Source organism: Dendropsophus ebraccatus, chromosome 10 (genome assembly GCF_027789765.1).
Source record: "Dendropsophus ebraccatus isolate aDenEbr1 chromosome 10, aDenEbr1.pat, whole genome shotgun sequence".
Classification (NCBI taxonomy): Eukaryota; Metazoa; Chordata; class Amphibia; order Anura; family Hylidae; genus Dendropsophus; species Dendropsophus ebraccatus.
This window is the reverse complement of record NC_091463.1, coordinates 39581779-39633041: the sequence shown is the minus strand read 5'-3', so window position 1 is coordinate 39633041 and position 51263 is coordinate 39581779. Positions and strand designations below refer to the sequence as shown.

At 42.5% G+C, this 51263-nt stretch overlaps 1 protein-coding gene across 1 annotated transcript; it reads left to right on the top strand.

Moving 5' to 3' along the window:
- Positions 1-12692: 12692 nt before the first annotated feature.
- On the top strand, positions 12693-50314 carry LOC138802931 (phosphatidylinositol 3,4,5-trisphosphate 5-phosphatase 2A-like). The gene is made up of 22 exons (XM_069986697.1): positions 12693-12826; positions 14564-14627; positions 24052-24181; positions 25165-25360; positions 26359-26446; positions 26857-26928; positions 29860-29961; positions 30039-30117; positions 32952-33148; positions 36404-36521; positions 36611-36707; positions 36793-36931; positions 37969-38068; positions 40806-40891; positions 43848-43929; positions 44317-44400; positions 44494-44592; positions 44709-44797; positions 44868-44955; positions 45050-45226; positions 45850-45928; positions 49882-50314. The coding sequence occupies exons 1-22, from the start codon at positions 12693-12695 to the stop codon at positions 50093-50095; spliced, it is 2514 nt and encodes an 837-aa protein (XP_069842798.1). The 3' UTR covers positions 50096-50314.
- The last annotated feature ends 949 nt before the right edge of the window (positions 50315-51263 follow it).

Genomic DNA, 51263 nt, shown 5'->3' with positions numbered 1-51263 from the left:
ATGGCCATTGTGTTGTGGAATTTGAGGCCATTTCAGCAGCCTCCTCACTAATAACATTAATCTTGGTTAGCGGATTCATTTCCACCTTCCCAAAGGATAAAGACCAGCTAATGGTAGTATATCAGCCTGTTAAGTAAAAATGTAGACCTATACCGAAAACAATGACAATAAACTAAACAATAATACAGAAAATAAAAAAAAGAAAAAAAAGAAAAAGTACAAACGAATAGTCCTGTGTCCTGGTACCTGGGGCAAAAAACATGTTCCATTAGAATATTTATATGTGGGTCTGCAATATTATAGAGGCTAGTGTGTCAGCGCTTGGAGATATCCCAGCAGATGGAGATAGAGATCATAGATGACTCGGAAGTCCAAAAAAGAGCCCTATATTTTGAGGATTCCCAAGGATCCCTTCCAGTCCTCAGTTAAATACCATGTAGATTGGATAAAAGGTCGGTTTATAGGGTTTGCTCAGTTGTCGGGATATATTTGGAAAGAAAAGGTTTCCATTTACAGAAGAGGGGTCCTGTGAGGCTTTCCTTTGATCTTAGAGCTAACCTATGCTCTACATAAAACAGGTCCTGTAATTTACTAATTGCTTGTGATAAGGTTGGGGGAGACGGGCTTATCCATTCCAGCATTATACATCGCTTAGCGACAAGATATCGTGTGCGAAGTGTGGAAGATATCGATAGGACTCTTCATCCCCTTACTTAAGAAATCCAACATGAAAGAGAGCCTCTGTTGGGGATAATGTATATGTATAAGGAGTTAACTCTTGTATAAGGTTGGACACATCCCTCTAATAGGACTCCAAGCGCGGATAGGACCAAATTCCATGAAATAGGTCAGTTTTAGGGGTTGAACATTTAGGACAGACTGCTTTGCGTTCCGGAAGCAGAGCTGAAGGCGGGAACGTGAACGCATATATTACATTGTGGATGAGCTTAAGCTGAAGCTCCATTGCTCATTTACAATCTACTTGCGGAAGTCCTTGTAAGCCTTTATGGCCAGCCCCCCTCTCTGTATTAGTCTACCATTTATCTTTGTGTTATGTTATGTATTTTAACCCCTTATAATATATAAAGCACCCCCTGGAACCAAGGGGGCACTCTATAAATAAAAAACTGTAATCTGATTCTTCTGACCAGCAAATCATTCAGTATGCAACTGACTATTAACACTTTATGAGCAGCTGACCCACTTTTTCTTGCTTATATACACCAGTTGCAAGTAATGCTTTTATGTATGTAGCACACACTGATTTCGCAGCACTTTACATGCTTTGTCAATTTGTATATGGCTATGTTCACACTACGTAAAAGTACGATGGCAACAACGGCCATACTTTGTGCTGAGGGGAACATAGCCTATTGTTCAATGGGAGTCCATCGTATACGCTCCGGCCAGGATCCCATGCGGCGCCGCAAAGAACCGACATGGCAGTTTTCTGCGGCCACAATTCAGTGAATTGCGGCCGTAGGAAACCCTGTAAGTTCACACAATGAAGTGAGCCGCTTGCTTCACTGTGTCCTATGGGGAGTTCTGATGCGGGCGCGTGCTGATACGCCCGCATCAGAACACTACGGCCATAAAGATCATCCAGCCGGTACTGCGGGATGATCTTTGCAGAGACCAGCCGTTCCGTGACCCGTGAACGGCCTGTCTCTTACATAGTGTGAACATAGCCTATATCTTAGGCTAGGTTCACACTGCACTTTTGCTTTTGGTTGAATGGATCCATTTTTTAACGTTTAGTTTTAATGTACAGAAAAACATGGTCAACCAAAGATTAAGCAGATAAAAAAGATCTCTTCAATGTTTGGCAACTGCATCCGTTTTTGCGTCTTTTTTCCCCCTAAAATGGATATGTTAAACAGACAGCAAAAATGTAGTGTGAACCTATCCTAACCTAGGCTATACTGTTTTTTTTTTTTTGTTTTTTTTTCCACTTTATTTTTCATTTTTCACCAAAGATAACAAATCAATTATCAAACACTATAATTCATATAAAGTATTATTCATGTATACAAGTATTAACATCATCCCCTATTAAATATTTCAACCCACATTCCACATTTCCCACCCCCTCGTCTGCCCTAAAAACAAAAAAATAAAAAAATAAAAAATTCACACAATTATTAACTTAACTTAATAACTTAACTTAATATTGCCCCATATTATGCCATCTCTCATATTTGTCACTACATGCACGCCACATCCTAAATGTTGGTACCAATGGTGTCATCCAATTTCGAACTATTAACAACTGTTCGAAATTAATACTGTTAGGTTTGTTATATGTCAGTGAGGGACCCACTCCAGTGCAGTAACCTTCTTTTTGTGAGTGTAGGGCAGTGGCTTATTTCTTTCCGCCACATTTGGGGAGGTTCTTAAAGTAAAGGAGATCTGATATATGACATTATTCCTTATCCCTAAGTTGCCGCTGTAGCGTGTTTTTTTTTTATTACTGCTCTTCACTCTATTAACAACAGGGAGGAGGGTCTGTTTTTGACTTTTTTGTGGGGTCTTTCTTATGCCCCTCTAAGGGTTCATTGTCATTGTATCACAGCAATGTATGCTGACATGCACAGCCGTACTAGGTTACTCACTCAGACAATGTGGCCTCATAAACTGTAATGGTCATGCTGTCCTTCTATTGCATGACCATTGCCTAATGGTGCTCTTTACTCAAAACTGTAAAGAGTAAATATTTAATCTCTCCGTCCTTGAGCAATAAAATTAATGAAAAACATATCAATTAATAAAAGTTATTGCGATCAAAAATATACAGGAAATATACAGGAAATCCACTTACATACATAAAACCACATATCAGTAATGTTTCTGCAGGCTTTGTAACTTCTGTCTGACAGAGGTTTATAATATTTTACTAGACATACTATATAGCTATAGTTATTTATCAGAATACAAGGGTGTATAATAGCTGTTTCTTTTCTTTCATACCTCATTTCTTATCCTTATAGGTGCCTGTACACCTTCATTAACTGTCAGTAGAACAATCATTCGCTTAACAACTATTTCTCCTGGCCTCCCCATACATATGAATGTTTGTCACGGCCAAACGTTCATATGTTTTCTATGGGAAAGGGAGAGATAAACAGCTGCCAGACTGCTATTGCACGGCTTATCCCTCAGAGAACAAAGGGGACTAGAGCGGCCCTTTATACAGGTCTGGCTAACTTTAATAGTAAGTGCATGGAGACCCTTATTCTTTGTTGGTTGATCATTTAAAGTTTTATTTGTCCCAGACTATCATGGTGTCCCTGATTCCTACTACTTCACAAAATTTGATGGGGATACAAATGGGAAAGATGTGTTAACGGTGGGCAGAATACTATATACAGCAGTTTAGTTGAGTGTGTATATTTATATAATTGTGTATATTAAAATAATTAATAGTACTTTTCTCATTGAAAGTGCAGTCCTGTTTGCATAGTGGCTGAATATATTGATATATGTGGGGAAAGATTCAGAGAAACTTAGTTTATTAAATAACATTCCTGCTTATTCTGTGTTAAGGAGTCCAGTGGGTGGTCCTACTCAGTGATTGACAGTGACCTCTCTATGCACACTCTTATTAGAAAGGCTGAAAGGAATAGGACCACCCACTGGACTCCTAAACCAAAGAAAAGCAGAGTTTAAAATGAATAGCTTAACTGCACACAATTATTTATCAATCTGTTCAGCTCAATCCCCCTGCTTTAAATTTTTGCATTTTGCCCACATGAAAGCGCCAATCTTCCAATGTATTGTGCAAAAATAAAGATCAGAATTCTCAAAACCATGGATCATCTATGGCTCTTGCAAAATGCGATAGCTGCATAGTAAAGCTGGATAGTAAAGACGAGGGACAGGAAAGTATTGATGCCTTTCAACATTTTGAGAATTTAATAGGTAACAAAGAAGCTAAATCAGCTAAAGCTAAGCAGATCCTTTGTATTAAGCCACAACTATCCAGACTGAAGTTATCTTTATTTTCAGCACTTTATAAGAAATTTATTTTAAACAAAAAAAACAAGGCTGGTGATGTGACAGATATATGCCCACACTACCATCCTGTAAGATTTACAATCTACAGCATGTTTGTCCCACCCTCAGATCAGTGATCTCTCTCTTTCTCTCTCTCTCTCTCTCTCTCTCTCTCTCTCTCTCTCTCTCTCTATATATATATATGTATGTATATATTTATTTCTATCTATCATTCACTTACAGATGTAAATAAATTAAATGTTTGTTACCTGTACTTGGATTGACCGTGTGTTTGGCGTTTTCTGGGATATTTTCTGCTCCTTACATCCTACCTCTTCTCTTTATATACCTCTGATCTGCAGTCTCTGAGAATGGGAGGGGTGCTCCGAATCCTATTAGCTGACGAATCCTATGAAGCAGTAGTAATAGTAACTTATAAATAAATTTCTGAAGAAGCTTAAGCTTCAGGAGATTACAGAATGGGGGTGGGGGGCACGACTTAACCTTTAGGTCTAGAGGTGAACATATTGAAATCAACTATCAAGAATTATATGGTCATCACATAGGTAGTGATGTACAGTACATGTAGAATAACACGCCAAACATTTGTAAAACACATACACATATTAGAGGCTTTAGGCTTTTTCAGTCAGTCTCTATTCTTTTAGCTGGTACTAATATATACATAAAAAGACTTCTAGATTATTTTTTTCATTGGAATAAGACTTCTACATACAGTAAAAAAAACGCGTAAGACTTTTTTCTTTACGAAAAGTAATGCAGTTTTGGAAGACCTAAATATGTATTGGCAAAAATTATGGTTTTATTTTCCAAAAATTGCTATACTCTAAAACTAACATCTTTCAAACAACGCTGTCAGTCCTTGGACAACATTTCCCTTGGAACTAAGACCAAGGTAAGCAGGGTTTTCCCAGGCTCCCTAGAGCTGCCTCCAACTTCTTCAGCCACCGGTATTAAAATGCTGATTTTTACAGATTATACAGATTTTTCCCACTAAACTATATGGATGCTGTTGATAGATAAAGCAGGATGCTAACTTCGACAGATCAACTTCAACAAATAAATTTATAATTAACAAAATCAATGGCATTTCACATGAGTGTAGTATAACCCCATCCGTATCTGGAGGATCCAAGTGCCGATTGTCATTTTCCCACGAGAAATTACACCGTGAAAAATGAATGTGACACGGTTATTAAACAGTAGCTATCAGTGGATAAACACAAATACAATCCAAGTATTTCACTGAACACGTTAGTACAGTTAAAGTGTAAGTATCATTTTAAAAACATTTTGACATGTCGTAGAGACGTGAAAAGTTTTCACCACTTGGGGTCCGAGCTAATTTCTAAAATGGACAAGGAAAGAAGCACACTGATGAGAGCTTCTCTGCTTCCTATCCGTGCGTGTGACCAAGGTGGGCCCATAGTCTTACTCAGGGAAACTGTCTTGGTCACATGGCAGTAAGCTGAGTGAGAACAAGCTTAAGAACTTCTTTAGAGATCAGCCAGGGTCTGAACCCCCAGCCCCCAACCAATCCAAAATGTTGACAATTCTCTATAACAGTTCCAATTTTGTATTCATAAAGAATATAAAGTCTATTGTAAGAGCTGTATAAATAAGTCCATTCTCAAAATCTGTGAGAACATACTGGCTTGTGTCTGACATGAAAGAGACTTTTTCCATTGTTTTACCAGTTGAAAAATATTGGGACAGTGGTGTAGACAAAGCTAAGGTGCTGTTATATTGTCTGACAAGACCAAAAAGATTCCAGGAGGAGACAATGATAAGCCTGTGAAGCAGGGGGTATATTAGGAGTGAGGTGCTAACTCATGAATCAGGAGAAGTTGTAAATGTCCTTTTAGGGTATGTTCACACTGAGCAAAATTGGCAGAATCCCGCCTGCCTCAGTGCCAAATACTGTTTCTGTGGGAGGGCTTGTACAAGCCCTCCCACAGATACACTATTTGACACTGAGGCAGGCGGGAATTCTGTCAAATTTGCTTAGTGTGAACAAACTGTTAGGGCCCTATTCCACGGGCCCAATCAACAGTGTAAACTGGGCCTATTCCACGGCCCGATGATCGTTTAGTGAGGGCTGCAGGGACATCGTTACCAATGTCCTTGCAGCATACATTACCTATCAGGGCTTCTCCTCTGCTCCACCTTCCTCCCCGGGTCCAGCGGTGCAGCATCAACTCCGGAGCGGCCTGACTGAGCTATCAGACCGCTCAGCCAATCACTGGCCGTGGTGGTCGCGGCCAGTGATTGGCTGAGCGGTCTGACAGCTCAGTCAAGCCGCACCGAAGCTGATACTGTGCCGCAGGACCCAGGAAGGAAGATGGCGTGGAGGAGAAGCCCTGCTAGATAATGTATGCTGCTTCTCAAATCATCGGTCGCTTGCTGCGCACTGCTATTCCACGAAGCGATGCGTGGTGGGTGACCGATGATTTTAGGCGATTGTTTAGGCCTAAATAAACGATAAGCCGATGTCACGATCATCGGCTGATCGTTTTCTCTATACCACCGAGCAATAATCAGCCAAATTGCGCCGATTCGGCCGATTATTGCTCCATGGACTAGGCCCCTTAGGGTGTGTTTACATGTTTTCAATTACTGAATACAATAGATAATAGACTTTCTCCAAAACCATTGCTCCAGTGGGATGTTTCTGGTATGAAGTGGTAGGTACTAACCAAAACTGACCCACAGGAATGATCTTTTCATACATAATGTGGATAGACTGGTGTATGTGTATTGCTAATATGGAGACAAAATAGTACTAGGATGTACTAAGGGACATAGGTAAGTCAGCAATGGTAGAGTGATGCTCTGGGCAATGTTTTGTTATCCATGTTACAGTGACATGTTACATTCTTAAGGACCAAGAACACTCTGCAATTGTATTGCCGAATGGCAGTGGTCTCTTTCATGAGGATAATGCTGCTGTCATTTTTTCAGGAGAGATTTGAGGAATATGAGAAAATTCGAGGTGTTGGCCTCCAAATTCCCCAGATCTCAGCCTGATCGATAACTGTTGGATGTGCTGGAAAAACAAGACTAACCCCAGTGAGGCTGCACCTGTCAACTTACAGGACTTAAAAGATTTTCTGCTAACATCTTGGTGCCAGAGGTCCTGAGGAGTTCACGCCTTGATGGGTCAAAGCTGGTTTGGGAGCACATATAATGTTATTGACACTCCGCAACGGATATACATATTTACATTATTAGACCCTACAGTGAGTACAGTGAATTATTAAGGCAGACAACCTATACATAACAGTATTGCTGCAGCTTTATCATGTGCCATATACCAGGTTATTCTCCTCCTATGTGTCTCTCCACTTTGTATAATTAAGTAACTCTCTAATCTTAGCGCTATCTCGCACAGTCTGCATGCTTTAGCTAAAGCCACAGGTCTGTGGGTGATGAGACGCCTTATGGTTTCCTTCCTTCCTTCAATCCTCCTTAATACCGTACCTTTACTGCAACACGAGCAGTGGGGTGAGTGCTTTTACTTTACAGATCTAAACCAATACCAAAGCAGGTGAGCTTCTCTAGACTTCTAGTATTACGTTGTAGCCAATCATAATACTGTTAGCTTGTATGTATATAGTCTATAGTCTCTGTCCACATATGTGCTAAAACCCAACTACCATTCTTGCGTCTGCTGTTACATAACTAGAATGAGTTAGAATTAAAGGTAACAGCTTTGGCATTAGCTGTGGCATTGTAGTGCCTCATGCTTGCTAGAGAGAAACTGCAAGCACCAAGATATAGCCCATACATCTATGATTAGTTATATACATTTACACTGCAGTGCTGCCATTTATTAGGATAGTTGGCTGATTCTCTTTGTGCATATCCTGATCCTTTTTTTTTATAAGCAACAAACATTTTCTGGAGCAATCTAGCATACTGTATTTATTCATGTCAAACTATTTATCAGATTAAGGCTGGGTTCACACTACGTATATTTGAGGCTGTATATTTGAGGCTGTATAGCAACCAAAACAAGGAGTGGATTGAAAACACAGAAAGGATCTGTTCACACAATGTTGTAATTGAGTGGATGGCCGCCATTTAATGGCAAATATTTGCTGTTATTTTAAAACAACGGCTGTTATATTGAAATAATGGCCGTTATTTACTGTTATATGGCGGCCATCCACTCAATTTCACCATTGTGTGTACAGAGCCTTTCTGTGTTTTCAATCCACTCCTGGTTTTGGTTGCTATGAGGACCTGACATGAGGACCAAATACTGCCTGAAATATACTGTGTGTGAACCCAGTGAAGGTAAGTTTACATATTGTATTTTTAGGCAAAAAAATCCATCTGTATTTTAATAATTCTGTTCATAAATAATGATTATGATCATTATATACGGCCATAATTATTAAAATACACCTGTATTTTTGCCTCAAAAAGTGTTAAGGGAAGATACACTAAAGAGGGACATGTAACAAGCAAAAGAGATTGCATATTCAATACAGAATTAAGCATTGTCCCTCTAAAACAGGAATTGGGAGAAATAAAAGATAAAAGGCATTGCCTGCAAAAAACACATAAACAGTATAGTAAGGATAGGATTTTATGCAATTTCAGGTTAAAAAGCCAACACTATTGAAGAGGATAATCAGATAATGGTATTAACGTCCCTAAACCCCTTTGCATCCGCACACTGTATTACTACTTCAAAATGGGTATAAAGAATTGAACAATAAGATCAAGCACAACAACAACAACAACAATAATAATAATGATAATAATAAACTTGTAATAATATTTTAAATATTAATAATAAACAAAATAACCAGTAATAAACAAAAAAGGCACCACTTAACAGGAGACGTATGTTTATAATCTTTTATCCTGAGTAATGTATTCATCCAGTGGGGTTATACAATATAAGACCACATACAGTAAACTGACCTAAGTCTACAGTAAACATTATCTTTCTGCCGGACTGGGGATTCTCATACAAGCAGGCAGCGTGCCAACATTTTCCTAACATAAACTAAGCGAAAAACTATTGTGTGACCCATGTAATAATAAATGTGCAGAGTTCTTATAGCTATGGAAATGAGAACATACAGCAGTTGCTTACTGAGTGGTCAATTCCCTTGACCCTGACTGGTCAGAACTAGTGGACTTATGGTTTTATCACTTTAGGCAGGGCAGAAGAGGGCACTATGGTTATAGGGTTATAGTATATAGTTATAGTATATGATATAGTTATATTATATAGATTTAATTGAAGCTTTTTACACTTTATTCACCAAAGTTTCACTTGTAACTAGTGGTAAATAGACGTCTGCAAAAAAATAGAGGATTTTTTTTTTTTTTTTTTGGCGCAAGAATAAGGATTAGCTCTAGGTGTTGGGCTAATAGCCTATCACCCTATTCTTTACTTCAACTGGAAACTCGGACCCTGAGCTAAGACCATTGGGTTGTATTAGACAGAGGTGTGTGACACAACTTCAGGGTTACCAACCTGATTTTTCTTCTCATTCAGAAATCATATGCAGCCAATGTGTTTTACAGACAAAATAAATAATCATACAGAATCACAAACACCACACATATGTGTAAGATATACGATAACAATAATAACAATCGCAATAATATTCTGAACTCCCAACAGTATCAACAAAATCACAGACATATGTTCTTTAGGTTTATGGAAGGTTGGTGACCCTACACAAGTCCACAGGATCACACTGTTACATTCTAATACCCAGGGATCATCCAGGGGGGTGCCGTATCCATTGTAATCTATGTACACAGAATGTCCATAATCTTTGTTATATGGCCATGAGTGTAAGAGCAACCTTTTTATTCAGAAATAAAAATTTATTAATTTTGGGAAGATCTTGGAAATAGAGAATAAAATTGTTGGGTTACTCATTTAGTGTTTTCAAGACCAATTGTGCCCGAAAATAAAACTATTTTGGATGGGGCTAAAACAAAGGTCCTCAACTGGCGGACCGTGGTGCGAACCCAAACCACGGAGGCCAGCTGTCCGGACCCCGGCTGCAGCTCCGGACCTCCATGCACAATACCTATGAGCGATTGTAACGAGCGCTTATAATTACCGTGCGGTAACACTGACAGAGAGGGAGATATTGGCTCCCTCCCTGACAGTCACTCTTGTGGCCGCAGCGGTCACAAGAGGCCGCACTCTACCTGTGGTTTCGACGCTCGAGTGACGTCACTGGAGCACAGACGCCAGGACAGGGGAGAGGGGCCTCTTGTGAAGAGTGAAGAGAAGAGGAGATGCCTGGACCCAGGTGAGTATAAGTGTTTGTTTTTTTATGTTATATGCTAGATGGGAATAGGAGAGTGCACAGGGGGGCTCTATGGGAGGAGGAGAGCGCAATGGTAGGCTATATGCTATATAGGAGGAGGAGAGTGCACAGGAGGGCTATATAGTACAGGGCAGAGTACACAGGAGGACTATAACTACTGGGGGAGAGCGCACAGGGGGGCTATATACTACTGGGGGAGCAACAGGGGGGCTATATACTACTAGGGGAAGTGCACAGGGGGGCTATATACTAAAGGAGAAGAGCACACAGGGGGGCTATATACTACTGGGGAAAGCACACAGGGGGCTATATACTACTGGGGAAGAGTGCACAGGGGGGCTATATACTACGGGGGAGAGTGCACAGGGGGGTATATACTACAGGGAGAGAGTGCACAGGAGGACTATGCTGGGGGAGAGTGCACAGGGGGACTATATACTACTGGGGGAGCAACAGGGGGGCTATATACTACTAGGGGGGAGCGCACAGGGGGGCTATATACTACTGGGGAAAGCACACAGGGGGGCTATAAACAACTGCGGAAGAGTGCACAGGGGGGCTATATACTACTGGGGGAGAGCGCACAGGGGGGTATATACTACAGGGGGAGAGTGCACAGGAGGACTATACTGGGGGAGAGTGCACAGGGGGACTATATACTACTGGGGGAGCAACAGGGGGGCTATATACTACTAGGGGGGAGTGCACAGGGGGGCTATATACTACTGGGGAAAGCACACAGGGGGCTATATACTACTGGGGAAGAGTGCACAGGGGGGCTATATATTACTGGGGGAGAGCGCACAGGGGGGTATATACTACAGGGGGAGAGTGCACAGGAGGACTTTACTGGGGGAGAGTGCACAGGGGGACTATATACTACTGAGGGAGCAACAGGGGGGCTATATACTACTAGGGGGAGCGCACAGGGGGGCTATATACTACAGGGGGAGAGCGCAAAGGGGGCTATATACTACTGAGGAAAGTGCACAGGTGGGCTATATACTACTGGGGAAGTGCACATGGGGACTAAATAATTATAACTATATATAAGGGACTATATAATTTTCTCATCTCTAATTCTAATCATGGATGCAGTCTACTCTTATTCTTTAGGCTGGGTTCACACAGCCATTGGTCTGTTCTGCCATTGGAGCAGAACAGTGAAAAAAATGGCACTGGTGGATCTGTGGCATGCAGAACACAATTGGTGGTTGACTGACCCTACTAACTGTAATGGTGTCCATTATGTCCATAATGGTTTCTGGCATGGTGGACGCCATTTCACCTGACAAAATAGTGCAGTGGGCATTGTTGTTATTTGTTCAGTATTATGGATAAATCCAAGGACAGAGCCTCCAGCTGTGGTGTAAACTCAGCCTTATTTCATACCTGTGCTCTGAGGGACATTTAAAAAAAAAAACAAAAAAAAAAACAGGACATTTGGTAATATGTTTTAATGAAATTGTTATTCATATCTATAGCATACTTACAAGTAATGTAAAATAATGACAAGCGTAGTTGGCAGGCCAATAAGAGAAAACTTTTATTTAGTATAAATTTAAAACAATCCTGTAGCATAACAGTCTAGTATGTATGGATGCAATTTCACAGCCGTACCTGTTGCATGAGAAATAACAAACCACCAGGGATGTGTCTGGTGGTTTAGGCACTAGGCCCTACTCTGCCCCTGCCTGTGAATCTAAGGACCACCTGGTTTTGTCGTCCCCTTGGCCCCCTCTGGACGCTACATAGCCTTAATAAGTGGTATATGTGTGATTATGTCTCTTCTAGGGTATGTATTCTATCTATATAACCTGTAATTATGTATCTTCTGGGGCAGTGGGTCATTTATATAGGATGCTTGCCACCTAGGCGGCACAGTACAGGTGCTGTACTCAGCTGTCTCCGACGGCTCCATAGAGAATAGATTGAGGGGCTTGTCGTACTCGCGGCTCTATTCAAACCAAAGGAGCCGCGGGCCCATATGGAGATTTCCAGGGAGTATGGAGGTTGGGCCTCCAACAATCTCTATCTTGTCATCTATCCTGTGGATGGGGGACAAGTTAGTTTTTCTTGGAATACCCCTTTAAATCCAACGATAGGCCTGGATTTGGGTTCACAATGCCAAAAGACTTGCAGTTGTACATAATATACTTAACTCAGCAAAAACACCCAAATGATTATCTAGAATGTGCAAAAAATAAACATATGAATATATAATAACTGTTTCAAAAGGAAGATGAAAGTACAAGCTAAAGGAACTTACAAGCTTAAATTTTAATTTTTTTGTTATTATGAAGATTTTTGTAATATTTTTTTAACCTGTTTTATACATTTTTAGAACACATAAAGCACATAAAGAGCATGTGTGAATGTTGGTACCATGCAGAAGTAAGCCAAACATATGCAGAACAGCTCCTGATGCGAGATGGACGTGATGGAGCTTTTCTTGTGCGTCAGAGTGAATCCGTCAGTGGGGCATTCGCTATATGCATTATGTGAGTGGTCATTTACATTGTGATGAACTTGGTTTTATATTTCTTCTCTGTGTTCTAACAAGGGGAATGCATATACTGTATATTTAGGTAAATCAGGGTTGAACTAAATCACCAAAAAGTCAGAGGTCCAGAGTCTCGATACAATATAATGGTCCTTGAAGTTCAGCAAAGTACAACCCGACTTAGGACAACTTCTTCTTGGAGAACACACCACAAATCTATTTGGTTTAGATCACAGATCACATATAAATATTCATCACTTGCAAAACTGACAAGGCTGAAACCATCTTGTGCGAATGATCCTATGAAAATGGTTGGGGTATTCATGGGTAGAAGAATGTAAGTTATATTTATGCTTTTCATACTGGGAAGAAAGGATATGCAAAATACGTCTCACAACTCTTGAGCAAAGAGATGTCCCTTCAAGTCAAGTCTCGCTCAGTCAAGGAGCCTTAGTACATTGACTAGGGATTTTATGCCAAGCCAAACAATCTCTCCAAAAGAAAAGATTTCCCATTTGCAGACAGCTGTTTCTGTGTTTTTGCCCCTCTTTGGTGCAGAACAAGGTGTTGGCTGGCTGGTGAGAGGTCTATCGACATGGGTCAAAGGGATAGAGTCTGTCCTAAAGACGTGTGGAGACTTACAGACCATTGCTTCTCCACTGAGAATTCTGGGAAGAAAGGATATGCAAAATAGCTCTCACACCTCTTGAGCAAAGAGATGTCCCTTCAATTCAAGTCTCGCTCAGTCAAGGAGCCTTAGTACATTGTACATTGACTGGGGATTTTATGCCAAGCCAATGTCTGGCTTGGCATAAAATCCCCAGCTAGTGAAAATACAGCTGTAAAATATGAATATGATCATTAATTATGCCCTTAATTATCAAAATATGTCTGTATTTTCGCATAAAATAATGTTGTGTGAACATATTCTGAATGTAGAACACTATTAGATGCAAAATATGGAAGTGTTCTTTGTGTGCACATAGCCTAATAATTTGTGTTCCCTGCTAATGGAGTCTAAGGTCCTTTTACATTGGGCAATCTGCACGTATTCGTTTACATTGCCTTTACACAGCATAATTAACAGGTCGGGCCACATGAACAATCCTTGTATCGTTTGTGGAAACTGACAGCATAAACATGCATATATCTGTGCTGTCAGGTTCCAGTTCACACAAGCAGTGCACACATACCGCCAGCATTGCTGTGTGAGCCAGCATTTTCATGTTCTTTATTTAAGGTTGACAGTGACAGTTCACAGATGCGGATCCAGCTTTTCCCAGCACCCAGGGAGGAATGGCATAGAGCGACAGATAGTTAAATGGCAGCAGGCTGATGAGCGGCAGGCTGCTGATTGCAGAGATAACAAAGCGCTTTTCTTCATTACTGTAAATTTGCTCATCTCTAGTCTTAATCATTTACGCTCTTTGTTCTATAGGATCTGTGAACTGGCGTCCAGTTTCCAATTGACTTCAATGGAACTCATTATTATATTGAAAATACGGCCATATTTTTGTCTCAAAATTACAGCTGTATTTTACCTCTTTTTTTTTTTTTGCTGTGCTTGAACAGAGCCTGAAAGTGTCTTAGGCGTAGTATAAGATGTATAAGGAGTAGGAAGATAACATGAAAAAAGTATATAGGTTCCCATTGAATCAGTTGTTAGGCCAAAGTTTGGTGACTTTTCTAATTTATCAGTTTTTCTTAACAACTGTACTTACTTGTTTACCTCTAGGTACCTCCAGCAGGTGCACACATATCGCATCTTACCGGATGAGAATGGATTGCTCTCAGTTCAGGTTTGTGCACAGAAAAGATATCTAATTTAAATATGGAATATAATGGCCCAGATTTATTAACCTACCTGAGATTTAAAAAAAATGTGTTTTTTGATAAATCTGGGCAATTGAATGTATCCGTTTGTATATGTACTCTGATAGAGCTAAGTACAAAGCACCAGGTGAGAGGAGCATAGCCAAAATGACCAGTGCTCAGGAATAGAATGGCGCCATACACGGGAACGGGCGGTTCAAAGAAAGGACCGTGGCAGCGGCTTCCCGCCCCGGCGCTATTCTATCCATGTGCGAAATTTAAAGCGAATTTACTAATGGTACATTCGCTTTGAGCCAAAAAGATCCAAAGCAGTTAAATGATTGTAAAGACTTATATGTGTGTGATAGTGGCTCTACAGGCACCAACTACAGTTGGTTAGTGACAGAGCGAGCAACCATACAGTGATTGGCAAAAAACTGTCATCCAGTGAGCCCACTGAGGCCCACAGAGCCACCCTTGCTGGTTACAGTGCTCCCATTTCCAGCTACATGCCCCAGGCTGACCAACACCCAATACATGCTACAGTGCTTCATTTTTGCCAGCCACAGGTTTCCAATTGCTAGCTTCATTGTCACATTCACACTACCTACAATAATAGCTGCACTATATCATGTCACAGAGCCCCTATGGAGTACGCACACTTATCGTTTCATGCTCCTGCATGCGACATAGGGACTACTGCCTAGTGACCAATTTAAAAAAAAAAATATCCCAGAGTTGATATCTCACCAATATCTCATCTTGTATCAGGGTTAGAGGCAGCCCAGTAGGGTCCTAAAACGTCCATTTAAGGCTATGTTCACACTACGTAAAAGTAGGGCCGTTGTTGACATTAGCAACAACGGCCGTACTTTTTGCGGGGTGGAACAATGCCTTATTTTCAGTGGGATCCCGTCCAGAGAGTATACACGTCGTATACGCTCCGGCCAGGATCCCGTGTGCGGCCGCAAATAACTGACATGTCAGTTTTCTGCGGCCGCAATTCAATGAACCCTGTCAGTTCACACAATGAAGCTAGCTGCTCCGGCTGCTCGCTTTATTGTGCGCTATGGGAAGCTCTGATGCCGGCTCTGTGCTCTGCGGCCGGAAAGATCATCTTAAGTACCGGGGTCACGGAGCGGCCGGTTGTTCACGTTGTGTCAAGCCTTAATGTGCAGTTTTCACTAATCCTTTTACTCTAATATCATCATCATTAGATTCACATACATAAAATGTTACATATTTCAAAAACAACTAATTCTAAGTGCATTTACCTTCACAATAAACAACGGCCGTTGTTGCTGATTGCGGTCCCCAATTACAGACAGGGTTACTGATGTGTGAATAGGACCTAAGGATGCATCACACATAAAAGGTCTAGTGCAGATTTGCAGATATCAATGTAACTAAATGCCTCAATCTGCAGCAGATCCTGTATGTGTGATTGCATCCTTCAATTGAAAAATATAGAAATGTCTGTAAAATTCTCCTAGATTGAACTACGTGTCCCTTTTTGGCCGTGCAAAAAGTTTGGGGTATGGTGTAGAGTACATTGTGGTCTATGGCTAATTGGAGTGTGGGTACACCCAAATGTGGCCGCATTTCTATTCAAATAAAGTGATGTTTATCTGACCAATACTAGAGTATCAGCTGGGTGAACATCTCAGACATCGGCCGTTGTTAACCCCAGGCTTGGACTGGGCCACCGGGAAGCCGGGGGATTCCCTGTTGGGCCCTGCCCCCTCCTCCCTCTTGCTGGGCCCTGCCCCTGAGCCAGGGAGGGGCCTCCTGTTTAGTATGGGGAGCTCAAGGGGCCCCCTGCTGGCTCCCACACTGCTGTGGGGAGTAAAGATCGGCATCAGGGCCCGGTGAGCTAATCATGGCACCCCTGCACTCAGTCAGTGTGGCCCAGCTCCCGGCACTGCTCTCTTTCTGCCTGTCATCAGGAACATGCAGAGAGAGAAGCAGCAGCAGCTGCAGAGCCCCTCCATCCCCCTCCCCAGTGACGGCTGTTCTCTCCTGCTCCTATGTATGCAGTCGGTGCAGAACAGAAGGGGGAGGGGCTGCAGGCTGCCGGGTCTGGCTGGGAGAAGAGGAAGTGAAGATGGAGACCAGAGGACTTCATGGAGCTTCCTGCCCTGCTTAACATGTGAGTTTGGTAACTGTATATTTGTCTATCCTAGTCATCTGTGTGTGTTTGTACATCTGTGTCATCTGTGTATGCATGTGAGTGTTATATATATATATATATATATATATATATATATATGTGTGTGTGTGTGTGTGTGTGTGTAATCTGTGTTTGTATCATTGTCATTTGTGTTTGCATGTTTGTGTCTATGTAATGTGCCTGTGTGTGTGTGTGTGTGTATGCATCTATCATGTATATAGTGTATATTACGTAATGTAGTTCTAGAGATATTTTACTGTATATATGTAATCTGCATGCTTTTGTATCTGTGTATCTGTTTGTGTGTCTGTCTTTTGTCTATTTGTGTGTGTTAGCATGATGACATGTATGTATATATGTAAGGTGTGTTGTGTCTGCATGTTTGTGTATCTCTGCAGTATGTCATTTTGTGTGTATGTGATGAGAAGAAGTTTGCACTCTAGAGGTCCCAGTTGTGCCGGAGATCTGTGAGGCTTAGGGGCTGATCGGCTGATTCAGGATTCTCACATCAAAGATGATAGGAGTTGTAGTAGACGTAACAGTAAGAATTTAATCAATGGATGACATGTTTTGTAGAAAACCCTCAATAGATCGGACGAAGAGGGTTCCCCTCAAAACGCCTCATCCATTGATTAAAGTCTTACTGTTACTTCTACTACAACTCCTATCATCTTTGTTGTGAGAATCCTGAATCAGCCGATCATCCCCTAAGCCTCACAGATCTCCTGCAAAACTGGGACCTCCAGAGTGCAAACTTCTCAATTATTGCACCGACTCAAAAAATAAATATATAAGCGGCAGCAGCTGCCACAGTAGACACAGGTAGGATAATGCACCCCGTCCGGACACAGTTAAAAAAAAAACAGCATTAGAGACAGCACCGAAGTAGTAAAAAATCTTGTGGCTTAAGTCAAACCCTCTAGTGTGATGTTTTGATTTTAGTCGCACAAGAGGGAGTGAATAAAGTCACTTTGGTGCTGTCTCTCCTGCGCAATGATTGTACCGAGTCTTATGGTTCCGTTGAAAGGGTTGCAGATGGCGTCAAGGTGTATAAACTACCACTAAAGTGACTGACAGTGTTGGGCTTGTATCCCATGGTGAGCAGCAAGTTTAGCTACTGGCACAAATCTGTTCTGCAGTAATATGCCATGTGCGCCTTATGGTGATCTCTGCCTTTTCCTAGTACATGTATACAATGGCAGATTACACCTTAAGGCTATGTTCACATTACGTAAAAGTACTGCCGTTGTTGCCATCGGCAACAACGTCTGTACTCTGTACGGTGTGGAACACTGCTTTTACTGCTATGGGATCCCGGCCGGAGCGTATACACATGGTATACGCTCCGGCCGGGATCCCATACGGCGCCGCAAAGAACATGTCAGTCTTCTGCGGCCGCAATTCAGTGAATTGTGGCCGTGGGAAACCCTGTCAGTTCACACAATGAAGCAAATCAGCAACTTCAAATCTGCTGCAGATCCTGTATATGTGAACACACCCTAAGGCTATGTTCATACTACGTAACTTTCACATTATACACGGCCGTTGTTTCTGATTTGCAACAACAGCCGTGATAAATATGAAACTTACGTAGTGCTGTCCTCTGGCCTTATTCACACATCCTGTAATTTACAGATCCGAGTTAGTGCACATTGATGTCTATTGGGCTATTCAACCTATCAGTAGCAGAAATGGATGAAAATCAATCCTGAAAAAAAAAGGACATGTCCTAGTGCGGACCCTGTTTTTTTGACGGATCCTCTCATTGAAATCAATTGTCTACGGATTGCAACATGTTTGGCATCCGTATTTCCGTAAAAAATATGGATAACTCATGCTCCTATTTGCACAGCAGTATATAGAAGTGCTGGGATCTATAGTTCTCCGGATCTCTGTTGCTGCACATCGTGTGCCGATTGTAGCAGAATCAGTAGACGAATGAGGGTTATTGAGGCAGTGTTTGTGATGGTATATCAGAGAGCTGGGATCTGTAGTACTCCACAAGGTGAAGACCATACAGAAGGGTGCCTGCTCGGAACATTGCATAACTTAATATTGTGCCGCATTTAGCAGGCCATTCCTTAACTGCTCACAGTCTCTTAATTGATTCATTCATGCTTTTCCTAACCACATAGTAAACACCAATTTATTGTGCTAATTGGTAATGAATGACAAACGTACAATTACCAATTACCTCAATAAATTGGTGTTTACAATATGGTTAGGAAAAGTATCAATGAATCAATTAAGAGCACTGAAGGAATGGCAAAGAGAGAGAGAGGAGGCACAGGAGGATTGCATAGGAGATTGCATCATTACCGCAGGAGGGGTCTGATGATGCCGCAGGAGGGGTCTGATGATGCCGCAGGAGGGGTCTGATGATGCCGCAGGAGGGGTCTGATGATGCCGCAGGAGGGGTCTGATGATGCCGCAGGAGGGGTCTGATGATGCTGCAGGAGGGGTCTGATGATGCTGCAGGAGGGGTCTGATGATACCGCAGGAGGGGTCTGATGATGCCGCAGGAGGGGTCTGATGATGCCGCAGAGGGATCTGATGATGCCGCAGAGGGGTCTGATGATGCCGCAGAGGGGTCTGATGATGCCGCAGAGGGGTCTGATCCCGACCGCGCATGGAAGTTTCCCCGGTTGCCATGGTGATCGCAGGAGGGGTCTGATGATGAAGCCGCAGAGGGGTCTGAAGATGCCTGTAAAGACCGAGTACAGAAGTGTCCCTGCGTGCCTCCTTTGATCACCATGGCAACCGGGGACGCTTCTGTGCTCGGTGGTGATTGCAGGCATCATCAGACTAACGTGCTTATGGATGCAATACGGATGTCCAACCCGTAATTTTTAGCGGGTGGTTTCCGGACCCGAAAAAATTACTGACAGTGTGCATGAGGCCTAAGGAATCACGGCCGTCCGGGATCACTAGCGGTGCTGAAGGAAACTGACATGTCAGTTTTCTGTGGCCACTATTCAATGAATATCGGCCGCAAAGAACCTGTCAATGCTCACAATGGAGCATGCGGTTCCGGCTCTGGCCACACACTCCATTGTGTGCAGAGGGGATTCATTAGAAGTGAAGATCATCTGGCCGGTATTGCAGTACCAGCCGTGATGATCATCATTAACACCTGCCGTTCTGTGATCCAGCCGGGTCACAGAGCGGCTGGTGTTTTACTAAATGTGAACATGACCTAAGGCTATGTTCACACACAGTATATTTGCTTAGTATTTTTAAAACCAAAACCAGGAGTGGATTGGAAACAAAGCCTATGTTTACACACTGTTGAAATTTAGTTGATGGCCGTCATTTGATGGTAAATAATTGACATTATTTTAAATCATCGGCCGTTAGTTATGACATAACGGCCATCCACTAAATTTCAGCAGTGTGAGAACATAGCCTTTCTGTGTTTTCAATCCACTCCTGGTTTTGGTTGCAAAATACTGAGCAAAAATACTGTGTGTGAGCAAAGCCTAAGACACCATGCTTACCGCTCCTTTTCCTCTGGTGCACTCCGGTCTGCTTCTCCCAGTCCTAACTCGCTGACAACCTGCTCAGCCAATCACGGCAATGTCCTGCTGCAGCCATTGATTGTCAGTATTTACAGTCTTTAGGCCATGTTCACACAACGTATGTTTAGCATAAACCATGGCCGTTGTTGCAATTTGCAACAAAGGCCGTGATTTATGCTAAACATACGTTGTATTTGAATGAATGGAATCCCGGCCGGAGCGTATACACATAGTATATGCTGCAGCCGGGATTCCATACGGCCGCATGAAAAACTGACCTTTTCGTTTTCTGCATCTGCTATTCATTGAATAGAGGCCACACAGGACATGTCAGTTCACTTAAGGCCCTATTCCACTGAACTTTTTTGAACGATTATCGTTCATAAAATTGTTTAAACGACCGCTCGTTAACGATATTCGTTCTGTGAAATAGCTGTAAACGAGCGAACGACAACAGCGTCGTCGTTGAGTCGTTCACTATTTTTTTTCAACATGTCGAAAAAAAATCGTTGGTCTTTCAACAATAATTCGCTATTATTCGTTGAATAAAAAATCTTTCAATCGTTCTTGAAATGTCTACCTACATTTCCCCACGTTTTAAACGACCATGTAATGATGTAACGACCGCAAAAAAATCGTTACACTACAGATATCGTTCACGTTCCCACTTGTATTATGTGTTATCGTTCGTTGAAAAAAAATTGTTAAGTGCTCGTTAACGAGCGGTCGTTGGAGCGAGTCTATGAACGATAATCGTTCCGTGAAATAGGGCTATTAATGGAGTGAGCGGCTCCGGCCGCACTCTCCATTGTGTGCAACAGTGAATTGGCATGCGGGCGAACACGGGTGTGCCTGCATCCCAATTTAACAGAGATGAAGATCACCTGGCCGGGATATTCTGATGAAAGGGGTATTCCAGTGAAAAATATTTTTTTCAAATTAACTGGTGTGAGGAAGTTATATGAATTTGTAAATTACTTCCAATTAAAAATCTCCAGTCTTCCAATACTTATCAGCCGCTGTATGTCCTGCAGGAAGTGGTGTATTCTCTCCAGTCTGACACAGTGCTCTCTGCTGCCACCTCTGTCCATGTCAGGAACTGTCCAGAGCAGGAGAGGTTTTCTATGGGGATTTGCTGCTGCTCTGGACAGTTCCTGACATGGACAGAGGTGGCAGCAGAGAGCACTGTGTCAGACTGGAGAGAATACACCAAGTAAAGTAATTTACTGATCTGTAACTTCTGACATCAGATTTGATTTTTTTTTTTTTTTACGGGATAACCCCTTCAACGCTTTAATGACCACTTTAATGGCCATTCATGAAGGTCCTTAAAAGTCTTATTCTAGCCCAGCACCTTGTGGTGAGGCTAGAATAAACTGTCATGGGTCTTCTCTCCTGGAGATTGTAATAGAAGAGTAGACTAGATGGTCATTTTCTCCTTCATCTTCTATGTTATACTGTATGTGTTCACATATGACATTTTTAATATGTTTTTGCAGCAATATTCTTGGAATTTCATTTAGGTTTCTACATAAATAATCCAGTTTTACCGCAACTGCATAAATCAGCAACAACTGTACAAGTGACTGGCAGTGCACTAGCATTGCTGCTCACATACACAGCTCTATGCAAAGTCGCTGTACTAACGTGAAAGGTTTGCCGCTGATTATGTCTGTGTATGTCGGGTGGGCCCCAAGAATCAATTTCCCTGGTGGGTCAAGGTACCCCAGTCCGAAACTGTTTGACCCGGTTGGGTCAAACAACGGCCGATGTTGTTGCCATGTGCGAACATGGCCTAAGTGTATAATGGTAAATACTTTCCATCTAGTAACCTAAATGTTATCAACAGAACTGGCAATAAATCCTTGACTATATGACCAAAAAAAATGCTAATGCAAACTTTCAATGTATTTTAAACTACTGCCAAACCTGTGAAAACTGTGTATCTCTGTGTGTATCTGGTGGAAGCCCCATCCCCCACCCCCTTACATTAGATTCTGCATACTTTTCAGAATTTGGTTTCCTTTCACAGCCACAGAAACGAGAGGTGTTACTGTTTAAAGCAAAGTTTATGTCCAAACCGCATGTGTCAACTCATTCCCACGTGTTAAAAATGAATAATACTTATATTTTATCTAGAAAATGAGGTCCGGGGGTTTGGTTCTAGTAAATAGTCAATGTTTGGTTCTAGTAAATATTTTAAGGGGCTTTTCATAATGCAAAAACAGTTTTCACAATCATTGACAATTCAGTGTAAAAACCTCAATAGATTTGTTTGTAATCTGTTACCAACCAAAGTGATCGCTGCCACAAAGAATCCTCTTCATGATGTTAATGTCTTTGGTAAATGATGTAGCTACACATCATGACCTACTTTTTCACATCCACAATCTATCATGCTTGTTGGTGATCAAATTCTGCATATATTTTTTTTTCTGCACAGGATTATTTCAAAATCTCAACTCCACCCCCTAAAAACTAATAACGACCGTTTCTATTAGATTGTATTAGGGGAAATTGGTGTGACCCATGCCACTAAAAATCTGTCAAAAAAGTAAAAAGAATAGTTCTGTACCAAAATTCAACCATTAAAGGACAACTCCAGCCAAAACATATTTTTTAATGTTTTATTAATTAAGCAAAGTTAGACAAATTCCTAATGTACATTAATTATGGGAAATGCACATATAGTGCTATTTCCCTTAATTAAGTAGATCATGGAGACTTCAAATTCTCTCAAAAACCATGACGTCATGAATCAGGTGTAATTCCTATGGAGTGTCTAGCAGGTACTTCCCCCATCATCTCATAGTATGCGCAAATGATGAGAGGAGTTGTAGTGTGTATCTGTCCCACTGCACTGAGCAGGGAGGGACGAGGGGAGGTAGTTAGATGCATCGGCACTGCTCCGCCTCCCTGCTCAGTGCCCTGTATTTGGGGAACAAGTGTTCTTGCTCCCCAAATTATTCCATAAACCTTCTGCATCAGTAAAGCATAGTGTACATTACACCACATTACATTACATAGACTTCCATAGCCAATACAGTTCATTGACGTCTACATATAGTGCGCCCCCTGCTGGACACTCCATAGGAATTACACCTGATTCGTGTCGTCGCAGTTTTTGAGAGAGTCTGAAGCCACCCTGATCTACTAAATTAAGGGAAATAGCACGATATGTGCATTTCCCATGATTAATGTAAATTAGGAATTTGTCTAAGTTTCCATAAGTAATAACATATTAAAAAAATACTTTTGTCCGGACTTCTCCTTTAAGTAGAATGGTGCAAAAATGTTCTCAAAAAGGAACTGCTTAATTTAATACACATTACAAAGTTATATAACTTTGTAAAGTATGTTAATTACCTATCTGGCCCCATAGCCACCCTCTCCTACCCCTGACATGTAAGAAAGCATTCATACCTAATAACTGTTGACCACGACCTCTTCTCCCATCGGTGTTGACAGAGGGGGGGGGGGGGCAGGCCAGGTCTTCCTCCTCTTCAGCGTCCTCCTGCAGAACTGAAAGGGAGAGAAAAGGCTACTGCTGCACATCCCTGGAACTATAAGGCGCTATCAGCAGGTTAGATTTATCTTACCTGCTGATAGTTCTCCTTTTAGACCTTTTTAGACTTAATATATGTCCCTCTTAATGTTATTAGTGATGGCCGACTTGTTTTCTTCATTCCCCATAGTTATACCTGTTATTCTTCTATTGTTCAGTCTATGCAAGGTGTTGAGGTAAGAAAATTCCCCAGGCTTAGAGAACTAATTGCTGCCTATAGATGCAAGGGAAATGGACTGGTGACTGCATTACTCTACCCTGTTGGTTGTCACGGAGTGGCTAAAGCTGGTAAGTGGTTAGGATTTTTATATCTATTTAGTATTCCATCTACATATACATTTCCATCTACATATACTTGACATTAAATGTGTTAGACTCTTTTTATTTCAACGGCACCCGATGCAAAGAGTTTTCTGGGTGCTGACATCTGGCACCCATGGTCATCAGCTGTTTGGTGCCCGCACTACACAATGAACAAGGCCTTGCAGTGACGCAAATGTCTCTATTCACTGTGTAGTGGTGACCTGTAACTACAGCTTAGCTCTTGTTTACTTGATTACATACGTGCAGTGACATTACATACGTTATACTACATACATCCAGTGACATCACATACATTATATTACATACATCCAGTGACTTATAGGTGTGTGTGTGTGTGGGGGGGGGGGGGGGGGGGGGCGCGTCTTCTCTGACTATAGTCGTTCTTATTCCTTTTTTTTTCTCTATCTGGCCCTGACAGTCATGACAACTTCTCCTATCCACACTTTGTATCTGCACAAACACTGTAGGCTCTGTACACTTTCATCATTATTTTCCTTCCCATAGTGCCTGAAATGGTAATAGTATCCCTTTTGGTAGGTAGGTCCTCCCTTTTTATATTTACCCCCCAGTAGTTATGTCATCCCAGTAGGTATTTGCCCCCAGCAGGTAGCCAAGAGTCCCTGGGTCTGGTAAGTGGTAGAGCCCTTGGTGTGTGCCAAGCCTGCCCACCCTTGTCCTGACTCTGGTTCTGTAAACGCAAAATTTAACAGCAACATCCACTTCCGTATTTTCTTTAATATGAGTCTTTCTGTACACTGCATCATATGCATTGCGTTGCACCGTTGTGCTAGCTAGACTGTACTGATACTCATATAAAACTATAATAATATGATATATAAAAGTAATATATTACTGGTTCTATGTTTGCTGTGATTTCATTTTTACATGTTTTCATCATATGGTATTTGTGGCTTTAGGAAAAATATTTTGTCACCTTTTTCTTTTAGGGGACCATACTTGCAAATGTCTATGCCACAAAGACATCATTTTTACTGATTCAAGATCTGGTTTACCACAGTGTGATGGCTCACGAAGAAACCGAACTGCAACCTTGCAAGAAAGCCAGCAGGCTACACAGGGGCAGGATCCGGGCCAATGTGCCCTGATGGCAGAATTAGAGAAAGTGTGCAAATATCTTGACAGGTTGGTGGTATTAAAACAGAAGAGCACTATAACCTCTCCATATATCTAAATCATATGGATCTAGTTACTGTGCATATAACTCTGGCACAAAGTCACATACCAATATTACATAATATAATTTATATTATTTGTAATATGTAATATGTAAAATGTACATGTGTTAATAGTCAAATAGGGAGACATCATTGTAACTCCTAAATATTGTGACAATGCTGGTAGGTGCAAACAACAAAGAAAAGACTGAGACCCAATAAATAATGCACATGTAAAATGTATATCTTTCTTAATCGAGAAAACTAAAAACAATCTATATACAACAAATAAACAATGGAGGATCACAATATATATTGTAACCCTGGGATTGCACTGCCTCTCAGTCCCTCCTCCCCATCCTCTTCATCATTAGCAATTCTCCTAGAACAATTTCTGCTATTCATCACCTGTGTGAACACTTCACATGGGTTGGATCATTAGGCACCTGTGCAGTGTTCAGACAAGTAAAGGACAGGAAAAACCCTACCCAGGGGCATTTATAATGGTTAGGAGGGCGGGGAGGAGAGACAGAGAGGCGGTGCAGGCCTAGGGCATGGGTACTCTAGGCTACGCTAATTTGACACAGGACTGCAAGTTTAAAAGTTGTTTTTTAGGACAATAACTGCATCACCTGCCGAACGGACACCAGGACAGATCTTGGATTAAAAGCAGCTATCTAAAGTTACAAGCAGTTTGGGGGGGGGGGGGAGGGGTCAGATTGTGGGTACAGTAGTTTTAAGGCTCACAATTACAAGTATAAACTGCCCACAGAAACCAATTACAGCTCAGCTCTGGTAAATGAAAGAGGAACTGGGATTGGTTGCTGCAGGCAGTGAAATACTGACAGTGATTGGGAGCCAGGTGAGTGTAATTTGTTATTTTCATGAGAACTATATGCACACACTAATTGCCAATAGTTCTAGCAGAATTGTCTTTATTTACAATCTATATTCTTTTATTTTCAGAGAGATTAAAGTCACGTGTCAGAGTCTGAAGACACTAGCACAAGTCTTTGGACACGCATCAATTGCATTATTTCCTAAGGGGGATCAGGTCCGTAACTGTTCTAAATGTTCAAATTACCTAAAATTTCTCATATACCATTGCACCAATGAATTTAGAGACATGTTGGCTGGATATGTGTGCATAAGAGAAGATGCTGCTGCTGCAGATGCTTCTGTGGGTTACTGTATTAAAATGGCTGTTCTGACTGTGGCATCTAAGCAGTTAAATGGCTGAGCTAAGAGGTTTTTAGACAGTTGAGCACCTACTACACACAGCACAGACCACCCATGCCAGGCTATTCCTGCAGCACTGTGACAAGGCATACTAGCAGGAATAAAGCTCCTTGGTGACTGCTATCACAGATATGTGCCTTTACATAACCTATTTTTTTTTTTTATTAAAGACACATTATTATATACTTGGTGCTTGCATTCATGGTTTCTTCTTTTTCATCTCAGGTCTTTATACTTGATGGTCTCATAGGCAACATTTCAGATGTTCTACAATTACTTTCTACTCTAGAAAACAAGGTGTGTTGTAAACATCAGAGTAATAGTAAGTTTATTCTCAATCTTTTTTTTTTTATATATGTACTTTTTTTTAGGAGCCACTAAGGGGGTAATTTATTTAATTTATACACCAACCACAGACTTGGCAGTCTAAGCATAATTCATCTTTGAGCAGAAATGTGGGACTTTTTGCTGGATCTGTGCTGTACTTACCAATGGGGTGGGAGGAAGAAGGGGCTGAAGGGGCATGGCCTCCACAAGCACCGTATATCTCATAATGTATGCATGCAGACATTACAGCAGTTTGGATCAGTGAGGATGCATAAGAAGCTCAGATACACCAGAACTTACTGTATCTAGAGATGTGGGCCTCTATATAAATCTAGTGTGCACCTGCACTGGGGGGAGATACACTTAAAGTGACACTGTTACCCCCTTTTTGCCTTATGACTCCTCTACATAGGTGTAAAGAGTAAATTTTGCAGTTTTCATAGCTTATTTTATATCATACGTCATGGTGCTTGTTCCAGTTAAAAGTGATCTTTTATCATCTGAGGATTGTGCTGTCTGGGTGGGGCTATGCAGCGCAGCGCCACTAAGCCCCACCCACATCACCACCGTAGGCCCTGCCCCCTCTGTGACATCACCACTACATAGGCCCCGCCCCTCAATGGCTATTGACATGAGTCGACCTGGAGGGCGTGGGGCCTAGACCTTTAAGCCCCCAGCTCCATGGGCCTTTAAGGGGGGCCTATGCACAATGATGCCACAGAGGGGTGGGGCCTACGGTTGCGATGTGGGTGGGGCTAAGTGGCGCTGTGTCGCGAAGCCCCGCCCAGGCAGCACAATCTTTAGATGATAAAAGATCACTTTTTACTGGAACAAGCACCATGACATATGATATAAAATAAGCTATGAAAACTGCTAAATTTACCCTTTAACCTGTGTAGAGAAGTCAGAATGCAATAATGCAGTGTCACTTTAAGACCAGTGTGCAAAATGCTGGCCTTAATAGACCCCCCTATAATCATCAAATTAAAGGGAAACTATAGAATAAAGAGCAGAAGGGAGGGATTTATCAAACTGGTCTAAAGTAGAATTGGCCCAGTTGCCCCTAGGAACCAATCAAATTCCACCTTTTACTTTTCAAGGAATGGAATGCAAAGAATGAAGTGGAATCTGATTGGTTGCTAGGGGCACACCTTTGAAAAATTTCCCCACAAATCTATAAAAAAAAATCCCGAAAATTACACTGTATGATTTTCAAATAATTTATTAGCATTTTTTAGCATTAAATAAGTATTTGATCACCTAGCAACCAGCAAGAATTCTGGCTGTCACAGACCTGTTTGTTTTTCATTAATAAGCTGGTTCACTAACAAAAAATTTCTTTCAAATCAATTAGTGGTAGAAAGTGCCAGAGATTTGTAATTTACTTCTATTAAAATATCTTAAGTACTTCCAGTACTTATCAGCTGCTTTGCGGCCTGCAGGAAGTGGTGTATTCTTTCCAGCCTAGAGAGCAGGAGAGGTTTTCTATGGGGATTTGCTGCTGCTCTGGACATGTTCCTGACATGGACAGAGGTGGCAGCAGAGAACACTGTGTAAGACTAGTGAGAATACACTACTTCCTGCAGGACATACAGCAGCTGATAAGTACTGGAAGACTTGAGGTTTTTTTAATAGAAGTACATTACAGATCTCTTGCACTTATTGGAACCAGTTGACTTGAAATTGGTGAATAACCCCTTTAAAGATAGCTGGGACCACAGTCTCAAAGATTACTGTTAGTTATTTCAGTATTTGGGTGGGTTCACACAACATATCCGCAGCGGATTTTATGCTGTGAGTTTGAAGCGAAATCCGTTGTGGATCCCTTCACTGGCACCTTCAATGAGATTACAGCAGAATAGTCATACATTACCGGTCCGCGCTCCGGCTTGCTTCGGGGTTCCCTATATCTGGATGTCCCGCTCAGCCAATCAAAGTGCTGCCTTGCCTGAATGGTCATTTAGATGCCGGAGACCTCCAAAGCAAGCCGGAGAGCAGACTGGTAATGTATGTACCAGGCCGTGGGGTTTAGGGGAACTGACTTTTATATACTTGGAGCGGGATGACTATTCCGCTGCAAGTATGTAATCTCATTGAGGGTCTGTTCACACGTACAGACTCGTTGTGTATTTTTAGCTGTGAGTTTCTCGCACATAAATCCACAGCGATACTGAATGCTATCAAGTCAATGTATGTGTATTCTCGCTGCGTGTTTGGTGTGATTTTTACACGCGAGTTTTGATTTTCACAGGCAAGTCAACACCACAAAAAACGCAGCTACTTTCATGCGAGTTTGATGCGAGTTCTGTGCGAGTTTTACGCAGCGAGTCTGTACGTGTGAACAGACCCTGAAAGTGACAGTAAAGGGATCTGCAGTGGATTTTTTTGCAAGCTCGCAGCGTAAAATCCGATGTGGATACATTATGTGTGAATCCACCCTAAGGGTATGTTCACACTGAGGAATAGAAGAGTATTCAGTGAGGAATTGAACAGGACTGAAATCAATCTAATCCCGCCAGCCTCCATGTCATAATGACAGTCTATGGGAGGCTCGCGCGCCTCCTCTCTCCGTGTCTCTGTGCTCTGAAAAATAGACCCATACTTCAGCATGGAGAGAGGAGGCGCGCAGGCCTCCCATAGACTGTCATTATGACACAGAGGCTGGAGGAATTCTCCGCCGTGGAACTCCGCCAGTTTTGCTCCGTGTGAACGGAGCCTTAGACTTATTTCAGTCCGGATGCACATGTGCTTTAGATTCTACATTTTTAGTTATGATAACTTATTTACTATCTTATAATTATCATGATTATTTTAATCGTTTTGCAAAGTTTTAATTATAATAGTTTTAAGGTATGTTTTAGGAAAAAAAACCATGTTCCTTTGCTGTGCTCTATTTTACAGGCAAAACTGGTATACAATGAGGGTGTTTCTGTTTCCTCCCCTACTTCAGCTACTCACAGTTCACCTGGTATTAAGATCTCTAAAATGAAAGAGTCCCAGCAAGTAAGCACCATAGTAAAGTGTGCTTTATATATAGCCGACATTGATGGCTCGTCTGACCCATGCTATTTTTCCTATAGATAAAACAAAGTGACCAGGCCCGGCCCCAAATGACTGCCCCCCAAAGCCTGTCTGTGTTTATTGGGACCTGGAATATGGGTAAAAGTGACAGTGATATATTTAAAGAAAATGTAAATGTATTCCTTACTACAGACACATTGCCTTTACTGCATTTTTTTCTTTGACTTAATAGATTGGGAAATTACTAGATAACAGTGATTTTGTTTAGTCAGTACTTCTTTTTGATTAACAAAAAAATAAAATAGAACTGTTTATGGGTGGGAATTATTATGGACTATATTTGTGTCTGATCATTAGTCTACAAGTTTTGATTACACAATTGCACATCAGTTGCTGATAGGCTCAGTTGTAGAGATGAGTGAAGTAGTTTAGTTAGCTTGGCAACCTGCTTATCAGCCCGCTGTCTTTGAAGTCTGTGCAGCTCCAACCCATGTGTCTGGAAAAGCTGGATCCAATCCTGGGAGAAGTTTTCCAGGACTGGATCCAGCTTTTTCAGGCACTCGGAGTGGAGCGTCACAGAACAGCATGGACTTCAAAAGCAGCAGGCTGATAAGCAGATTACTGAGCTAACTAAGGGCCCTATTCCACGGGACGATTATTGTTTGCATAATCGTTAACGATAAACGATCCAAACGACCCCTATTGCAAAAGACCTGAAATTGTTCACCCATTGACATGAAACGATAATCGTTACTTATGATCGTTCTTGCAGTCATCTTGTCGTCACTATTGCTTTTGTCACTACTGCGAACGACCAAACGACATCTTATTCAGTGCAAATGATTTGCAAACGAGCAACGATAAAAATAGGTCCAGGTCTTTAAACGATCTTTTTAACGCTAATCGTTAACTGCTACTTAAACGAACGATTATCGTTTAAATTTGAACAATTTAACGATAATCTGAACGATAATCGCCCCGTGGAATAGGGCCCTAAGCTATTCGCTTCGGTTGTACTGTAAATTCGCTCATCTCTACTCAGCTGACTAGCCCATGAGAGCTGTTTCTAATACTTTATTACATGAAAGATATCAAAATAATAGACAGGCTTAATAGATTTTTCACCAAACCAGGTCAAAATTTGTTGACTTAAAAGGTACCTAACATTCCACTCACACAGCAGGATACCTCCTTCAAACTCTGGAAGGTACACAGTGCATTCCTAAAGTGAGCGGTGTACGGAACTGCCAAGAGCTTGCAATGCAGTCTGTGGCAATTTTGTACACTGCCCATTTTAGGAGCCTACTGTGTGCCTGCTGGAGTTTGGAGAAGGTATCCTTCTGCGTGCGTGGAATAGTAGGTATCTTTTAATCGCATGCATCTAGATACAGAACACCCCATTTAGCACCTCAAATATACTTTTGATCTCCTATGAACATTAGTTTTTGTGAGCACATTTTGGCCGACTTAACAACATACACACACCTAGACTACGTGGATTGCGGCAGGAGGTTAGATTTTGGAATACATTTAAATTGTTGTTGTTTGCCATGAGAAAACTATTGAGTGGTATTGTAGATTGGGGTATCAATGGTCAGCAATAAATGTTTGGCTTGAATCAGACTACATACAGAATGAACAGCACATACAGTATGCCAGGAAAATCAAGTGTCTGTATATCCAGCTTGGCCATAGGCTTTCATTAGACAAATAAAGGCCAAACAAGTATTCTTATGTCAAAAGTCTGTATGGTGTAAATTGGATACTCGTGCCTTACACATCTCAGTCATGTTTCTCCTTGAGGAGACTGGTGTAGACACCAGTGTATAGATGCTTATAAGCCATGTATGTAGGTAAAAAAAGCTTGCTTACTGATACCTATTGGAGATAGCCCTTTATAGGCTTAACATTGAAGTAATAATAACTCCAATAGGGGTCAGTGCTTTTCCCCTTTTGGAAGAGAGCTACTTAGCAGTTTATTATGCCTTTCAATACTGTAGGAAAAACAAAAAAATAACGTGCCATTGTATTTTTAATGGAACTCATTAATAGACATAAATGGCTATATAGGCCTATAGTGCCATATATCTAGGTCATGTGTTTGGTCAGCTATTCTAAATGATCCTGCCATGCCAATCGTGGAGAGAACCTAACCTTATGTAGTATTAATATTGTTTGCTTTAAGGCAGGATCTTCCTTATTTTTTATTTTAAATATGGTTCCTAGTTGCAGGTTTGTATTATTTCCACTATGAAGCATAGAGTACCACAGGGTATTAAGCTTTAGTATTATGACATCTTTTTAGATTAAAAAAGGACCATTTAATAGGGTACTCCAGCAACAAAATTTTTTTTAAATTAACTGGTGTCAGATAGTGCCAAAGATTTGTAATGTGCAGTACAGTATTTAAATAGGAGCAACTCAAATATTCTAATGATCTACTGTAAACATTAGTTTTTGTGAGCACATTTTGTCCGACTTAATAACATTCACATACCTAGACTATGTGGATTTGTGGATTGCGACAGGAGGTTGGATTTAGAAATACATTAAAATTGTTGTTATTGAGTGGTATTGTAGATCTGGGTGTAGATAGTGCCAAAGATTTTAAATTTACTTATTAGAACATCTCCAGTCTTCCAGTACTTAGCAGCTGCTGTATGTCCGACAATTCTTTCCAGTCTGACACAGTGCTCTCTGTTGCCACCTTTGTCCATGTCAGGAACTGTCTAGAGCAGGAGATTTTTCTATGGGGATTTGCTCCTGCTCTGGACAGTTCCTGTCATGGACAGATGTGGCAGCTGAAAGCACTGTGTCAGACTATAAATGATACACTACTTCATGCAAGACATACAGCAGCTGATAAGTCCTAGAAGACTGGAAATTTTTTAATAGACGTAAGTTACAAATCGATGGTATTTTCTGGCACCAGTTGATTAAATTTTTAACCAGTTGTTATCTTGTCCTCTCAGGTGGCTCATCTCCCCCTCGTTCTCTTTCTTCATGGCTGTCTGCAAGAAAGGTTGAAGGAAATCTGGATAACCCTTCCGTTTGTACGTCACATGACCTTTATATGATTGGAACCCAGGAAAATCCACAAGGAGACCGGGAATGGGCAGAGTTGCTTAGAACAGCATTGGTATCTCAGACAATGAAACAATATAAACTGGTCAGTTTATTTTAAAGACCCTTTTTCATCAGTCATTTGGTCTTACAAGCTGACATGTCTTAGGTATATATACATCATTTAAAAATTCAATAAAAATTAGCTGCAATCTGTGGCCACTGACATGTGGGACCTGAATGACTAAAGGGCCTCCTACACCTTCAATAACCGATGGCCAAACAATCGGCTGGCTACCAGTTATCTCTTTCTCTTATTTCTTTCCTGCCCTTCACATGCACAGGAATGTTCAGCATGGCAGAGAGAACCTGTGTTCTCTATGGGGAGGGGAGGTTAGGCCCAGGGGTGATTCTAGCCTCTCTGCTGCCCGAGCCGAACTATAGAATGACGCCCCCCCCCCCCCCCGTCAATCCGCCCACATTATAATCCACTACTGCCCCCCCCCACTGCTGTCCCCAATAAACATAATGTTTGGTCCCTTGCTGCACAGAGGATGTCAGGAGAGGAGGGGGCTGACTTTATAGGAGAGGTCCCAGCAGCACAGAGGATGTCAGGAGAGGAGGGTGCTAATCCTATAGGAGAGGTCCCAGCAGCACAGAGGATGTCAGGAGAGGAGGGTGCTAATCCTATAGGAGAAGTCCCAGCAGCACAGAGGATGTCAGGAGAGGAGGGTGCTGATCTTTTAGGAGATGGTCCCCCTCTTCCCCCCTTATAGATGGTCCCCCTCTTCCCCCCCTTATAGATGGTCCCCCTCCCCCCCCTTATACATGGTCCCCCTCTCCCCCCTCCCTTATAGATGGTCCCCCTCTTCCCTCTCCCCCTCCCTTATAGATGGTCACCCTCCCCCCCTATACATGGTCCCCCTCTTCCCCCCCTTATAGACGGTCCCCCTCCCTTATAGATGGTCCCCCCCTTATAGATGGTCCTCTTTCCCCCCTCCCTTATAGATGCCCCCCCCTTATAGATGGTCCCCCTCTTTCCCCCCTCCCTTATAGATGGTCCCCCTCTTTCCCCCCTCCCTTATAGATGGTCCCCTTCCCCCCCCCCCTATAGATGGTCCCCCTCTTCCCTCTCCCCCTCCCTTATAGATGGTCCCCCCCCTTATAGATCGTCCCCCTCCCTTATAGATGGTCCCCCTCTTTCCCCCCTCCCTTATAGATGGTCCCCTTCCCCCCCCTATAGATAGTCCCCCTCTTCCCTCTCCCCCTCCCTTATAGATGGCCCCCCCCCTTATAGATGGCCCCCCCTTATAGATGGTCCCCCTCTTTCCCCCCTCCCTTATAGATTGCCCCCCCCTTATAGATGGTCCCCCTCTTTCCCCCCTCCCTTATAGATGGTCCCCCTCTTCCCTCTCCCTTATAGATGGTCCCCCCCCCCTTATAGATCGTCCCCCTCCCTTATAGATGGTCCCCCTCTTTCCCCCCTCCCTTATAGATGGTCCCCTTCCCCCCCCTATAGATAGTCCCCCTCTTCCCTCTCCCCCTCCCTTATAGATCGTCCCCCCCCCCTTATAGATGGTCCCCCTCTTTCCCCCCTCCCTTATAGATGGTCCCCTTCTCCCCCCTATAGATAGTCCCCCTCTTCCCTCTCCCCCTCCCTTATAGATGGTTTCCCCTTATAGATCGTCCCCCTCTTTCCCCCCTCCCTTATAGATCGTCCCCCTCTTTCCCCCCTCCCTTATAGATCGTCCCCCTCTTTCCCCCCTCCCTTATAGATGGTCCCCCCTCTCCCCCCCCCCCCTGCACAGCAGATAAAACAAAAAACAGCACACAACTCACCTGCCCTCCGTTCCCCCGTCGAGCCTCTCTGGTCTGGTCCCGGCTGATGTGCGGCTGCCGGAGGTGTCCCGTCCTGTCCCCGGCAGCGCACGCATCACAGATCTCCCCATGCGCCTGCGGCTGTGACTTCCGGCGCACGGGGAGCTCTCTGATGCGCGCGCTGCCGGGGACAGGATGGGACACCTCCGGCAGCCGCGCATCACCCGGGGGACTAAAGGCTGCATTCCCACGTTCCGTGATCCTGACGGATCACGGACGTGGAATGCATGTACTGGAGCCCCCCCGCCCCCGGGCAGTATCTGTAATGAGATGCTGGGAGCGGGGGGGGACTGTATTCATAAGCGCCGCACTGTAGTATCAGCACGGCGCGGCTGATTTAGTACAGCGCGGCGCTTATGAATACAGTCCCCCCCGCTCACAGCATCTCATTACAGATACTGCCCGGGGGCGGGGGGGCTCCAGTACATGGTACAGTCAGTGGCGGATTATAATGTGGGCGGCCGCCGAACCGCTCATATTATAATCTGCCACTGAATGCCGCCCCCATGGTGACAGCTAGTGGCGCCGCCTGAGGCAGACGATTCAGGTCGCCTCATGATTGCGGCGCCCCTGGTTAGGCCACAGCCAGACTGCTTTGACCATGGCTTATCTCTTCCAGAACAAAGGGGTCATGGATTTTCCATTACACCGACCCCTATTTGCACAGGCATAAACTGTATATTGATGGCCTAACCCATCAGCTGACTAAAGTATAAGGTGCATGGTAACCATAAGGTCTTTAGTTACTTCCTGTTAAAGGGGATCTATAGGAAAAACATTATAAAAGTGCCATCAACACACACTGCCCTTTCTGATAATGTGCTCTACCATGTGCCGATCCCCATATGCTAAGAAATTCAACTGTTAAACTACATCAGTGGATGAGGTCGGATTCTCTGGCTTGACATTTACACATGTTGTTAGTAAAAACTCAAGTCTTCCAATACTGTCTCTGTGACTGTGAATTATAGAATATACCCCGAAATGCGTAATTTTTTGAGACGTTAATAAAGAGCTACTTTTGATTTCTACACGGAGTTGCCCTGTGCCTGATCTATCTGTGCCTTACACTTTCCTCCTTGGTCTCACGACTGTAGACCAGGCATGGGGAAACTTCAGCCCTCCAGCTGTTGCAAAACTACAATTCCCATCATGCCTGGGCAGCCAAAGCTTTAGCTTCGGCTGTCCAGACATGATGGGAATTGTAGATTTGCAACAGCTGAACGACCGAAGGTTCCCCATACCTGCTGTAGACCCTTTCTCCAGGGCCAGTGAAATTCAATCTGAGCCTGATACTGAACACAATAGTGGTTTGCGTCTGCTATTTTCATGCTTGTCATTTTTTTTATATAGGTTTGTGATTTATTGAGTAGATTCTGTGTAGCCTTTCAGAGCCTATACTGAGATTACCCAAATCTATATGTTTAGGTTGTGTAACTAAAAACATATTCCAGTGGTTCAACTACCTTCTTTTTCTACCAAGGTCTGTGTACACTCCATCGGGGGGATAAAACTTGTATTACTGGTAAAAGAAGAATACGAATATCTCATCTCTCATGTGCAGACATCGACTGTCAGAACGGGAATCAGCAATACCTTGGGTATGATTTCCATCATTGGATAATACACGTTATTACATATATAATGTTAAGTTATCACTTGATATATTATTGTACAATAATTATTTCAGGTATTAGAGGTGCTGTTGGTGTCTCTTTTAACTTCAATCGGGTATCATTGGGTTTTGTTACTTGTCACCTTGTGTCTGGAGTTGATAAAGTCCAAAAGTGAGTAGCAGTTCCTTGTCTGTCAGCCTGAGTCTATGATATGTAGTTATTGTTACTTGTGTCCTTATCAGATACATTCTTGCAGGAGGAACCAGAGTTTTGCAGAAATCCTAGGTGGTCTAAAACTGGGAGATGAAACTTTAAGAAGCTTCCAGTTGCCTTTGAGGCTCACATACCTGTTCTGGGCTGGTGACTTGAACTATAAACTAGATATGCCTTTTCAGGTAAAGCCACCTTTCTGCATTTTCTGCATCCCTTTCACAGATGTTCAAATCTTCAGGGATTGCCTACAATGTGGGCAGTGTGTTCCTTGTACTATATATTGCCCTGATATTGTGTGTACACCTAGAGCCCATCATCCCAAGCTCCTTAGTCTTGTTCTCTGATGTATACATTTTGGTTTATGTAACAAAGATACACACACACACAATAATAACAAAAATAATATTACATTAATATTGTCAGGACAGGGAGGTACAGACACGACAAGACAGTGGGCCCTAGGTCTGAACCCACCCACTGTCCCTACCTGCTTGCCTCAGTCGGCCCTAGGTGGCCGTGGACAACCACGTTGACGTTCCCTGCGCTAAATACGTGCACACGGAACAAGATGGACAAACAACACAAAAGAATAGTCAAACAAGCCGGGTCAAAAAATCCAAACAGGCAATGCAGTACAAAATCAGCAAGCAAACGGGTAGTCAAAAAGTCAGGCAGGAGGTCAGGTATCAAGTCGAGCAAAACAGAGGGATTAGGAGTGGGGATCGCAGGAGTAGACACGGGAAGCTGGGATCAGGGTATTAAGCTAAAAACCAGCACTGGAACTCTGTCTTAGCTTCCTTTTTATACTGAACCAGAGCCCAGTCCGAATCCCCATTGGATCGGCGCTCAGATATCCAGGTTCCAGATAGGCAGAGATTCCTGTCAGTCCTAAGACCTACTCAGCTGGAAAGATCAAGTCTCCTAGAAAATCAGATTAACTCCCGCATTGCCAGATAGCTGAGAAGCAAGCGGGTGAGGCACACAGAAGCAAAAACAGGTTCAGTTCACACCAGGTTACAGCACAATCCTGACATATATAGCACCAACATTTCCACAGCAGTATACAAGTCTATTCACACCTGTACACATTATAGCTTTCTTTTTCCAGTACATAGCCACATCATTGTGAGAAAAATTGCAGTATATGAAAGGCCATTTATTCTGTGTACATTTTTCCTATAGAATTTTGCCTGAGTTGTATTTTGTTCATTATATTTAGGATGTTCTACAGTGTATCTACAGTGGTCAGCACCAACGTTTGCTTCCAGTCGATCAACTAAACCAGGAACGTGAGAAGAAGAAAATCCTTCTAGGATTCAGTGAGAAGTTTAGCATTCTTCTACTAACATGAATATGTAATTTACACATAGGAAGCAGAAGCCTCTACAATGCATTTAAAAAGTCTTCAGGCCCTTACACTTTTTTTTCATATTTTACATTTGTTGTAGCCTTGTGCTAAATAATATATAACTGAAAACTCCATAATGACAAAGTGAAAACAGAATATTAGAATTTTTTTTAATTTTTTTTTTGAAAGGGCAAAACTAAAATATTACATTGACATAAGTATTCAGACCCTTTAATCAGTTTTTAGTTTAAGCCCCTTTGGCAGTGATTTCAGCCTCTAGTCTTCTTGGCTATGATGCCACAAGGTTTGCACACCTGGATTTTGGGATTTTCTGCCATTCTTCTTTGCCGATCCTTTTTTAAATTCTGTCAGGTTGGATGGTAATCATTGGTAGACACCATATTCAGGTCTCTCTAAAGATGTTCAATGGGTTGAAGTCAGGGCTCTGTCTGGGCCACTCAAGGCCATTCACAGATTTGTAAGCCACTTCTTAATTGTTTGGCTATGTGTCATTGTCTTGTTGGAATGTGAACCTTTAGCCCAGTCTGAAGTCCAGAGCACTCTAGATCAGGTTTTCATTAAGGATATTCCTGTATTTTGCTCTATTCAGCTTTACCTTAACCCTGACCCGTCTTCCTGTCCCAACGTCTTAAAAATTCCCCCCCATTGGATTTGGAAAGGTGATGCACTGTGACTGGTTTCCTCATGATGTCAGACATGACAGTTAGAATTGAGGCAAAAAAAGATAAATTTTGGTTTCGCAAGACCACAGAATTTTGTTTCTCACAGTCCTTTAGCTGCTTTTTTTTTTTTTGCAAATTCCTGATAGGCTCCCATATGTCTTTTACTGGGGAGAGGCTTCTTTCTAGCCACTGTGCAAAAAAGCCCGGGTTGGTGGGGTGCTGAAGTGATGGTTTACCTTCTAGAAGTTTCTTCCATCTACACACAGGATCTTTGGAGCTCAACCATATTGACCATTGGGTTCTTGGTCACATCTCTTACAAGGCCCTTCTCCCTTCATTATTTAACTTGGTGGGGCGTCCAGCTCTTGTAAGGGTCATGGGTGCTCCATTTTTTATTTAAGAATTATAGGGGCCTCTGTAATTTGTATTTTGTCATATAAGAAACACAAACACATGGGGGGTGATTCGGCAAAGGGTGTACAATATAGACTGGTGTAAACTGCCCACAGTAACCAATCACAGCTCAGATTTTATTTTACCATAGCTGAAAGCTGAGCTGTGATTGGTTGCTGTGTGTAGTTTGCACCAGTCTATATTTTTCACCCTTTCATAAATCTAGGCCATAATAAATAAACTACAGTTGCTTTATAGGAAGGTACCCAGACCCATGTCTTGAAAATTAAATTTGTTTCTCATACCTCTGCATGTGGTGCCCTAGATGTGAGCAGATATTACTGTACACTATGAGCATTGAAAAGTTATAGCATTACTTGAACTTGATACTAGGGTTAAAATCTTATTGCTTCCAGACAACATAGGAGTAAATACCTGACTATTTGGATCTATCGTTGTTGCACTTTCTCCATTTTAGTAATTCTTGAGGCTCTGTTGTATTTAAGGCTATGTTCACACGTCGTGAGAGACCGGCCATTCCGTGACCCCAGCCGGGTCACGGAACGGCCGGTCTCTGCACGGATTATCCCGGCCGGATGATCTTTCAGCCGTAGGGTTCTGATGCGGGTGCATCAGCGTGTGCCCACATCAGAACCTCCCATAGCACACATAGCTCTCTTCACTGTGTGAACTGACAGGGTTTCCTACGGCCCCAATTCATTGAATTGCGGGCGCAGAAAACTGACATGTCAGTTATTTGCGGCCCCGTGCAGGATTCCGGCCGGAGCATATACGATGTGTACAGTAGTGGATTATAATAGGGGCGTTTCGGGCGGCAGCCCGTAGCCCTGAGCTCCTGGGGGGCCCATGACCACCTAAAAAGACTTACAGTATACTTTCAGTGGTGTACTATCTCCTGGCTACACTTCCGCCATGATTTGCAAAAAATGGCAATTTTGCACAAATCAGGACATCATGACATTATCTGTCCTGTACTATGAACGCCAGGCTAGTGCTGCCATAGTTACAGTGGGGTGGGGGGGGGGGCCAGGCTTGGTGAACAGCCCGGGGCCTATGGTAAAGTTAATCCGCCCCTGGATGTGTATACGCTCCGGCCGGGATCCCATAGAACAATAGGTATTGTTCACCCGTAGAAAGTAAGGCTGTTGTTGCCGATGGCAACAACGGCCGTACTTTTACATAGTGTGAACATAGCCTGAAAGTGGAAGAAGTAGGAAACTGCTGCTTTAAATTGTAAAAAAAAAATTATCTAAAAGCAAAGATTATTGTTATATAAATGGTGCAAAAGTAAAGCTCTATCTGTCATAAAAAAACAGTAATGGCTATTAAACAATAATCTTTATTCATCTTGAACTTGATCATATCCATATTGCAAAGTGCATTAAAAATAGGAAAAGTACCTAACAGGTAAAATGAAAAGTAAAGAAACAAAAAAATAAGCAAAAAGAGAGAAGTCCCTGCCCATACGATCAGCTAAGGAGCTTGGTCATTAAAATCCATAAATACCCTGGTCACATACAGTATATTTCATACAAACATCTACCCTTAGATCTGTTCTGATTTCCTCCAATGTATTTCTTCCATGTTTCATAGAACTTATTCTTTTTACAGAGGAGCATCCAATCACTTTCCCACCCACATGTCGCTATGAGAGAGGTTCTCGTGCGTATGATTTGCAGAAAGCAAAGACGACTGGGGTAAGACTAATTTGCTGAATTTTCAGTTTTTCATCATGTCTCTATCTGTTATGTATATATGAATAACAAAGGACAAAAAAAGTGAACAGTGAATTTTAACTGCATTTATGATAGTAAAAAACAAGAACGAAGATACATAAAACACATCAGGCACATATCACAAATGCTGCAATACTTTGCTCTTAAAAGGGTGAATCTTCTTGCAATCACGTAAATAAATAATATAACAATTGGTTCGTGTTAAGATGCTCACGGATGAATTGACAGTAAAGAGGTTTTCTTATCATAAACATTGGATATGCTAAAATGTCTGGTTAGGGTTATCTGATTGATAGGACCCATATGGTCCCGATGATGTGATGCCAGGTTGGCCATACACCTCCCTTATGGTGCATAGGAGATCACCTGGAATCATCTGTAGTCGATGTAGGCCGTATATCCTAAAGCCAAAGCTGTACCAACCTTGAACCTATGTAGTTTTTGGTATTAGCTGATCGGTGGGCTGCACTGAATCTAATGGTTTCCTTTTTTAAAATCCTCAGCCTGTTCCAGAGATACAGTGGGGAAAAAAAGTATTTAGTCAGTCACCAATAGTGCAAGTTCCACCACTTAAAAAGATGAGAGAGGCCTGTAATTGACACCATATGTAGACCTCAACTATGGGAGACAAAATGAGAAAACATATCCAGAAAATCACATTGTCTGATTTTGTAAGAATTTATTTGCAAAATATTGTGGAAAATAAGTATTTGGTCAGTAACAAAATTTCATCACAATACTGTTCTATATCTTTTGTTGGCAATGACAGAGGTCAAACGTTTTCTGTAAGTTTTCACAAGGTTGGCACACACTGTTGGTATGTTGGCCCATTCCTCCATGCAGATCTCCTCTAGAGCAGTGATATTTTGGGGCTGTCGCTTGGCAACACGGACTTTCAACTCCCTCCAAAGGTTTTCTATAGGGTTGAGATCTAGAGACTGGCTAGGCCACTCCAGGACCTTGAAATGCTTCTTACGAAGCCACTCCTTCGTTGCCCTGGCGGTGTGCTTTGGATCATTGTCATGTTGAAAGACCCAGCCACGTTTCATCTTCAGTGCCCTTGCTGATGGAAGTAGGTTTGCACTCAAAATCTCACGATACATGGCCCCATTTATTCTTTCATGTACCCGGATCAGTCGTCCTGGCCCCTTTGCAGAGAAACAGCCCCAGAGCATGATGTTTCCACCCCCATGCTTTACAGTAGGTATGGTGTTTGATGGATGCAACTCAGCATTCTTTTTCCTCCAAGCACAGCAAGTTGTGTTTCTACCAAACAGTTCCACTTTGGTTTCATCAGGCCGTAGGACATTCTCCCAATACTCTTCTGGATCATCCAAATGCTTTCTAGCAAACTTCAGACGGGCCCGGACATGTACTGGCTTAAGCAGTGGGACATGTCAGGCACTGCAGGATCTGAGTCCCTGGCGGCGTAGTGTGTTGATGATGGTAGGCTTTGTTACATTGGTCCCAGCTCTCTGCAGTTCATTCACTAGGTCCCACCGCGTGGTCTTGGGATTTTTTCTCACTGTTTTTGTGATCATTTTGAGCCCCAGATCGAGGGAGATTATCAGTGGTCTTGTATGTCTTCCATTTTCTAATTATTGCTCCCACAGTTGGTTTCTTCACTCCAAGCTGGTTGCCTATTGCAGATTCAGTCTTCCCAGCCTGGTGCAGGGCTACAATTTTGTTTTTGGTGTCCTTTGACAGCTCTTTGGTCTTCACCATAGTGGAGTTTGGAGTCTGACTGTTTGAGGGTGTGCACAGGTGTCTTTTTATACTGATAACAAGTTTAAACAGGTGCCATTACTACAGGTAATGAGTGGAGAAAAGAGGAGACTCTTAAAGAAGAAGTTACAGGTCTGTGAGAGCCAGAAATCTTGATTGTTTGTAGGTGACCAAATACTTATTTTCCACCATAATTTGCCAATAAATTCTTACAAAATCAGACAATGTGATTTTCGGGATTTGTTTTCTCATTTTGTCTATCATAGTTGAGGTCTACCTATGATGTAAATTACAGACGCCTCTCATCTTTTTAAGTGGGAGAACTTGCACTATTGGTGACTGACAAAATACTGTTTTTTCCAACTGTATGCCCGCTTTTCTAGATACGCGGATAAGCAAGTCTGAAGCACTGGAGGTGGGCACAGCCCTTCCCACCAATAATGTGTCTAATGAATATTCATTACATTAGGCCACGTCATCAGTGGGAAAGAAAGCAGCCATATCTCTGGAAGAGTGCGGCAAATTTTAAAGAGAAGCACACCATTAAATGTGGTGTGGTGCCAACAATTGGCCACATAGGTCTAAGGTTGGTGATAAATTCACTTTAATTTACCAGCCTTAGGCTGGGTTCACACTACGTATATTTCGGTCAGTATTGTGGTCCTCATATTGCAACCAAAACCAGGAGTGCATTAAAAACACAGAAAGAAAGGATCTGTTCACATAATGTTGTAATTGAGTGGATGGCCTCCATTTAATGGCAAATATTTGCTGTTATTTTAAAACAACGGCTGTTATATTGAAATAATGGCCGTTATTTACTGTTATATGGGGGCCATCCACTCAATTTCACCATTGTGTGGACAGATCCTTTCTGTGTTTTTAATCCACTCCGTGTTTTGGTTGCAATATGAGGACCACAATACTGTGTGAAATAAACGTAGTGTGAACCCAGCCTCATGTTGCGTTTACACAGGCAGATTTATCTGACAGATTTTGGAAGCCAAAACCAGGAATGGATTTGAAAAGGGGAGAAATCTCAGTCTTTCCTTTATGACCCGTTCCCTGTTCATGGCCTGTTCCTGGCTTTGGCTTCAAAAATCTGTCAGATAAATCTGACACGCATTACTGTGTCAATAGTAAATGAGCTTCTAATGGCTGTCACTGTCACTTCAATGTATTTTTCATTCAGACTCGAATATTTGCACCGTCCTGGAGTGATCGTATCCTATGGACATCGTATCCAGGCACTGAGGTTAAATGTTCCTCATATGGTAAGATAGATAGATAAACATTTGGGGGGACTTTTTAAGCTTTACACCTGGTGGAGTTTGGCATAAAACGGACATACAAAGAGGCTTGGCTTTTACAACTTACAATTTATGCTACAGAAATAGCGTAAGCTGTAGTTGAAATCTACACTCTAAGCTAGTGTATATTTCAGAAGGACGGGGCACGGCACGCTTCACTGCCTATTTATTTAGAGGAGGAGTGACAGAAGGCATCATCATGTAACATTGATAAATTCTTCCTATGTATATACTCACTACAAGCTACTCTATACATTTTCTATTATATTGTCTTGTATTTCAAGTAACTATATATTTCTATAAATTAGAGGGTTTTTGTCTCAAAGCTTCTTTACGTTTTTGGTCTCATAGGATGTACAAATGATATTGTAACCAGTGACCATTCACCTGTGTTTTCCACATTTGAGGTTGGGCTCAATGCTTTGTCTCAGAGAGGTAAAATACAAAGTATATTGTTGTGTATGAATGACAAGGTGCCTGGGAATAATAATAGTTAACTGCCCTTCTTTACACTTCTAACCTTCACAGATTGCAGTTACAGCCTTAAGTTCCTGAGCATTGAAGCCATTATTAAAACGCAAAGCCGGTCCCAAGCGTGTATTGAGTTCCGATCCTTGTGCCTTAAAGGTATACCAGTCCACCTAATATGAATTCCTTCATGCTGGTTGATTATTCCTGACATGGATTATTACTAATGATTCTATGTTATCACTTTTTGATGTCTTTTGTGGTTTTTCCCTAAGGGACCCCACAAAGCAGTGTGAACAGTGTGCACAGTTCAGAAGGGGCAGCATTTGTAAAACTTGGTTGGTCGGAGCGAGATTTACCAGAGGTGAGAAAGAAAGTACCAGAGAACAATAATTCTGTGTTACCAATGTTTTACATTGTGTTTATCCGCCTAGCTTACCCTGATTGAAGATCTCACCCAGTCTTCGTGTGCAGGACACTTACTCTTGAGTATCAGCCCAACAGATGGTGGTGATTCCTATGGCAAGTGGAGCTATTAAGTAATATGTATTGGTTGGTCATCAAGTATACCTGAACATTTTATGCTTATTTTTTTCTGCTTTTATGTTTCTTCTAGGTGAATGTTGTGTGTCCTTACGGGCAGAATGCATTAATGCTGAGCATCATATTCAAGTATTTCTGTCCCAGCGTGGGGAGGAATCAGGATCTTTGAGGGGCCGGCTGAGAATGAGTCCCCTTACAGGGTTTTATCCAGAGAGAAGCCCTAATAAGGCAGGCAAAGAAACTGAGAAAGGTAAAATAACTTTTGAAATCAACATTTTTAAATCAGTATCCAAATTATTTTAAAAGGGCTTTTTTGGATAGGCCATTACATAGTTACATAGTTACATAGTTAATACGGTTGAAAAAAGACACATGTCCATCAAGTTCAACCAAGGAGGGGATGGATACAATCAAATCAGTGTAGTGTAATATCAAATCAGTGTAGTGCTGGCACCTGACACCCCCTCCAATCAGCTGCTAGAGCTGTGGCACTGCCATGCACAGTGAAACAGGGCAGAAAGCGAACAGCTCTGTACATTGTTTAGTGGCCATGCTGGGTTACTGCAGCTCAGCTTCTGTTGCAATGATGAAGAACTGAGAAGCACTAATCTGGCTACCCTCTTGTTCAATCCACTGTATAAACTCTTACAGCAGGTGGTATATAAAATCCTGACAATGGTGCTAGAGGCAGTTATATATTGGGTTCTATTATAGATTTATTACTAGTATAATACAGCGTTATTCTTCGCCATTAGATAATGCATTGCCTATGCTTGGGTCAAGCTTAAAATGTCTTCCTTAAATCTATAAGACTTCTTCTGTTGTCACAGACAGATTTTTATATTCATTTATACTGTTTTGATGACTCTATAGTCAGAGGAAATGCTGCCAATGTCCCATGTGCTGCTGACACTCTCTATGGTCGTTCCAAATCATCAACACGTTCTAATAGGTATGTAACATACGTGTCTAATTTCTGATGACAAGCTATGCACAAATAATGCACAAATAAATATACAATTTTCCCATTTACTTTTTGTATGACTGGATAGAGATCCTCATTGTAGTTGATTGCAGGACAGTGTGTCTGTGACAAGTATTTAAATCTGAAGGTGACCACAATAAGAATATTTAACAGTGCCCTATGCAGCTAGAATGTAATCTTCTTGGTGGATTTTTAATGGCAGATCACACGGTGTAGTTAATTGACACTGAGGAAATAATGTTGACATTGTGACTGAAAAATCTTCCTTAAGTGACAGGAACCACCAAAAACACAAATGAGCGTACTTTTCTTTACCAAAATGTTAATCTTTATTCATAAATCCATAATTTGACAAAAATTTGCATAAAAACTGAGGGAGGGATTCAGGAACAGAGCTAATGACTCCTGGGCCCTGGTGCGAGAGGTCAACTTGGGCCCCCCCCCCTACTTTCACGACCAAGTGATGCTATTGGTGTATGTGTATATATATATATATATATATATATATATATATATATATATATATATATATATATACACACACACATACACACACCAAGATATTACCAATAACACCAGCATATAGGAAGAGAAAATATTATCACCATACATATTACTGCCATACTGTTGCTGACCAAATCCTGTATACTGAGACCAATATTACCAGTATATATGAAGGAAATATTACCGCCGCACCACAACCATCACCACCATATTGTTACTGACCAAATCCTGTATACTAAGACCAATATAACACAGTACCAGATAGCAAGTAACAAATAATTTCACCACATACTGACTAACACCACTTCTGCTACTGACACACCACCGCTGCTACTGACTAATACCACCACATACTGACTAACACCTCCGCTGCTACTGAATAACACCACCACATACTGACTAACACCGCCACATACTAACACCACCGCTGCTACTAACACCACCACATTCTGATTAACACCACCGCTGCTACTGACTAATACCACCACATACTAATACCACCGCTGCTACTAATAACACCACATACTGACTAACACCACCGCTGCTACTAATAACACCACATACTGACTAACACCACCGCTGCTACTAATAACACCACATACTGACTAACACCACCGACCCCCTCTGCCCCCTGCCTCCTATAGATGGTCCCCTCTCACCCCCCCTTGTAGATGGTCCCCTCTCTTGTCCCACTTTATAGATGGCCCCCTCTCCCCCCTTTTATAAATGGCCCCCTCTCCCCCTCAATCCTACAGATGGTCCCCTCTCACACCCCCCTTTATAAATGGCCCCCTCTCTCCCCCCCTTTATAAATGGCCCCCTCTTCCCCCTCCTTACAGAGATGGCCCCCTCTCTCCCCCTCTTTATAGATGTCCCCCTCTCCCCCCCTATATATGGTCCCCTCTCCCCCCCTTATAGATGGTCTCCTCTCACCCCCCCTTATAGATGGTCCCCTCTCTTGCCTCCCTTTATAGATGGCCACCTCTCCCCCCCCCCTTATAAATGGCCCCTCCCTCCTATAGATAGCCCCCTCTTTCCTTCATGAAAACAAATTAAAAAAAAACCAAAAAACACACACACAACTCACCTAACAACGTACTGCCGGGGGTGTGGCGTCCTATCCCCGGCAGCGCGCGCATCATAGAGTCTCTAATGTGCACTCCCTGTGCCGGAGGTAACAGGCGCACAGGGAACTCTATGATGCGCGCGCTGCCGGGGATAGGACGCGACACCCCCGGCAGCAGCGCATGATCCGGGGGCAGACGAAGTCGGCCTCTTGTGACCGCAAGCAAAACAATGCTTGCGGTCACAAGAGTGATTGATGAGGGGGGGCCTCAGGGGCCCCCTCGGGTCCCCCCTTGTGGCGGGTCGGGTCGAAGCAGCGACCGCTGCGACCCTGGTAGTTACGCCACTGGAGGGATGATAACAGTGCAAGAAACCAGGGAGCAAACAGAATGGGAATATCAGACTAATTATAAGAATAGTATATTCATGATCAAAAAGTAGTACATGAGCAGGGGCTAATCAAACAATATAAAGAGTCTCAGTAAATCTATACTACAAGTGTGTTGCAACTACATCAGCGTGCAGACAGACACCACCGAGACCTGTAAACATAATACTCATTATTGCCGTAAGCCCAAAATTTCAAAACAATGCATCATGAATCATAGCTGAAATATAAAGTCTTACCCATACTGCTGTTTACCTGGTGTACTCCGATGCACATTTTACAGATGACCACTTTATCAAGGGGCATTTAAGTGACAGGAGTATGAAATGAAAAGTGCTAAAATTAAAGTGACTCTGTACCCATACCCACAGTCCGCCCCCCCCCCAAACCGCTTGTACCTTCGGATAGCTGCTTTTAATCCAAGATCTCTCCTGGGGTCCGTTCGGCAGGTGATGCAGTTATTGTCCTAAAAAACAACTTTTTACCTGCAGTCCTGTGTCAAATTGCTGTGGCCTAGAGTGTCTATGCCCTAACCTTGCACCGCCTCCCCGCCCTCTTCACCATTAGGAATGCTCCAGGCAGAACTTCTCCTATTCCTCACTTGTCTGAACACTGCACAGGTGCCTTAATGATCCAACTCATGTACAGTGTTCACGCAGGTGATGAATAGTAGAAAGTCTGCCTAAAGCATTCCAAATGGTGAAGAGGGCGGGGAGGAGGAACGGAGAGGCGGTGCAAGCCTAATGCACAAACACTCTAGGCCACGCCAATTTGACACAGGGCTGAAAGTTTAAAAGTTGTTTTTAAGGACAATAACTGCATCACCTGCCGAACGGACCCCAGGACAGATCTTGGATTAAAAGCAGCTATCTGATGGTCCGGGAGCTCCATGATGCAGAGTGGGCTCTGGGAATGGTAAGCATAGTGTGTTTTTTTTCATTTTACATTTACTCCAAGTGACCAGCATCACCAGGAACTATAGTCACATCCACCCACAAAGCAAGCAAATATTGACTAAAATGCTCAGTGTGAACCCAGCCTTAGGGCCAGTTCACACTGACGAAACACGGTGCAATTCCGAGGCGGAGAGCTCCCGCCGCGCTCAGTGTGCTGCTTTGAGTGAATGGGAGAGCGCGCGCTCGTCCGCTCCCTCTCCTCTCCGCTCAAAGAATGAACATGTTAGTTCTTTGAGAGGAGAGCGGCGGCAACGGACAGGCGCGCGCTCTCCCATTCACTCAAAGCAGGCTGAGAGCTCTGGCGCGGAATTGCGCCGTGTTTCCTCAGTGTGAACTGGCCCTTGAGAAGCATTGCACAATTCCTATATCCTCATGTACTGGGTTCACACACGGTATTTTTGGGCCTCATTTGAATCATCATTTATACCACAATGAGAAGTGAGTGAGTATATTTGGGCCTCATTTGAATCATCATTTATACCACAATGAGAAGTGAGAACACATGATTTTCTTCCTTGAATCTCATTGTTTTTAGTGAGAATCTACACCTTAGTTCACACTGATGAGTTCTACTTGCAGCCACAATAGTATCCATACAGACTCATATTTCACAATGTAATTTTCTAGTGTGACTTTTTAAAAAGTGGGATTTGAGGAGAGCAGCCTGCAAATGTCACATGATTGTTGGGGCCCTCATCCTCTGCATGCTTGCTCCTTTATAATTTAGACTAGGGACTAAGCAAATGGACAGGCAGATGGGATGTGTGGTCATAACACAAACACAGCGTGGAGATGATTGTCAGCAGGCAGCTCAGCTGGCAGACATACAGTTGGCTCTTCATCAAGTCTTGTTTTGTCTGCAGAGTATATGAAAATGTGTATGTAAATATCACAGTGTAGTCATCCAGGACATGTGCGTCTCCCTTATTTGTTTTGCCTGCTGCCTTAACTATTATATTTCATTTAAACAACATCCAATTAGTAGTAACATGATTTTTTCTTTTCAGACAGCGTCCTGCAAGTATCTGCTGTGAAAGTTACAGTAATGCTGAATACTTTCTGTTTGAGAGCTTAGGCTGCTCCTCCACACCATCATCTCCAAGGCCTCGTTCTGCATTGGTGAGAGGAGAAAAAACACCAGAACATGCACAAAACTTATTTAGGGATGACCTAGAACTGGCAATTGCCTCAGCCCAAGCTAAGAGACCCACCTTCAGGTAATAGCACTGAAAGGTTATAGGGATTTAAGCCACAGCAGGCCATACCCAAGTGACCATTGTTCGGCTAGGGTACATGGGTCCACCATTAATCTATACAAAGTATACACAGGAAATGAAAAGTGCAGAGTACAATCAGGTTCCTGCTTTCATGCTCCAAGAGACCATTGATAAATGAAAGGTAAACTTAACTATTATACGGAATGATTGTCGGACGTAGTAGAAGGCAACGATCAGCCAACATGAACGATGTCGGCTGATCGTTGCCGTCGTTTGTCTTTCAACATGTTGAAAGACAAACGACAATGATAGCAGCCATCTGCTGTAATAGGGGCTTAAGAGTTTTCTTTGTACTCATAAATCTCCTACAGTGTACATTGTTTCTGATGCTCCCTGGACCACTGTTTTCCATTAATGCAACACAGATATGTGAAGTCTCAGTACATTTCACACGGACAGTATATGAGAGTAGCATATGCTAAGCTGTACGTGTATACCAGTCAGGAAGTGTCTGGTTATCCATTCTGAGATGTTTGCCCAGTGCAGAAGGAAAATAATATTCCAAATAGAAAAAGCATATGCACAAAAAGGTAGCACATCAAAACAATTCTTTATTAAGTAGCAAATATCACATACAAAAAAAAAACAAAGTGTAAAAAGTACAGGAGCAACAAAACTAAGGAGAAGGAAGGCAAAGCGGAAATGAGACAATAATGATGTTACCTGGAAATATTAGTATTTAAAGGGGTAGTGCGGCGGTAAAGAATTATTCACAGAATAACACACATTACAAAGTTATACAACTGTGAATGGTCTGTGAATGGCCCCCTTCCCCGTGTCCCACCACCCCCACCCGTGTACCCAGAAGTGTGGTACGCTATACATACCTGTCACATGCCGACTCGTCTCCGATCTTCAGTCAATGAAGTCATCTTCGGACGGCCGGGCCGAATTCCTCCGACCAAACTGTGCTCAGCCAATCGCGGCTGAGCAGCCGATGACGCGGCAGAGGGGGGCCGGCACTCAGGACGCTCGGAGGGATTCGGCTTGGCCGTCCGAAGATGACTTCAATGACTAAAGATCGGAGACGAGTCGGCACGTGACAGGTATGTATAGCTCACCACACTTCCGGGTACACGGGTGGGGGTGGTGGGACACGGGGAAGGGGGCCA

Coding starts and splice junctions, on each gene's coding strand:
- LOC138802931 (XM_069986697.1), top strand. CDS start 12,693: ATGTGTGAATGTTGGTACCATGCAGAAGTAAGCCAAACATATGCAGAA. Junction 25,361..26,358: donor GTGTGCAAATATCTTGACAG/GTTGGTGGTATT, acceptor TTTTATTTTCAG/AGAGATTAAAGTCACGTGTC. Junction 45,929..49,881: donor TCATCAACACGTTCTAATAG/GTATGTAACATA, acceptor TTTTCTTTTCAG/ACAGCGTCCTGCAAGTATCT.